Source organism: Diadema antillarum, unplaced genomic scaffold, assembly GCF_040938485.1.
Source record: "Diadema antillarum isolate AM-2024a unplaced genomic scaffold, OU_Dant_1.0 seq00000162_RagTag, whole genome shotgun sequence".
Lineage (NCBI taxonomy): Eukaryota > Metazoa > Echinodermata > Echinoidea > Diadematoida > Diadematidae > Diadema > Diadema antillarum.
The window spans coordinates 309038-373223 of record NW_027271233.1 but is presented as its reverse complement, the minus strand read 5'-3'; the positions used below and the strand labels follow the sequence as shown (position 1 = coordinate 373223).

Below are 64186 nucleotides of genomic sequence, written 5' to 3'. Positions count from 1 at the left end.
TCGAAATAGAGTACAGGATGCACAGATTAGAAGTTGGTAGTCAGGACATCTGTCTCTTTCTTTTTTCTCTCTCTCTCTCTTGTCCGTAGTTGGCTGTGGTTTGCAGGGTCCATTTTGTCCACTTTGTGCTAATTCTGGTTGAAAATACAATTAACAAAAACTTAAATAAGTTATCATTTTTATGAGTGAAACAGGATAATCATACTGCAACAAAAAACAAACACATTCATCATGAATTAGAATTAATCATCACGATCTCATGAATCCCTTAGTATGAGATTTTGGATCTTCAGATCACTGTCAACATTAATTTGTCTTACATGTAATACATTAATCATGTCAGTGTTATTATCATCTTTGATGCTCTAAAGCCATATCTTACTGAAAATGAATTATATAGGATGAAAGTCATCTTGACACCTGTAATTCCTGTACACAAATATTTGATTGTATCATGCTCTCATTTGTATGTGGATTAGAATATGATTTCCTTGCATAAATCGGTTTGTATTCATGAGATGATATTCCTAATTTCAAATCGTTGACACTTACTTGTGAGCTGGAAAGGGCATTCACATCGCAGTCAAGACATCTTTCTAACTCCCCCTCACTCTAGTGGATGTGATTTCAAACTCAGCATGTCCATTTGTTGCTGACACCTTGATAAAAATAAAAAACAATACATCACAGTTTATCACCCTTACGTCATACTTAACGCAACATAATAACAATGGAAAGTTAATTGATTTGAGACTACAGACGTATTTTCATCTGTTCACACATTAAACAATTGTGCCAATTGACATGGTTGAGAAATATTTCATTACATACAATATCTTACTTGATTACATTTATGTTTTGATTTTTATATGATCTCATCTTCAGTAGATAGAATACCGTTCTTTCATGTGATCCTCTACAATAGAACATGCAATGAATTTACAAGAAAACAAGAATACACATTTGATCATAGATTTGCTCCCCTTCTTATATAAATGGAGATACACGTGTATGAGATTATTCTCTCTTTGTTTGCAAAGTACTTGTACACTGCATTGTAATGCAACTGTCAAAGTGAAAACATGCTTGTTACAATTTATTCAAATGGAATAGGAATATTTAATACTCAATGTATTTAGATTTGGCATTATTTTCAACTGGGCACTGAAGTGATACATTTGATAATCAAACACTTAGTAAGTTAGTATTTAAAAGATATTTCAAATTAGACCGCTATTTAAGACATTTACCGTTTCTTACCTTCTGGTTGTTCTGCACTTTGTTGCAGACCAAGAAAGAGCTCAGTCTTTACAATTAGATTTTGGCAAGTCAGGATAGGCCTATGTCTCTCTCTCTCTGTTGAAGATTGAAGACAAGACTCAGTCTGTTGGTACATCTAGCTGAAAACAGAAATCAACATGACTCAAATAATTTTTTTTTCATCTTTAAAGCAGAGCATTATAAGCTAACAGTGAACAAAAAATAAAATCAATTTGAAATTTGATTGTTTTGAAAAGGCATCTTGACATTGACATAATTTTCTTTGTTCCCCATGCAAATCAATTATAACTGAAAATATATCTCTTTTATTAAGATGATTTTGTTTTAGCTTTTTAAAAAGTTAAAAAAGAAGAAGGAAGATATTTAGGTTTCAGTGAGTCGGTCTAAATGATCCATTAAAAATATAATATTTACATTTTTTTTTTCAAACGAACCTTAATTCTTTGAGACATTAACATAAGAACTTGGTACTTATGAGTAAAGGCATTTCTAAATAGTTCCTCTTTGACTAGATCTATTTGTAAACTAGAACAGTACATGTAAATGATTCACAGATTAGGAGAGGTTGGCAGTCAGGACTGAACACTCTCTCTCTCTCTCTCTTTCGGGCATATTCGAATGGCAAGATCACTTGGTTGTAGACTCGCTTTTATATAAAACACCTAGGCCTAAATCCTAGACTCTTTTTCTGAACCCACAGGTCTACAAATACCAGAAAGAGTGGAATCAACCTTAGACCTATGCTCTAGAGACTAATATTAGTCTAGCTAATTCACGTTAGAGCTAATGTTAGGATCTTCTAATGTTAGATCTAACATGAACTTTTTGATCAAAGTTAGCCTACATAATATATAGTATAGTTATTATGCATAGATTTTAGAACCTCTAGATGCCTACAATTAGGTCTAGCTAGGCCTAGTAAGCTGGGTCTTTACAACAAAACTGCCTAGATATGAGTAGTACCGATAGTAGGTTACTAGAAACCTCTAAAAACGTTAGGTAGAATCAGTGGCCCAGATCTTGGCTAAGGTTAGACCTAGATCCTAATTCCAGACGCCAGCTATTTATGCTTCAGACCCCCGGCCCTAGTGTTTATATTGTAGGTCTAGTATATTAGACTCTAAACGTTGGTAGCTAGATCTACATCTACACCTTCTGTATAGACTACAGCCCCTTGCCCTGGACCTGGCTCTAGCCCTACAAATACATCTAACCAGCGCAGTAACGTTAGTAGTAGTGGGCCTGTACCGTCCACGTTATACAACTGCTAATGTGCTAACGTTAGGTGTTAAGTTCATTGTGATTATACTATCATAGGGCCTAGCCCGATTGAATTGTTTTTGCATAATAACAGGCGTAGCCGTACATTCTAGCACTAACAGTGTGACATTAAACGTTAAACACTACCCCTACTAGCTAGAATGTCTAACACTAACGTTAGTATTAACAGTTAGAGAGAGTGTAACCGTTAGATAGATTAGACCTAAGAGTAGACGAGGATTCAGTCCAACTGCATGTGATGAGGCCATAGATTACAAACCTAGATCGAACGAACAAGACACCTAAATCTAGACGTAGACCTAATGTTTGTTAGGCCTCTTTTCGCACCGTGTCAAGACGTGCTTTACGGAATAATCGGTGTTCCACTAACAAGCACCGCCGGCACGGTCGGGTGGCGGCCCGGGGGTTGGTAGGCATGCCCGCGCCCACGGGATCGGTGCGAAATACAGTAATTAAAGACATCGGCCTAACGTAGTACTAGCGCTTGAACCTTGATATTAACCAAGTTTCAGATCAAAGTTGTATATCTAACTGTCAGATCAAAACAGATTTTTAAGTTCCGTTATGCAGTGCAATAAAGAACTATGTATTTATTTACTAAGGTACTTACATTCGAAGGAAATAGTCCCTTTTTCAGTCACCACGTTTCCAACTCAACGACCGAAACATGCAGCTCTCGCGCGAGAGATTTTACCTGTAGCTAGCTCGTAAGATCGTAGGGGTAGACGTACGCACGCACGCACACGTATTAAAGGGACACAGTCCTCACGAAATTTAAAAAAATATGTTGTTGTTGGTACCTCCAATGAACTACTTTCACCAAAAACAAACTTTAAAATCACCAAATAAGCTCGTACATTTTGGTTGAAAAAGTGTGACTCTGCATGGTGAATATGCTAATGAGCAAGTCTTGGCGGAGAGTCATACGTCGTCGATGCACAACTCTTCCCAGCCGTGTTCTGCTCGTTATCCGTACGCTCCCTAGTTTACCCGGATGCATGAAGACGTCGGTGGCTACTCCGACTCGTATTTGACATTGTTTCTACGTTGTGTGTGTGTGTGTGTGTGTGTTTGTGTGTGTGTGTATGTATTGTGTATTATATTCGCACGTGTGGACGGTACAACTAGATGATAGATCTACGGTAGATACGTGTACGCACCCCGTACGCGGTTTGCCCTTCGCACTTTTCCAGTCTCAAGCGCAGCTGCAGCCCTACCTCGTCGCCGCTCATGCATGTTCTATAGTACGTACAGAGTGTACATATTCGTAGGTAGAAACGATTCTACACAGTGCCTGCTATAGTACACTACAGGGGCGACCGCATTCAGCGTCGTCTGGTCAGGCTAGATCTTACATCAGTAGTTTTGCTCGAATCGTGCAGAAAATTTCCCAGGAAAATCCTTTTTTCCGTCCCAGACCAACAAAAGTATCGTGAAAGGTGAGCTGTACGGCTGGGAAATATCGGTACAACGATGCCGAACATAAGAAACTTAGGGCCTACAAAATCTCGAAATCGTGTTGTGACCTACCTGTGCGTGGACAATTTGTGAAGCGATGTTTTTACGTGGACCGGCAGGCTGTGGCCCTCGGTTATAAACCGAGAAAACTCCTGAAACCAGATGCAATCCTGACCATTTGCTCACATGAGTTATAAAACAGAAACACCTCGAGCATCGACTTCGAAGAGAACCGAGGGAAAAAAGCGTAGAGAGGTAAGGAAAGTGGCTAGCTATGTTTAATTTACCGTGGGCCTGCAGCCGGGGTTGGACTGCAGTACAGTGCCACTGAGCTAGCTGCTGCCAGTACAGTGCCGACTGGACATGCACGGCAAAGTGGAGCGAAATCATATCCCTACGACCCCCTGTTTTTACCCTTCCCGGCTCACGTCATATTTTTTTTTTTTCGAGGAAAGGCGATTATCTGACTACTTACAGAAATATTGAGATACAAACAATATTTTCTTTGAAGAATTCGACTCTCTCATGCACAGGTTATCTTCGGTTTGAATGCCAAAATCGACTGGACGGAGTCGAGTGTACTGTGTATGTATACATTGGTATGGTAAGGATTTGCGCGCGAGAGTGGTTTCTACGCTAAGAAGTATGCAACACGGACGGAAGCTAGAAAACGACCGTGCCTATTTAATGTCAAGTTCATGGTATATTTGGTTTAAAAATACATATAAATTTATGTTTATAATATTAATTTTTCGTCAATTAATATATCTAAGCTTGAAATATTTTGTTTGAAATTATAAAACCACAAACTGTCACATTATATGATAAAATTGCAACTAATCATTTGAACACTTAAATTGGTTTTTAGAGGCACGGCTGTCAACTTGGTGAGTAGGGCATGCACTACGTAGCATCTTTTTGCCGGCTCTTTCACGATCGCTTGCAGGAATTATTTTTCAAAAATCGCGTACGGAGACAATTTTTGATGTCCAAGCGTATAAATTGGTGAAAGTTTATATTTTTTACTCTTCTTAATTATCAGTACAGTGAAAATCTCAGGACTGCTTCCCTTTAAGTATTCGCGCGCACACAAGCTGCGCGGGGCTACTGGAAAATGCTCGAAAATGCATTTTCTGAGTTCCTGCAAGTTCAGAGTTTTGAATAAAAGTAAAGATTTCTTCAAGAAAACTAGAAATAATATTGACACATTCAATTAAAGAAGCACTTGCAGTTTTATAAAACATTAAATTACTTTTGGAAGATCATCTAATTAGCTTGGAAAAACAAACTTTGCAGAACGTTAATTAATCTGTGAATATTATTTCGAGAAAACAACACCCAAACATTTGAGAGCCCCATATATGGCTGTACAAAATGACTTTTTAAATTGCTAAGGAAACACATTTAAATTGCAATTTCATTAAAAGGGACAATTAAAACTCATGATCTTTCAAATATCAATTGAATGCAAGCAAAAAATAAAAATCGTGATTTTTGACATGCTTCTGAATTTTGTGCTAAAAATGACATTTTTCGGCAAAAACGCGCGTGACATCCGGCCGTACGCTATTCCTTAGTATTTTTGCAAGACTTTCAGTATGAGAACGGAGCATTAACAAAAAATGCCGTCGAATCCTTATCTAGAGCCTTTTTTGAGGTTTGGCTGGTCTACTATAAAGGGATGGCACAGTATTGATGGAGATGAGAATACGGCTTTTAATTTTATGCGGGACACCAAGAAAACACTTATAATAATACACATGCATACCATTCTATTAAAGAGGAATTTATTTGATGAAAATCGGGTTTGGAATGACTGAAACATCCAAAAATAAAGTAAAACAAAGCGATCGTAATAAAGTATGGGTCCCACACTTTATTAGAATTGCTCTTTTTTGATATCTCAGCCGTTTCAAAACCAATTTTCATCACATAAACATTTATTTCCTCATAGAATTACATGCTTTTTCATATTTCATAAGAGGTTTCTCATGATCTCACAAAAAATGTTGAAAACCTGAAATTAGGTCTCAACCAAAACTATACGACCCCTTTAATACCATACGATGTCTCAACCAACAAATATAAAATGTCTTGATAACGCATTTGTCTAGATCTTTGTGAACTAGAACTATTTCGGGGAAAAAAAAAAGAGGAACACAAAAAGGAAACACTAACTTTAAGAGGCCAAAGAGTATGTTAGGAGTTATCATGTTGGTTTGGTTGAACTGTCATTAATACGCAATTATACACATCCCTTTATACTTTCTAACTTTATACATATTGCTATATGAATTGTTGGTTGATATATGATTGAGGATACACTATCGAATGAATGGGGTCAGTAAGTAAAGTTCCCTTCCCCTCGAGAGTAAATTGTCTTTAAAAGATTTAGAAAAAAAAACACATTAAAAACTTTATCGAAACAAAAGCTTCTAGTGAGTTGCATCTATTGATTTTTCAAGCTGATAAATGTGACGAGTGTGACTAATATTTATTTACGTAGCTCATATTTATATTGATATCTAAATAAGACGCAAATAACTAGCAGATATGTCACATAACTGACGGAAAATGATAAATCAACAGAACTGGTACAAAGAGAATGAAGTCCACTGTACCACACAATACATTTTTAGTAAGTTGGATAAACTAAGAGATTTTTACAGGCCCTACGCACTGGCCATACGTGTGCGTACAAAATGAAAAATCCAGTATAGAATCCCTTTGGTTGGGTAAAATATTATTTAGACCCTGATTCTGAATACCCGTGTACATTATTTTGTTGCCAATTTGAAAGATCCTCATTGATTTTATTGCGTAGGTATACGTAAATCTTTAACTCGAATATTCCAGTGGGTTGGTTTTTTTTCTTCAAATCTTCTTGTCATCATGATCCAGGACTGAAAAGTGGAAATGTTAAAATCTCAACAATAAAAAATATTTTGAGCACATAATTTGTGCAAAATTCTGTTTAGCACTTGGAGCCGGCTAGCAATAAATGTTAGATATTTTGTAGGCCTATAAATAACCTAATGGATACCTATGAGTGCTTGAGTGGCATTTACAGTAAAGTTAGAGCAGAATTACGTTTTTTTTTCACCAATTTTTGTTCGCTAATACTCTTTTCTGTATACACAAAATAGTTACGGCAAAAAAAAAAAAAAAAAATGCTGAAAGAACAGGGAACTGCTCCTCGCAAGGTGTGTTGTGATTGAGGAATGATGCAATAGTTGTATAGGTCTGCATGCAGGCCTATATTCGTATGACCAGTCATGACTGACACTCTGTCTTTGGTAAATCAGTGGATTAAAAAGCACAATAACTGACTCCACATTTAACGTTTACGACGAAATGAAGAGAAGACATACAAACACCCAACATCATTCTCAGGAATTACCAGCCATGCAAGCATTCAGAGCCAAAAGTTTCTTCAACCGAATCAAGAAGGTCGAACATGTCGAATGTCACAGGGACTGCAGCTATAAGAAAATATCCATTCCACCAACCCTCAAAATGACGCAATCTTTCTTTGCGGACTACTCTGCACTTTGAGAACACAGTGATTACCATTCTTATCGAAGCAGGCTATTTGCTGCACCTTGATTGTCGAGGTTACTATTTGCTCGAGCGCAGCTTAAGACAATCAGCAAATGAACGCACCTATTTGGCACACCGTTAGTTGTTACAAGGTTGAATGCAGATATTTTGACATATCGTCGTATCAGAGGAGAGGAAAACGCATTGTATCAGGAGATGATGACGTCATCCATCTCTCATCGTAACTCCTATCCCTCCCCTTCCCCATTGTAAATGGGTCTTCTATACAATATCGGAAAAATAACGAGAGAGATCTTATTATTATAGATTGATCTTAAAGGAGCTAAAAAGAGCAACTGAAGGTGAAACTTTCGTGTACTTCACATTTTTTTTTCTTCTGTTGGTTGTCCTATTTGACCATATTATTCTTGCTTCATGAACTTTTAGACTGCATACAAATCCTGTTAATTAAACGGCAAAAGTAGAAAATGTTTAACATTATAAACAAGAGATGTATGCCCTATATTATGTGCTGTACATTACACAAGAACATGCTCACCCACAAAGACAGAGCGCAACATTGCCACGCTGACTTGGAACTTTAAGACGAACGAAACTATAATTATTTTGGTCATTATAATTGCCTTCACAAATATAGTGCAGGCCTATGTCATCTCTACCCCAATGTGGCAAACACAAAAGCAGCGGACAAACATGCAATGCTTAACATGCAATGCTTTCGATTTTTTTTTCACTACCACTTCCTCAGGCCTTATAGTGCATGCCTACGTCAAAGTTAAAACAATGATATCTTGTATGGTTAAAGGAGAAGAAATACTGTTTGCTTGTGATCTCAGATGATAATTATCTGTCCCATCTCTACCTCAATTTGGCAAAAAAAAAAAAGCAGCGGACAAACGTGCAATGTTTAACACTTAACAATTCTATTCTTTTTCGATTTTTTTTCAATACCACTTCCTCAGGCCACTATCATTAACACTCAAGCACACGCTTACGATATGTGGTCTGATGCATTTTTCAACTTATAGGGGCCTAAACATTTCCTATTAAATGACGTCGTTTGTTATCATCGCTGACAATTAACTTGTACGTTAGGTATGTACTGTTTATATTTTCCTTTGTTCGCAATGCTGAAAATGTTATTAATGATAATATTTTTGTATTGAAAATGTAAAAAAAAAATCATGATGTTACTTTGAATCGAAATAATGAAAAATGCAGAAATAAAACCAAACAAACAAACAAACAAACAATGCATGTGAGTGTTTTTTTAATGAGTATTATACCTCTGATTTTGATAACTTGTCATTTGTTACCTTTTGTGATATGGTATGAGAGAACATTTCTTGTCCCGCCTCCATCACCTCTTTCCTCGTCATACTGTAGAGGGATGTTCCTTAATCCTTTGTGTGCTTTGAGTGACGATTTGAACAGAAAAAAACCTATAGAGCGATTGACTGTCCAAAGTCCCCCGCACAGAAAGAGTTAACCAGGATTACCCAGCATTACATAACAAGACCAGAGTAGCCGTATTTGCATTGATGTACAGGAATGTGAATGAGCTCTCTGAGTAGAGCGAGTCAGATTCTGTATCGGGTCTAGCCGCTTCTCTCCTTCTGCCACAGTCATGCGACAGTTAGTTGGCGGTGCAGGAAACTTCAAGATGGCTGCAAGAGCGACTTCCGGACTTTCCTTACCTTTGCTTTTGATTGTCATATTCGGGATAGCGTGTAACCTGGACATGGCGGTAGGACAACTGAACCCACATGCGGAGAAGTTTTTTTCAAGCATTCCCAGAGGTTAGTGTCAAACTGCTTTGAATTATCATCATGTCCGGGTTTTTTGTAATTTTTTTGTTTGTTTGTTTTACACGATGCACAATAATTGGAGCAAACTAACGTCTACCCAGCGAACAAAATACAAACTTACATCTATGCAGCAAACAAAAGAGTAGAATTCATGATAAGGAAGTTACAACGATTCGTTTGAATTGTCGCTCATTTTCAATGCATCGAATAGTATTGGCATGCCTCTCTGAAAAGAAAAAAAAAACGATGTACAAGATCGAAGTACGTCTTTAGAAAAAGACAGAAACAGAAATCATGTTTATAGAACGACTGAAGACAAACTAGTGTCATTTATTTTAAGCCAAGGAGGAGAAAAATGAAGAATACAGGAGTTGGTGGCTTGATAGTAGCAAAGAAGCATCCATGTGACGAAAAATATTAATCTTACAATACTCAAGAAGCATAAATGCGGAAAGAATCATAATTTGATAGTATATTCTTTATATGTCTTTAGCACAAGATGGCTATGAAACTATGTCAGCTTTGAAGCAGCATTTCGCCGAAAACGGAATGGACTATGACAGCGTTGCTGAGCTCATGAGCGATGACGTACGATTTGTAGAGGTGAGTCAGGAATAAATTATCCAAGGGACATACCCGTACTAGTATTTTGCTGCTTGTTGATAATGCACAATTGTGTGGAATGGATAGACATGCGCATTAGTTTCAGGATAGAATTACTGTTCTTGCATCGTGTTGAAGATGAACTGAAATACACAAAAAATACGACAATCATGCAGCAACAGGATTGGTATCAAAACTAATTGAAAGTAAAACTGGAACATTTGTGGAGAAATCGTTGATTACAACCAAATCTTTTTCAGCAACATATCGTGGTAATTATCAAACGACAAAAATTTACTTGAAAATTTATGTTTTTTCACAAAACATTTGTCAGATAGGTTCGCGGATTTCTACATACGTTGATTTTTTAATTTTTCGTCCTTTCAAATTTGCATTTGCATTCTCTTTTATTTTTTCAACATTGACTTGCGACGAGGGAGCGAATGATTGTTGTTCGATCCAATATTTTCGAATATTTTCCCGCAAAACTGGACGGTTCCACTCATAGCATAAAAAAAGTGTTGTTACTACTGATGATGATGATGATGTCTGCAATGATTATATTGGTAAGGTTGACGATTATGATGACGGTGATACTATGCCACTTAAAATGATTATGATGATACTTATAATATCTTTTGATATTATAATTGAATGTCGTGATAAAGATTAATTAGTGTGATATGATGAATGAATATGATTATCAATTCGCAGTAAGAACATAACAATATTTTTTTTTTCATGTGGATTCCTTACATGAGCTTAAGGAGTTCCGACGTTCTTATAATCATGACAAATTCTCACCTGCAATCATTCCTTGTCGATAAACCATTAGACGCCTGCCGTTCAAAAAAGGCCTGGGGACTAACCCCTTCGTTATATAAAAATTTCGTTTTATATAGTCCAACAGTAAATCAATCATGAAGATGATAATTATACAGGTGGTAATATGGGAACATGAGTAAAATACTCCTTTGTTAAGAGAATGCCATTCAAGTTCAAGTTGATTTATTTCACTTCCAACAAACAAATAATAAGTAATGCAAAGAAACGCTCATATACACAGACGTCATGAAATCAGTACCACAATGCGATGAACAGAATAACATTGTAAAAGAGATATACAGGTAAATTATCAACAGAGATACTAATAACTGTTACGTCACTGTGGTAAATGCATAAACAATATTGCTGGAAATGGAGGGGACTGCTAAAAAGCAGAGCTTGTAGAATGCAGTCCCCTCATAGAGAAAAAAATATAATTGCAAAAAACAGCAACAACAACAAATTTCCCTAAGAGGTAGCAAAAAAGACAGTGATACACACATACATGCACACATACGGACGCACATTAACAAACACATGGCGGCTCTCTTGTAAGGAACAATTGATGAGAGGATAGAAAGATATAGTAGTGAAGAAGGTAGTAAGTCCGAGGTGGACAGGGGGGGGGGGGGAGGGGAGAGGAGAGGGAAATGGTGGGTCATAACCAGGGCACTGGAGGCACAGAAGCACGGGCTCGCTGATGAAGAAAGAGTAGTGAGAATAACGAAGCGACAACAACTTTGAAAATCAAAAGTAAAAAAAAAGAAGAAGAAGAATGAATTATCATGCTGCGTACGAAGTTTTTAAATGATTCTTTAACTTTAAAGAAAATGTATACAAACTTAAAGCTTCTTTTATATCATTATCCAGAGAATTCCAGAATTTTGGTCCAGAAAAAGGTCCTAGTCAAAGGCAAATGATATTCATGGGATTGACGGGTTGGATATGCATGAACAGTTTCATTCTTTAAAAACATGGAATCAAACACAAGGGGGAGAGAATCGTTGGTGAGTTTATACATGAATCGTCCTAATTGCTAACGATAAAGGTCATAAATTTTCAAAACATTATTTTTGCGGAATAAATTATTAGTATGACTTCTCCACGATTTATGACAAATGATACGAAGAGCTTTTTTCTGTAATAATACTATTCTTTCTGTATAAGTAGAAAAAAGTGTTTCCCATGCGAGTATCCCAAAATTTAAGTAAGGTAGTATCAAAGTAGAATATTACATAAATAGTACATTTTTAGAAAGATAAAATTTAACTTTGTTTTATAACACCTATATTCCTTGAAATAACACGACATACAGACTCAATATGCGAACCCAGGTAAGTTTATTGTCCAGGATTAAACCTAAGAATTTGATGGAGGAAACTTCTACAACCGGTGCCTTCCAGGAAAGATATTTCTCGGTAAATTTTCCAGCGAATTACTGGACAACATGCATTATTTTTTTGCAAGATTATTGATAATTTGTTCGCTCCTATCCACTGAAGTAACTTCATTAATTAACTATTTAGAATATCAATTAATCGATCAGAATCAGAATCAGATAAAAACACATTGGTATCATCAGCAAATAATAAGAAAGAAAGGATGTTTGAAGAATTTGACATATCATTAACATAGAGAATAAATTAAAGGGGACCTAGTAAGCTTCCTTGAGGAACACCACAGTTAACATTTTGTGTAATCGATGCATGTCCCTTGATAAATACAAATTGTTTTCGATTAGTAAGGTAACCCCTGAACCACTCCAAGGCCTTTCCTCTGATACCATAATGTGATAATTTGTAAACTAGTATGCTGTGGTCTATGGTGTCAAAGGCTATGGAGAGGTCCAGGAAGACTCCAATTGTATGATGAAATGTATCTATCGCTTTTGAAACCCTATCAAGGAAGGTAAGGATTGCATGAGATGTGCAATGCTTTTGCCGAAATCCGAATTGGATGATCAGAAATAATTTTATGGGTGTCATTATTTCAAACTTCGTCCTAATATATCTGAAGTGCAATGAAATCATTGGTACTGCCCCTACGTGATGTAAAGATGTGCACTTACAGACTGCCAAAAATGCATGTGCATATAGGATATGCTGAGATTGAGTCGTGTAAGATTAGACGAGGCGCTGCAGAGATTTATAGAAAATTCCAGACTCTGGACTTCTGAATATTTGTTCTCTCAAAATTCTTTTCAATGATCACATAGGGTTACTTTTTTTTCAGGTCAGTTCAGTTTATTCAAACCATATCAAACATAACAAAAGTACAGAGACATAACTGCAAAAATTCAGAATGATAGGTTTGGGACCCCAGTGAAGCATAGCTTGTGGTCGGGGCCCCTTACTATCAGTATATGGCAAGGTGTACCATATTTACATGGAGTATGTACAAATAATAAATGCAGACAAGTACACGTATACCACCTCCCCATACACAAACACAACGCACGCACACACACACACACACACACACACACACACACACATACACACATGCATGCACATTTCACACATGGCTACCTCATCTCATTTTCTACATTTTGTGCCTAATTTTAATCTGTCGAAAAGGGTGTCTTTTACACAAAATTTTGAATCGAGACAGTGTAGTGGAATTAATTATATCACGAGGCAACTTATTCCACTCTGTAACACAGACTAGTCCGAATGAATTTAAGGTAGTTTGTGTTCTTGCATATGGCTGATGGATGAGGTTACTCTGGCGAGTATTATAACGATGGATGGAATAATTTTTCCACCAAAAACATCATACAAAAAGTGTATATTGAAGAGATCGACATTTAAACATAAATATCAAGTATGGAAGAGAAACCATTTTATCAAACGGCAAAAATTGTAGCTGCAAAAACAAAGGAGTACTAGATGATCTATAGTTTGAATTTGTTATGTACCTGACAACTTTCTTTTGAAGAACATGCAACTTATGTAGGTCCCTACATGAATCTTAATGTGTGGCCCCAAACAATATTGCAATACATCAAATGAGGCATAACAATTGCATTGTATTAAGTAACTAGGGTATACTGGGGAAGGAAGAAACGAAGTTTGGATATTACACCAACACTGCGAGACACTTTAGTACATACGTTATTAAGTTGTTCTTTCCAAGATAAAAATTCCTCAACTGTAACCCCATGAAATTGTACGTGTTAACTGCGGTTGATCTGATGACCACCAACATCTAAGGGAATAACATTTTCAGGGAAATTCTTCCCTCTGGATCTAAATAATACACTATTCGTTTTACCAGTATTTAATAACAGTGTATTACAACAAACCCATGCACAGAGGTTACAAATTTCAGAAATAACTGACTGCATTAGAGTGTGAATATTCCTGTGAGAATATAGCAAGCATGTATCATCAGCAAAAAGAGAACAAGTAAATAATTACGACGAATAAATGATATCATTTATATAAATCGAAAACAAAAACTTGTCGACGAAATGAGTGCCATTAACACGTGATTGTACTTCAGTCTTTACATATTTTGTGTTACTGACAGTTTACATTAAAAAAGACATGGTATACGCTCTTCACATATATTCAATTTCAATTTATTTTCATATTTCTCGATGAAAAAATGCATCAAATATAACAAAATTAAATGAAGTACATGATTTCAAACTGGAGACATAATAAAATATTGCAAACATATAAAACATATAGTGGTCGATCTATGAAGTTTGGAATCTGTGAATGAATGCTAAAGAAATATGAAGGAACCTACTTGAAATATGAAGGAACCTACATAGAAATATGAAGGAACCTACTACTATATCAGGGATTCTAGTTGTATTACTTGTGTTGGTGGGAATGCGTACTACAATCATAGTTATTAAACATTCCTCCATAATATGTCTAGAATTCCTCTTAACCAAATTTACAGCACTTTGCAAACTTATAAACTTCGTTTATTGATGGCCTTTATTGCAATGTACAGCTGTACTTTACGCGTTTAATATCTGCAAAAGTAATGTTTCTGTTGGGAATGCAAACGTGAATTACTGAATAAATGCATGAAACTATGGTCTCTCTCCTTTTGTCTTTATTGTTTCTTTGCACGTTCTTGTCTAAAGTTCATGACGAACGGTCTGAAAGATGTGGTTAAGAAGGCGAAGATCCAAGTATCACCCACTGGAGACCGTTCGTACATCCTGGACGGGGAGACTGGACCCCTGGGTGTGGTCTCCGCCCGGTGCGTCGACGACAACCTGCAGTACTTTAGTGACATAAGAAATAATGTCCCCTACGCTAGACGAAGTAAGTTTCTTCCTCATGCACCCGACATTGATCTTCCCTTGTTTATCATATTTATTTTGTTTGTACGTTTCATAATGCAGGATTGGCCTGCGCAGCTTTCTCTTTTTCTCTTTTGTTTGCTATTCTTATGGTTATTGTTGTTATCTTTCTCATTAAAACTATATTGACAATACAGCAATCACGATGCGTTTCCTATTCAAACGGAATAATTGGTGAGAATCTTGCGAGGTAATCGAACATCCCAGCGTAGGACTTTCGCCTGATGAATACAATTGCCCTCAATCAAGTTTAGAAAAAAACAGAATACAAAAGCGTTTATCTTTCTCTCCCACCCTCGATTCCTTTCTGTCTCTCTGTATCTCTCTCTCTTCTTCTCTGTCTTCTTTTATGTATGTCTGTCTGTCTGTCTCTCCATCCCTATTTATCTATGTATCTATTTATCTATCCTTCTATCTATCTACTTATCTATCTATCTATCTTTCTACGTATCTACGTATGTATGTATGTATGTGTGTATGTATGTATGTATCTATCGATCTATTGATCTATCTCTTTCCATGCATCTCTCTTTCCCCATCATCCGTGTTTTGCTGTTCTACCCTCTTTCTGTCTTTCATTAGTGTACAGGTCTCGCGGCCAACTGCCTTCAGAGCAGAGCTTGTATACACTTGGTTTCCAGGACTACGGGGACTCGTGGCTATGCGAGTCAAACAAGGAGAACAAAACTTCCGGTGTGCCCGCCTTCGACGGCCAATACTGTTACAGTTACATCTATGGCATCCCGGTATGTACACGCCGAACTAGCGATGGTACCTCCATCTAGAAAGCATACAGTGTATCTGTGAAACAAAGATAACCGTAACGTCAATTTTCTTTCCATGTTTATCTATACAGACCTTTAATTATAACGTAACCCCCTGTCTCCGACATTTATGCATTTATTGATTATTATTTTTTACTTTTTTTTTTGGGGGGGGGGGCAAAAGTCGATTGTATTGCGAAGATATAAAGTTCTCCACTGTTAGATTGATTTTAATAGTGAAAACACCTTCTATTCGTTTGAACTTTGACCTCACTCTTCTTCCCAAATTCAACAGGGACACATAACGAATATCTTTTTTCATTCATTAGAAAGTACTATTTAGTGCGCGTGAAATTACATCTCTGATAAAGACTAGTTTTGAAAATAACAAATCCTTTGTATTTATTTCAATTCAATTCCATTTCATTCCATTCCATTCATTTATTTTGATTCAATTCGATTCAATTCATTTTCAATTTGTTCTGATTTATTGTATGAGTATGTAGTGGCCATTTCAATTTCTCAGTTAAAATGGAGCCTTGAGAAGGAAATTGTGACTCTCAATATGTTTGTACATGAGTGCAGAGTTTTGTTTCTGTTTAGTTTTGATTTGTCCTTTTGATGTTCCCTCAATTGCTAACTCTCCTCATATGCTTATTTTTATGGCAATTTTTTTTTTCTCAAAGGTAATGGCTAGTACCTGATCAGTGGGAATCAGTGGAAATGCTGGGGGATGATTGTTCCAATGCTTATTTATTCATTTAAGAGTATACAAATAATGACTGCTATGAGGGGCACAGTTAAAATTATGGGCCCGAGGTGACGTGAAAACCATAACTATGCCCGAAGCGAAGCTGAGGGCATGGTTATGGTTTTCACATCACCGAGGGCCTACATAATTTTAACTGTACCCCGAATATCAAGCAGTCATTATTTGTTTTATATACCGAAAATATAGATTTCGAAATATAAATACCGAAAATATAGATTCTAGTCTCTTTTACAGCACTTGTAATCAGTGCTGATCGACAGCGCGGCGGTCGTATCATTGGTGCGTACACAGTGATCATCTATGTGTACATACAGTGTACGTGTACTACCGTAACAAAGTAACGGGGTTGCGACTAGCCTGTCTCCAAACCAGTCTGCTAGTCTCTTTTACAGCATGCTGATCGAATGCGCGGCGGTCGTATCATTGGTGCGTACATAGAGCGATCTATGTGTACGCGGTCGCGACTGTCTCTAAAACCTCTTTACTAACTGTGCCCGGGCCCCGGTCACAGTGACTCAAAAATAGGGCACAGTTATTTTCATGACTCCCCTTTTAACCAATCAGATGAGAGGATTCTAGAAATGAGGTATATAATACATTTATATCTATTGTTGTGTGAAAAGTATTTCCTTCAGAATGGTCTCATATTAAAGTAATGTGCAGATCAATGTTTCCAGGGTAGCATGCCTCTACAGTGTCAGGGCGATCGTTAACGAGCCGTTAACGATCGCCCGTCATATACATATCATTATGCATATGCATGATTATCATTACGCATATCAGCATAGCGTATGTTATCATCTTATCCGATGTCTTCTGCTACCGCAACCCTGCCTTTGAACGGCTTAATCGATTTTCCTAATACTTGGCGGGATGATGTGTATCTCCATTCTATTTGCATTCTTTCATCCGTATGAATCCGCATCATAATTAAAGGCTGCCGCCTGCCGTCCGACAGATAGGCTCGAATTTTACGAAGGTGGTACATAATCTGTCCATGTTTAAACCATGTACAAAGATTGTACCAACTTCGTGAATTCGGGCCATATCGTTCACTTGCATAAGAAATAAATTTTCAGACTGTAATTACGTGGCGCTATTTGCATAAAAATAAATGCTTGGTCATTGAATTTGACAGGTTTTCCACAGCTGTTTGTGGAAATACGGCATTGCGTCATACTTTGACAAATCGCAACCTCCGGTATCGATAAGTAGATGAAGATAAGGAACTAGATATTCTTTGTAATGCTGGGATAGGTGGGGGAGGAACGATGAGCTCCCATGAACTTTGACCCTCTACTAACTAAGAGACATCGACATTGACTTATTTGGCGCAGTTTGTTGGCAGCGGCAGGGTTCGGGAATCCGCAAAGAGGAGCTATACTTTTTTCTCTCTTCTGAGATATTGTGATATCTTTTGCAAAGACTACTATGCTGGTGTATGACAACACTACTCAGAATAGGCAAACAGGGACAAGCGAAGAAGCATTAGTTTTAGTATTTGGAGTGTTGCTTAAATTGATACAATGAAGACCGACGATATCGTCGTATAATTGATAACAATGGTGAAGTTTTGTGATGTATACCGCCAAAATCAAACCAGTTGAAAACATGATTAAAGCCGAACAGAATTAAGAAACACAAATCTGACATGATTTTGATGGTGATCGTTACTTCACCTGCCCTGAAATTAAACAGTCTGTATATGATCCAAAATGATTAAGATTAACTCATTTTTGTTTGAATTTCAAAGTTTATTTCTCTTTTCGACAAAACATAAAACATTTCGCTTCCTTTAATAAAGGAGAATAAGGCAAACAGAACAATGTAGAATAAAAAGAATACACAATAATTGAGAAACCTTCAAGTAATATTACATTGTGATAAAAAAAAAAACAGATCTGGTCGAAATAAAGTATATTGATGAATAACTGTCATGTCCACTATTCGTCTCGTTTTCACAGATGGCCGGATGGGGTATATGCACACCGAGTACATGTACCCAAGACGAAATACAGACTGTCTATGCTATCTGTGAGTATAAGATCACTTCTCTACATGCAACATGCAATATAACATCAATTGCAATTGACTGTCTTGACAAAGACAGTTGGTTCTGCCGAGTACAGTGATGACGTCACGGCGGGATTTTTGTGATGCAGTTTGATTATCTAAAATCGTGTGTTAGAATTTTCATTACAGTCCGCATTATAATAATACAAAGATACCTGCTTGAGTTTTTATTTTCTATTCTTCTTCTTCCCTCTCTCCTTCTCTCTTTGGCTGTTCTTATTCTTCCATCACCGTATCATTGCCTGCCCAGAGAGGTGTAAGAAAAGGAGAGACAACTCCCTCGTAATTCATGCAAACACATGTTTGGGTTCAAAGCGTTACAATGGAATGTCTAGCTTTCCACTATACGCTTTGAAGTCATCATGCTCTGCAACCGCTCTAGTTGCAAGGCGAAGTTCGGAGATGAAAAACGCATTTCACCTTTCGTTGAATTACAAGCTTTATTTCCCCGTAAAATTTTAAATCGAATACTCGAATTGATTAAGAGTAGTTTAGGAAAGAATTCAATATTATAAACATGTATTTCTAGTTTCTTCGTAATGCGCAAATCGAAATGAAATGAAAATTAGGCCCTCTTAAAAACCTTTTCTATAATGCGCACATTTCCGCATGTTAGTTTTCTATCCTTTAATCTTGGATATTTTGATCTTTCAAATAAAGTACTTCGCTTAAGCGTGTTCCAGCGTGCTTTTAAACTATTTGCTGTTAAAATTGTCAGTTTTACACTGCATTTTGATTCGCTGCTCCAATTCAAGGTACACAAATTCATTGTTGCCATCACATTGAAAGAGAGAGAGAGAGCGAAATGCAGTATAGGGGCAAGTATTTCTAGATGTGAGAGCGCTAGTCTCGATTATTGATGCTCTCTTTTTTCAAAGCACCGGATTTCCACCTGTATAGTTAAGCGCATAACTTCTCGGCGGTGCCGCGCATCCTTCAAAGGAAAGAAAGGAGTTGTCTCTCCTTTTCTTACACCTCCCTGGTCTGCCCACACATGCGCAGTCTTCACTATAATGACATTATAAAGATATGATTTTTGCATGTATTTTGTTCCGCTGTTTCCACTTAGATGTAGTTTCCATTTCTTAGAGCTTGTGTGGTGTTTTTTTTTTTTTGTCAATAGTCCGCTGGGCAAACTTCAAAAACTTTAAATACAAGCTGATTATATTTTCAGGCAGTGTCATTCGAATATAAATTATCTGCAATCCCATTTTATAGACGATAATTTCTGTGCACTTGGCAAAACGTCAGCGTGGAAAAGCATCCTCAGAAAATTTTGCATGCAAAATAAAATAATTTTGTGGGAAAAAGAAACGGAGGTAGAGGGACTGACTTAAGTACAAAAGGGGAACATTTGCTCTCGCCTTTTCTCTTTGACAGATAACTGAAAAATGATATTGCACAAATATCTGTAAGTTGTTATTGTTTTTTGTTTTCGGCAAATCCTCTTTTTGTAGCTTTTTTGTAGATTTGTAGCTTTTTTTGTAGATTTGTAGCTTTTTTGTAGATTTGTAGCTTTTTTATGTCGCGCTTCTTGAAGTTTGATACTGTCGCAGCTGTCGAACTCTATTCATTATGTCTGCATCGATTAGAATGAGTTTTTAATCAATTCCAGTTTTCCCTGATATGTTGCTTACAATGGATACAGACAGTTTTGCAAAAGGAGCTGTAGGCATATCGATGAATATAATGTGTAAAAAATTCGGCATTGTTCGAAATTTTGTCATTGAAAATCTGATGAAATGGGAAAAGAAAATGTAGAAAGCAAACCAAGTGAGGATTAGAAAGGAAATTAGAAATTTGTATGGAATTAAAACATTGCAATTTCCCCATGTTTCAGAGAAACTACCACAACTCTCCAACAGTCCAAGCGAATTACTGACTATTTCACATTGTAGACTAAGAAAAAAGTAAGTACTATATCTTGCGTGTGTTAATACTACTGTGTTGTTGATGTTGATTTTTAATTTTTGTTTTCGTTTGATCGTCGCAGGGTGGTTTGTGCTTGGAGCAAGTGAATCGATGTTCGTCGTAAGCGAATGCAACTCACCTGATTCGCAGCCTTGGCGGGACTGGGATATCGCTTTCCTGTAAGAAAAGCTAACCTCCCCCCCCCCCCCCCCCCCCCCCGTTTGATTTCGAATGGGGTATTACAGTCACTCATACACCTGCCTCCGTCTCCCTTATACAGTGGACTCCCAATATAACGAAGTTCTCGGGACCTGCAGTTTTCTGTCATTATAATGAATTTTCGTTATAACCGAACAAATTAAATAATAAAAAACAAAAACAGAGCGGGTAATGGTGCGGAGTGATTGTTTTACTTCGTTGTATTAAACTGGAATTTCGTTATAACCGTGTTCTTTATGACGGGAGTGCACTGTTCTTTATTAGATTGATGAGGAATTCGTATAGAAATGTTTCAAGTACAATAATCATTATTCCAGCCTTACTGTAGACAACATTTAGCCTAAATTTTTGGAAAATGATGATTTTTTTTTAAATAATAATAAAAAAGATAGAAATCTAGCGGTAATATTATGGACTTTGAGAAAAGCTTGCCATCGGTCTTGCTTGTCCAAAACGGCTTGCTTACACGTTGCATGGTTTTCATGACCTCTGTGGCAGTCACAACCCGGTGAGTTCTTGATGAGAAATGAAATGAAATGAAAAAGATATCGATGAAACGTGACGAACATGAATATCCAATGGCAAAGATATCTAGAAACTTATCCTGTGAAGTATACCATGGCTTGATTGCTGACGAGTTGAAGTCTTGACAAGGAGAAGTGCAATGTTTGAATCAAGTCTCGCACACACGAAAAATACGTTTTCTCCCTAGAGCCCCCTTGACTAGCCTTTAGTGCATTGATATTGGGGGCAATGAAGGCAATGACATCATCCCTACTGAGAACTGTACTTTAACTAGGAAACCACGCTGTATAGGAGTATTGATATTAACAGTATTCAATAATTAATTATTGAACTCAAAGCATTCTACTTCCAGTCAACGAAATGTGACATCATGTTCACATCGTATTAGGGCAGTTACCTCCCCCCTCCCCATCCCCCATCCCCCCTCTCTCCCGTGGCTAAATGTTATACTGGTTTGATTAAATGATTAGAGTAAAGATTAGGGTCAAGTTTAGAGTTAAAGTTTGGGTTAAGTTTAGGATTAGGTTCAGGATAAGGATTATGGATGGGGATGGGGAAGGGGAAGGGGAAATTTCCCAGGGTGTAATTAATTGCTCCTTTCACATATCGTAAAATTGAACAAGTGTATAATCGAGTCATGTTATGAACCTTTTCTGGTACATACAGCTCAATCATGGCGTTTATGGCAGCTCTAGTAATGGTCGGCTCTTCCTACGAGTTCATCTTTCACAAGCGAGTTCTCAAGAACAAGGTCCTCCGGGCGCCGATCAAAGGAGCGGAGGAGAACATCTACGAAGAGACGATGGACGAGAAGAAGATGGTCGATTCGTCGGTCGATGACCCGGATGCAATCAAGCACGCAGCCGATGTGAAAAATGGCGGGATGGTGAATGGAGGCTTCCAGAATGACGAAAAGAACATGTCCCACAAACCCGCATCCCTTGAGGTCGCTGAGCGAGGAGAGGTTCAGGAGAAAAAACCGAAAGTCAATCTTGGTTGGGGTGAGCTGCATTTTAGGATAAACATTTGAGAGTAAATACATGTACTAGTATTTGTATTTCACAAGATAACTGATTCAGACTGAAAAACAACAACAATAACCTTGTTCAAAGTAATGCAGTCATATCTATACAATTAGATGATTACTAATTAAAAGAAAGCAATACATTTAAAGTTTAAAGAATTGTAGTGAATCCATTATTGACAGTAATTCAAAACAACTTCACTTCAAACAAAAATCTGACTACAGGCTGAAAATGGTTTTGTGTACATTCCTAGAAAAAGAAAAATATGGGAAAAGAAAATGTAGAAACACTGTACTTTGGGTAACTTTTGAAAACTCTTTGAAAAATTTTCATGATATATCTGCCGCTGCAAGATATCGAATCTTATACTTAATTCAGTGAAAATGCAATTTCAAAAAAAAAATTTATAACATTATGATAATTTTATTTGAAGAAAAACGCTGAGTTTCTACTTTTGATTCCATACCGTTGAAAGTTGAAAGTTTGTTTAAAGTACTGACTAATTGTACTTAGCAAAACAGTGGTATGGACGATGGGAGGTGAATGGTTTTAGAACTGGTAGATGAGACGGTCTAAAAGAGAAGAATGCCCATTGTGTCTAAAACATTGCGAACCATTTGAAGTCGACGGAAACGATGTAACATTAAGTTATTTGTCAGAGACTGTCTCTGAAGTTTGACGTGACGAGAACAGAGCACTGAGGTGAAATGTAAAAGGGAAGTACTTTCGTATCAAGGTATCAGAGAAGCATATTATACTTTCACACATTATGGCCCAGTGATTCCAACACCTCATGACATGATGCTTACAAAAGTCGGTATGCATCAGAGACACCGGTTTGCAAACAAGGGCCATAACGTTCCATATCAGAAGTGAGATCTTAAAGGGAACGTATAGTTGTGTCTGAGACCTAACTCCAGGTTTCTAACATTTTTGGAGAGATAATGAGAAAGAGAAATGTTATGAAATATGAAAGAACATGTAATTCAAAGTGGGATTCAACGTTTAATTGATGAAAAGTGGTTTTGAAATGGCTGAGATATCCAAAACAAAACAATATAATACCAGGTACGTATAAGGATCCAACATTTGATATAGGATCGCTTTGTTTTCAATTTGTTTTCGGATTTCTCGGCCATTCCGAACCGATTTCCATCTTATTTACTTTGAATCCCTCATAGAATGATATGCTCTGTATTATTTTACAAGTGGTTTCTTGGTGCCTCGCGAAAAGTTATCAGCCCAATTCTCATCTTCACTAATCCCTTTAAACGCTAAACATCTTGGTTGTCTTTTTCCTTTCTTCTTCTACTTCTCGAACGAAGCTATACTTGATGGAAGTCTGATGTCCTTCTCGGCGTTAACAAACCTTCCCAAGATGCTCAGTGCCAAGAAATCCTCCAGCACTCTGGCGGCCCTGAACGGCATTCGGGTCTTAAGTATGTGGTGGGTCATACTCGGGCATTCCTGTCAGTTCTACTTTGGATACCTTGGTGAGCATTTCAATTGGCTCATTTTTTTTTTCTTCTCTTTTGAACGCAAAATTTGTTTCCTTTCATTTGCATTACTTGCAGGCAAACTTCAGGCCAATGAGGCAAACATGAGCTATATTCCCAATAAAAGAAACCAATTTCCAAATACCAATTTCCAATGAGGCAATCAGTCTAGCCAAGCCATGCCTAGATGCTGTAGATGGTCTCTTGCTTCAAATATACTGTCTTTTTAGTATTTCTGAAACCATAAATGTTTAACAATAACAATGGTATTATTCGTGCATGTAATATGAAATGCACTTTTGCATTGCTCCTTTGTCATTCGGTTATGTTCTGTTTACATTTGTCACACCCAAGTAAGTTAGTTCGATTTGTTTTGGGAAGCAGCATAAAAACGAACGAAATTGATATTAATGAAGATGACAATAATTGCTGCAATAATACGCTCTATACTGGAAACCTGCTGCTGCTGCTGCTGCTGCTGCTGCAGTGTACGAGGCATCACTTTGCATGCACGGAGGGAACAAATGAGAATACAAATGTGTATGTATCAGACCGTACATCCGGGATATCACAAAGCAGATTGAAATCAACTTTAAGACAGCAAAGCAAAATAATAATAGTAACACTTTTTCCCATACGTGTCAACACGCCACGGCATGCTGTCATATTTTAATCTATTCCCAATTCATTCTGTTTCAATTGATTCCACTGTCAGGGAAATTTAAGATAGTGATTTCCCTGTTGGAAAGAACACAGTGTCTCACAGTGTGAGAAACACAGTTTGAAGACAGAGTGAACACAGAGTGAAATCTCTTCACACTGTTAAAGGGGATTTCACACTGTTAAAGGGGATGGCTAGTAACTGATCAGTGGGAATCAGAGGAAATGCTGGGGGATGATTGTTTCAATTCTTGTGGGATTTATTTAAGAGTACATTATATATCTATTGTTGTGTGAAAATCATTTGCTTCAGAATGGTCTAATATTCAGGTAATGTGTAGTTTAATGCCCCGTTGATGTACATGCATGCTAGCATGGAACCATTAAATTGCACATTCCTTGATTATGAAGCAAATAATTTTTACACAACATTATGAATCCCACAACAATTGGAACAATCATCCCCCAGTATTCCCACTGATCAGTTACTAGCACAGTGTACATAACGTGAGTCATCAATTCCCAGTGTTAAAAAAAATACTATATGTGACCGTGCACCTCAAAACGAACATAAAAGTCGCACACACTGATTTTGCGTGAGGACTGAAAATAAGTGAAATGGGTCAACCTAGCCGTACTTGACTTTTTCATATTTTCTGAAAGAGCGGGTCTTCTTTTACATTATGCTAAAATTTGGTATCATAAAACGGGCAGGAAAGTGTGTTTTATTTGCAGTTTATCTCGAACATTTTTGGTAGAATAGTGTGATTAAGTGTGTCTTTAGAATCCCTTTTTCATTTCTGAAAAACCTTGTCCACACGCTTAAATTTCAACTCTAATAACTTTTGAAAAGATAATGCTACTGCTTTGAAAGTTAGCATCAATTATGGACAGAATGTGTTAATGAGGCATATTTAATTTCAGTTTAATCTGATAATCCCTTCATTGTTGTTACTATGGTGGTTTACTTCCTGTTTTTTGTCCCATTCATCGCACAGCCAGCACGGTTTGGTAAAGATTAAGCGCTTGAATAGACACTGTACTTCATAGCCTCTTTTCTCAGTTCATACTGTTCATGAGTTTGTGCTTTCTTTCCAATATTTAGATAGGTTAGGAGAGTCCATTTGATTTGAGTTATACATCATTTTAAAGCTTAAAGTCTGTTCTCTCAGAATATGGTCTTAACTAAAAATTCATGTCTGGCGACTTTTTGTTTGTTTTGAGGTGCAGGGTCACATATGAACACTGTGAAACCACACTACAGTGTGAAATCATCTCCACACTGTTAAATTCGAACATTTGTACGTAGTCGAGACCATGTGAACACACTGTGAACACACTGTGGAGAACTGTGTTCTTTCCAATAAATAGGGTTCACTATAACTAACTGCCAAATCATGAATGTGATAAAAAAGTGAAATGGCATAAAGAGTAAAAGAGACATCACATTTATTGTATTCTTTATTCTACGAAAAGCGAACCCACTTCAAACTTTTGAGATCACCTACAGCTTTGGATTTTTGGCCATTGTGAACGCAACCTTCTCCGTGGATACGTTTTTCGTTTTGAGGTATGCATCTTGTTTTGTTTGTTCCTTTTTGTTTCTGCAGTTCAATAACTTTTCTTGAATCTCATACGTCTTTATAGCGGAATCCTTTGTCTGTTTATTGCAGGGTGATTGGTAACTTAGCTAAAGAGGCAACTTGTGACACAACTATATCTTTATGGGGGTTCTTTGAATATTACAGGCTGTCTTAATTGGTGAAAATGTACATTCAAAGACGTTATTATTTGAATGATATAACAAATTGTGTCTTCGAAAATTGTTGAAAAAATAAGTAGTTTAAATTTTACGCACTTACATTTTCAGATGCCTGGATTTTCCAGTCTTGCACATGCGACGACTCAAAAGAATTCGTCCTAATAGGCCTACAGTTCGTCCTCGATTATCCGGCCATGTCCGGAGCGGCGCTCATTCGGATAATCGAATTGGCTGGATATGGGAGACACAATGTAAATGTATATAGCTGCCGTCCAAGCTGCCGTCTCAGTGCACTGGCAGCTAGGCAGGTAGCGGTACCCCGCAACGGTGGTGTAATCTATGACAGCCTGCGCAAAATTGTAGTCCCTTCTTCACAAAAATATACTAAATCTTTATGTAAAAATCATACGTGTTTTACCTCAGTTCTGTCGGGAATATTGTAGGTAATTCGTGTGACTTTTGTTGAAATTTTGATTGAGTCACTGTTTTTCTCAATTTTCGGATGAAAAAAAAAGTCCTTTTCACTGCCTGAACGCGTCCGGATAATAGAGATTTCCGGATAAAAAGAGGCCGGATAATCGAGGTCGAACTGTAATGATTAGGAAAATGTTGTCACGTAATTGAAAATGGAGTTTAAGATTCAACCAGAAAGTCGATTGCAGAAAAGAAATGACAGAAGGAGCATCGAATAGAGACCAACATACCTCAGGTGATGAGAGGAACAGCAATTAGTCTATCTAAGCATAGAAGAGAACTGATGGATAGGTTTTGAACTACCAAGCAGAAAGACTTAGGCCCTAGTGTTTGTTCAGTATCCGCATGTTCAGTAACGCAGCTTTTAAAAGAAGGTCATGCTTTCAAACAAACAAACAAACGAATGATAATGATGTTGAGATCATGTTAAGCTTTAATCGACACCTATTATTATTATTATTATTATTATTATTATTATTATTATTATTATTATTATTATTATTATTATCATTATTATTATCATCATTTAATGCTTTTGCTTACAACTTTAAGCTGGATTTTTGTTTCCTCCCTAACCTGGGCATTATGCAGTGGGTTCCTTGTGACCTTCTTCACGTTGAAAGCAATTGACAGTAAGAAACTACACAGCGGCTTCAGCTGGGCCGTCTTCTATTTCCACCGTTGGTGGCGCCTGACCCCTGTCTACATGGCTGCCATGGGCATTTGGGCGCTCCTAATGCCCCACTTCGCTGAAGGGCCCCGCAACCAGGGCTTTCACGACTACAGTAGAAACGCCTGCGTCAACGTGTGGTGGACCCACCCGCTCTACATTAACAACTTGTATCCTTGGCCATACAATCTGGAAACGGCTGTAAGTTTTAGCCTACAATGATAAGGGGGAATCCCAGGACGATTAGAAGTTAGTGTGGTCGAAAGAGCCAGGTTTTATCAGCACAACTTTGAAAATTTGATTAAATCGGATAGAAATAGTGTATCATCAGAGTCATGAATCGAGAGCTTACTGTTGATTCGTGGTGATGAGGTTTGTCAAAATAAGAATATAATTAATTTTGATAGTTGACAGTGTAAGAAAGAAACAGGAATTCGAACCTAATAATGTCTAATGCAGTTTCACCATTTGTGAAACCGGTCACAAGTCACTGTTCATTTATCATTTAGCGTCACTGCATAAACAGAAATAAAATAAAGGAAAATTTGGTGGAATAAACATTAATGCTTCTACATGTTACGCTTCTACATGTTACGCAAAGTCTGTATGCAATCACTCTTTGTTACTCTTTGTGTGCTTTGCATATATGCCGATTGGCAAAGAAGACCCCGTGGTGTTTTAAACATATTTCAAAGTCCTTGTCGAAGGAAGGTTATGCAATTCCTACATCTCCAAAATATTAAATTCTGAGGAAAAGCAAAGGTCCGAACTTTTTTATGCTTATTTCCTTTTTGAGTTGATTATTTTGGTTGACTTTATTTCGAATGTTACTACACATTCGTTTGAAATTTGGCTAAAGTGTAATTTCAATTTTGTTTTCATTTTCGATGAAAAGGGAGATCAAGATATTGCCCTGCCTAAGACTGTATTGCAGTGATCTTATGCCGAAGTGCATTCCGCGTAATTACTGCCCCAAACGGCCAATCGGATGTTTTCTTTGTTTTGTTTCTCTTGTTTCGCCATGCCTTGATGACTAAAGTGCATGGGATGGAGTTGGTACCTGGCCAATGATATGCAGTTCTTCGTCATCAGCCCAATCATACTCGTCATCTTGTACAAGTAAGTCCAGTGACAGGATAACTAAACCTTTCCCTATTCCCTAACATGCAATCTTTTGCTTGATAGCATGGACTTTTATGGACCGTGCGTATAGAAAGTAGAATATTACAAATTATGCAATTCCTACCGAAATCGCACCCTTTTGGCTTTGAAGTATCAATAGAATAAATTAGATATATATATATATATATATATATATATATATATATATATATGTGTGTGTGTGTGTGTGTGTGTGTGTGTGTGTGATTCCAGGCTTCATACAAAACTACTTGAAGTTGTTATTGTCTTTCATATTACTTAATAGTAAAAAGTAACACACGTATGGTTCTCTTTAAATAGTAAATACAGATAGAGTACCCGAGCAAAGTACAATTAACGTTTCCTGTCCTCTAGTGAGTGTGGTGAAGGAACGCACTTCTGTTACAAGGCAGTCTGGGAAGGCGAAAAGGCGAGTAGTGAGAACTCGACTTCTCGACTTCTGGGACCAATTAGACGAAACGAGGAGTAATAGGAGTATAGGGTTTTTTTCCTCTCTCTTCTTTTCGACGTCTCCGACCAAAGAGGCGAAAAAGCGAGTGGTGACATCTTGTCTTGTCGCCTTCTCTGACCAAGAAGTAAAGAAAATGGGCGATTAGTGAGGTCACGTCTTCTTGACTTCTTGGACCAAGGAGCCGCAAAAGCAAATAGTGAGAACTCGTCTTCTCGACTTCCTGGACCGAGGAGGTGAAAAGAGGAGTAATGGTAGTATAGTTTTCCATACTACCTTTCTTGGATTCGAGATGGCGAAGAGGCCAGTCGTATGATTTCGTCTTTTACTACTTGTCCCTCGGTGCGAGAAAATGAGACTGGGATCCCATCTTCTCGAATTCTCCGATCCAAGAAAGGTGATATCTCATACCCAAGATGTCGAGAGTAAGAGGGATATCTCGTCTTTTTGGTGTACAAGTAAGTGCTATGCCCTCTAGTTTTCTCTCTTTGATAATTTCTTTGTTATTGTTGTTTACAGGAGCAGAAAAGCCGGTCTTGCACTGATCACCTCTTTGATGGTGGTCTCACTATCGTCGATGGCGGCACTGACGTGGTACTATGGATACACTTACAACCCTTACGGCACTCAACCGTAAGTGCTGTTACTGCTTGAAAGCGACTACGTGATGAACGCAACCTTCAAGCATTTCATTACTTCGTTTCTATTCATGCGACTTGGTGATACCAGTCTGAGTTTTAGCAATGGTGCCAAAAATAAAGCTACATCTCTAGAGCACTTTGGGAGTCCTGAATGGTTTTTTTTTCATAGTTCTAGTTATCGCATGGCAGTCCTCTAATATTTTTTTTTGACCCAGGTATAATTCTAGGCAGCTGATCAATGATAGTTCTACACAATTTAAGTTTTGCATAGCCGTAGTAACACAAACTGAAAAAGTTATTCAATAGTCAATCGGTTTGCAATTGAAAGCCGCAGCGAAGGTATGTCATCAGAACATACATGCACAAACATTGTTTGAAAAAAAAAAAAACCCGCTGGATTTCTGCAGTTCTGCCTGTAATCGATCTCCATGAATGATATGTACATTGCTTAACATTGCGGTAGTTCACTTTCAGAAACTTAACTGATCTGCGTGATGATGTTCGCTTATAGAAATGTCGACAATCATACTCTCACCGCCAGGATGTGTACTAGCAATTATTACCATGGGAACAAGGCATTCATTGATTGATTAATTCGAAAACTAATATATGTTGGAAAATAGTGAGAATGGCAAACCGTTCAGACATAAAACTATTCAGCTTTCATGAACATGCTTTCTTTCACAGCTTTATACTTATAATACACTACCAGATACACTATAAACATGGGGAACCGTGCAGTGTTTATGTTTTTTTTTCTTTAAATTCGAGCACTTTTCAACCATCTTCTCTAAATTTTAGTCAAACATGAATCATTTTTGCTTTCACGCCAGATATTACAACGACAATCTCGGTGATAATCCAAGCAAGGACACGACATACGCCAAGCCCTACACCCGCATCCCAACTTACCTTGTTGGCATGGTAACAGGATACATCTTGTTTTCTCTGCGAAACAAAAGAGTGAAGATGCCCATTGTAAGTATTCAACATCATTTATCGTCTTGATTGACATCGATGATTTACGCCTATGTTTTCGTCTAATTTCATTTGTCCGATTCGATCCGATTATGTTCCGCACATTGGTGGACAAAACAAGTGAGATGTAGATATAAGACACAGACAAAAGGTGTCACGTTCTATTGGATGAAAAGAAATGCCATTAGATTACTCGTCGCAGTCTTAAGTTTGATAGCTTTAAAGTTTTATTCATTAGTAACAAAGGAAGGGAATTGATAACCGTTATAAAAACCGACGATTTATAAGGGGGTGATATCATCTGTATCTTGATACTACTATGAAGTCACAAATGTAGAGTTCCCTATTCTGTCATTAGTGGCCGCCATATGCCATCGCACTCCCACTATAAGTATACGTAGTGTCTAATTTACGTACTTCACTAAATACATGCACAAGGTTTGTTACTGCCCCCTCTGTTAACCTATTCACTTAATTTATGAGAATTCAAAATTGTAATGTAATCCCTCCCTTCCATTTGTACTAAATGTATTGTGTATAAAGGTTGCAAGCAGATCCACGTACGCTTGAGAGCACTATAATTCCATTATTGCAGCTGAAACAAATCCCAGCTTGAGTGCTTCAAATGTGAGTTAGGGATAGAAACAACCAATGTTAAAATCTGAATCAGTATTATCAATGTTGTTGAATATACAAAATGTGGACAAAAGTAAATGAAATGTATCTAGACTAAAACGTACACAGTTATAATGTATTGAGAAAAAAGAGTAATATCTCCTTATATTTTAGGCTTTATTGCAAATATTTCTGTGGTAGGATGTTTGGTGAACTGACCTATACAAACATGTATCAAGTGTGATATCTTGATTTTTTTTTTAATTGCTGCTCCCAATGGTTCACAAGATCTGTTTGTTTGTTTGTTTGGTTTATTTCTGCATTTTCTTTCTCCGAATACAATTGCAAATGAAAACAAAATGATACAGATACATACAAATCAATACAAAAAAAAATCATTTGCGTAACAACATTCAGTCTGAAGTGGCATAATTATGAATCAAAATAACATATTAAGGCTTACTGTATCTAATAACAAAGGAGAAATCAATACAGGGGACCGTCATCATAAGCAGAGCTTGACGTGGATGAGGCCCTATCTGTAAACTGTAGCCCTTTTGTATTTTTATTCCGTAGCTGATACGTGTTGTTACACACTGCAAAGCAAGTGAAGACAAAACTACTAGGGAAACAACATACATGTACATGGTACAAACAACGTGTGTTCACATGTTCATGTAATATGTGCATGTACAACGATAATGCAGAACTAATAAGTCAAATCAAAATGTATGTCGTTTTATTTTTTTCACTCTAAACTCATACGCATGAAAAAAATTTTGAATCACCTTTTGAATGTTTTGATATAAATTCATGCGACCACGTTCTACTCAAAAGAACTAATGCGAAAATCAAACGCAACGAATGATAATTTCTTGATTTTTAAGATAGCATGATGCAATATGTTATCTAACTTATTCTAGGCCTATTTTTCTTTTTTTCTCAGTGCTAGAGGGCCCATTACAATTCATCAATATTCAATCTACTCTTTGTGTTCTCTTCAGTTCGACTTGAAAATAATTCTTCTTGTCAACATTGGCCAAAGCGGGCCAAAAATATAAGCTCTACGTCCATTATAAGAATCCGCATTACAACCATTCTTTGCACGTGGATGTGCATGCACATAAAGGCCTGATTTTTACCTCCGTTTCTCTCTCTCTCTTTTTTTTTTTTTTTTTTTTTTTTTTGGGGGGGGGGGGGTTCGCTTCCTAATATGATTGATTATACAGTCGTAGTAAGTAAATGAACATGGCGAATCTATTTCAACAGCTTGTTGCCAGTCTAGGCTGGTTCTGTGCACTGGGAACACTGTTCGGAGTGGTTTACGGCATTTGGGGTGGTACCAGCCGTTACATCGAGCAGTGGGAGTCGGTTCTTTACCTCACTCTCAGTCGAGTTTCCTGGGGTGTGGGCGTGGCCTGGATGATCTTTGCTTGTCTGACTGGATATGGAGGTGAGTGGTTCCTTGACACTCTGGAAGGGTTTGGTGGCAAAACGATTTAACTCCAGTCTTGTAGATTTGATACACTTGGGACAAAAACTGCTTAAAACCCGAATAAAATAATAGAATAAAAATGGGGTTCTTTTCACTGTAACTTAAAGAATTTCCCTTCTTATGCTGCCAATGAGGCACCACTGCAAAGCTTTTAGTTTGTTCCATTCAATGATGGACTAACTTTAAAATGTTTTAATAGTGGGTCTTGGTTTTGCTATCAAACTCTTCAATTTCATCCAATATCCTTAAAAAAGAAGGCGGATCTTTGTATTATAATAAAATGATGATTAGGTCGTATTGTTTTGCTGATATGCAAAGCAACAGAATTCCGTAGTGTTTTGTGTTTTTTGTTTGAGCACGCATCATTTTGCCTTCCTTATGACTTGTGCCATCTTATGTGTAATGTATTTATATCGTGTTCAATGTATTGTACCGTATTGTCTGTTTCTGTGTCAAATGATAACAATGATGTTATTATAATGATGTAAAAACGAGAGTTATGAAAGTGAACTATTTACGAGAACACTTCCTGTTATCGATCTTTCCAATATTACATCGTGTGAAAAGAAAATTAAAGATTTTATGTCTCTCTGTACGCAAAGAACCTCTATACAGGATTTGTCAATTTATGATTTTCGTTCTTTCTTATGATTTATGCGGCTTGAGAGTTATCATATAACTCAATCCATGCAGTGCACTAAATGAAACCCGTCCATCAATAATTTCCCTGTCTAGAATATATTCTTATGGCTATTTTTTTTTTTGAGGGGGGGGGGGGTTATTATGTATTCTATCACATGCATTCAACAAAAGGAACCGGTTCACTAATACAGTGTACTTACAATCATTGCTTTCATAGTTGGTTCCGTCATATTTTACACTGTTATTAAAAAAAAAAATAGGCAAAGGAGCCTTAGCATTGATTCCGTCATTTAGTTAAAAATATCCTTATGTTACGTTTTGTTCTTGAATCATTTACTTTTGTAGCTGTACGTTACAATTGTTTTAATTGTATTCAGATAAATTTGTGTTTTATATAATATATATATATATATATATATATATATATATATATATCTGTGTGTGTGGGTGTGTGTGTGTATAAATTGCTGTGATATGTATCATATTTGATCTGATATATAAATACAATCAATTCAAATTCAAATGAATTCAATGACTATTCATTTGGCTGTACCACGTCATAAGGTCTACTCTGAGAAGTCCAACTGGTTCGCAACTGTTTTTGCCTTTACAGGTTTCATTGGCGTGTTCTTAGAGTGGGGATTCTGGGTGCCCCTGGCAAAAATGTCATATTGCGCTTACCTGATCCATCCGGTCATCATTTACAGCGGTGTCCTCTTTGACAAGACCCTCTACCATTTCAACTACATGTCACTGGTGAGTTCCTCAGACCCCTCAAGTTTCATCTTTCTTATATTCAATAGGATACAGTGGACTCCCTTTATAACGGAGTCCTCAGGACCGGCCGTTTTCTTTTGTTATATCGAAATTTCGTTATAACCCAACAAATAAACACTAACAACACATAGAATGAATAATAGAGTGAACAATGATAATAATGATTCTTCGTTGTAACTTCCTTGAGGACGAATCCAGAGTATACTTGGCCAAGCGTTTATGGGAAATGCGTGTTGCAGCAAGATCAAACCGTCTTCAACTGGTTAAAACCGTGTTCGTTGTTATCAGGGGAATGCATTGTTTAGAGTTAGATTTCTACCGCCGACTATAGGAATGTATATTCACAAGCCATGAGAGGGAGAGCCTTTCTTCAAGGTACGTGATGCATTCAGTATATTTCTTGGGTGTTCGTCACGAGCTCAACACCCACGAGTCATACAGCCAACGAGTCATACAAACCAGGAGTCATAATTGCAGCCCACGTGTAAGACAGCCCATGAGACAATTAGCCCGTGAGTCACATGGTCAACGAGATGGACACTAAGGCCCGAATTCACGAAGGTGGTACAAATGAAACCATGGTTTAAACCATGGACAAAGAGCATGGAGCGCCAAGTGTTGCATGGAATATTTCTTTACGAAATTGGTCATTTCGTCGACGAAATTTTGTAACGAAATGACAACATTTTGTAACTAAATGAACATTTAGTCCACGAAATGATAATTTTACTAACGAAACGGTCATTTTGTCGGCGAAATGATCAATTTCGTAACGAAATATTATGTGCGACACTTGGCGCTCCATGGTTTTTGTCCATGGTTTAAACCATGGTTTCATTTGTACCACCTTCGTGAATTCGGGCCAATGCGATCAACACTTACTAGCACTCAAGTGAAAGAGGCTTGCGAACTTTCAGTCCAGCAGTTCGACACTGTCATTGAAAACAAGGCCCACGACCTTGACTGCCTGACTCACTGGCTGTAGGCCAATGACTCGTGGATTTTTTTTTTCCAATGTCAACCTCATGGGCTGTATGTCCGGGTGTCGAGCTCGTCGGATGACACTACTTTCTTGGCGACAATGCCTTTGATTTGTTAGAAGCTTTGCTCGTTTAATGAGGATGATAAGATAATTATATCCTACTTCAAGGAACAAAATGGCAAATTGCAAAGTAAGTAATTTTTCGAAGATCGAGTTTACGTTTGAAGTTCTCCACATAGTCTCAGTAATCAGAAGACCATTATAATTCGTGTTTTAGCAAGATTTCCCCAAGCCATTGGCTGCTTATGTAAGCTGGTAATCTAATTGTTTTTTCTGTCTCATTCTGCTCGTCGCGTATATTTGATTTTTTTCCCAACAGTTTAGGCTTGTGTATGACCTCTGTCATTGCATTTAGGTAGATATTTATAAAAACGTCATAGCGCTTTGTATCCAGTGGAAAAGGCGCTCTATAAATGTCTACTATTATCATTATTATCATTTGAATTTTAGTCCAATTCACTGACAGTCAGGAAGTAATAAATCAAACAAATGTGTCTAATTCACACAAACACAATCATATAGATAAATTCGGTTGCCTAACGTTTTATGCGGAAGAAGAAAAAATTCCAAATACACCGTTTCTCCTTAATTGTGAGTACACAATGACCGCAGAACATATCGAATAAAGCAAATTCTTCAAAAGTCGATTTCCTTTCAAATTTTCCCACCACCCTGCCTCAAGCTCCTCTGTATTGCAATATGAAGTCATAACTCTGTATCACCAACATTCGCTCGACATATTTTGTTCCCCTCCAGAGCTACACATACGTTGGCAACATCGTCTTCTCTTACGTCTCAGCAGCCATACTTTCTCTGGTGGTCGAAGCCCCGACAATGGGTCTTGAGAAGGTCATGTTTGGAAAATTCAAGACTTCCTAATCAACTGGACCTTTTTCTTTCTCTTTTTGTTGTACTTAAAGGGATGGTACAGTATTGGTGGAGACGAGAATTCGGCTTTTAACTTTTTGCGAGATACCAAGAAAACACTTGCGATAATAGTACAGAGCATACCTTTCTGAGAGGAATTCAACGTTTGTTTGATGAAAATCGGGTTTGGAATAACTGAAACATCCAAAAACAAAATAAAACAAAGCGATCGTAATAAAGTATGGGTCCCACACTTTATTAGAATCGCTCTTTTTTGGATATCTCAACCGTTTCAAAACCAATTTTCATCAATTAAATATTGAATTCCTCATAGAATTAGATGCTCTTTCATATTTCATAAGAGCTTTTCTCATTATCTCACACACAAAAAAAAATGTTGAAAACCTGAAATTAGGTCTCAACCAAAACTAAACGATCCCTCTAATACCATCAGGTCTCAACCAACAAATATAAAATGTCTTGATAACGCATTTGTCTAGATCTTTGTGAACTAGAACTATTTCGAGAAAAAAAAAAAGAGGAACACGAAAAGGAAACATTAACTTTAAGAGGCCAAAGAGTATGTTAGAGGTTATGATTTTGGTTTGGTTGAACTGTCATTGATACGCAATTATACACATCCCTTTATACTTTATAACTATACATTGCTATATGAATATGTTGGTTGATATGATTGAGGATACACTATCGAATGAATGGGGTCAGTAAGTAAAGTTCCCTTCCTCTCGAGAGTAAATTGTCAATAAAAGATTTACACTGTAGAATAAACAAACATGAAAAAATTATATCGAAACAAAAGCTTGTAGTAAATTGCATCTATTGATTTTTCAAGCTGATAAATATGATGAGTGTGTCTCATATTTATCTACGTTGCTCATATTTATGATTTATCATTATTTTGAAATTTACTCTCTAAAAAGAGATAGGCCTTGGTATACACTATAAATATAGCGTATTATAGCGATAATATAACGCGCAAACTGTTTCTCTCTCATCTCGTTTCGTTTCTTTTAAATATACACATCATTCATGTAGTATTAAGAGTAATGATGTGTCTAGATAAATACTGCGCATTCGAATAAGTTCTCCTGTCGGTGCCATTATGACGTCATATTTTGATAAATCATTTTTGTTTTAACCATTAGTAATAATGATTCTCTGAAATTCAAATCATGTTGTCGCATGATAATTTATGATCTGAATGAAATAAATGACGTTGTAAATGGAGAGATGGAATTTTAGATAATCGTAAATATTACGTGGTTATTCTTCAAGATACAAGCTTCCATAAAAGACAAAATTTATTATGGCCATATTTCATTCCGAAAAAAATTTCCTCCAAGTACATGATGAAAATTCTATAGTTGGATTATTCACAATGAGCTATCAGAAAAGACAAATAAACAGTGTGTCGGATCATGATATTTTCTTGATTCTCCATTGTCATCATTGTAACAGAGATATTCATGCCAATGACAACATGGTCATGACAATGGTTATTTCAATTACATATCATTACATGTACATTAATTTGTATTGAAAGTGTGTAAGCTAAAGCAAATAAAACCATCAAATCTTTAACTTTGACCCACCCCTCTGTGCATATTTTTTTTCTCTCTCTTAATGAAAACCCTGATTGAAATAAAGTATAAATTTCAGCGAAATGATATTAACCTGGTCCCAGCAGGAAAATACATCGGTGTGAATACATTAATTCGAATTGTCGTTTTGATATGGCGATATTTTGCTTTCATGTGACACTGCAGGTGAAATGAGTGTTACCCCCCCCCCCCCCCCCTCCTCCCCCGGTCTGCGAGCAGTCACTCCTTCGTCACATCTATGTAAAGGTGAAGCGGGCTCAGCCTCGTACTTTGTGGGTGCTGCATTATCTTTATGACTGTATAAGTGTGACGGAGCTCAGAGGAGTGACTGCTCGCAGACGTTGCTGTATGTTCACTAATAGCCTGTTATTCTCCCGAGCTTTCGACCGAGTTTATCAGTCTTTTTCAAGGGTTCGAGACGTAAACACAAAAGCGGAAATGCAACCTATTTGCATACATTTAAAGTAATTTGAACAGAATAAGGCAAAACCAAGGCAAAATAAAAAAGCCAAAAGAATATCAAAAGAAAATCGAACGGAATATAGACAGCAACATGACATTCACTACAACAGAGCGGCAATATTCATATAATATTGACTGGCCTCGATCGAGATACCAGAAAATATTGCCAAAACTAAAAGAATATTGGCCGAGTCGAAGACGAGGGCAATACTCTTTCAGTGCGGGCAATATTTATCTGGTATCTCCCTCAAGGCCAGTCAATATCATAATTATTACAACACTTTGATCAAGCCATATTAGACTACCTGTAGATCATCAACATGTCGAATGATTGAAAAATTGTTCATCATTGTATATCATTCAACTCCAACTGCAAAGATACATATGTTGTTGAAACAGGCGACCTTCAAATATCTGAATGCTTTTACACTTTATTTTTACTTCTGTTTAAAGAAAATAAAAAGTTTTGGTACCTCAAAAGCTTCCCTGAATTTCCTTGTCTTGGTTTGTGTTTCGGGTTAAAGTACGTTGTCTGTGAGAATTACTCGCCCCAAAGTGCTCTCATGTCTTAGTAATCATGCAATAATGGTTTCGTACCAGCGTCGATAAATATTGTACGAAACCACTGACTGCGACCAGCAGCGTGCAGCCCATTGTACGCATAGCTAACTGCGACCAGCAGCCCCATACGCAGAGCGTAATGGGGCTTCGCATTGTAGCATTCAGGATCATGACAGATTAAGTATCGCGGGTAAATGTCAACTTAAAAAAAAAATCCAAAAATTTCTTCGATTTGAAGACTTACCAATTAAGTTGAAGTATTGAAAACAGGCTTCGAACAACGTTTGGTTCTGCCAATAGTCCCTTTCTGTTCGAATTGATGACTGAATGTGACTCGGTCGAGAGGACCTTGGGAGAGCTACATACACTGGATACTATGGCCAGCGCATGCGCACACAAACATCTTATCCGTTCATGGATTTGAAATTTGTGTGCGGGCTGCATATGATGTGTTCGCAGGCACTGGCTGTAGTATTCAGTGTACTGTATGTAGCTCTCCTAAGGTCCTGTCGACCGAGTCACATTCAGTCATCAATTCGAACAGAAAGGGACTATAGGCAGAACCAAACGTTGCCCGAAGCCTGTTTTCAATACTTCAACTTAATTGGTAAGTCTTCAAATTGAAGAATTTATGGGATTTGAAGTTGACATTTACCCTGCGATACTAAATCTGTCATGATCCTGAATGCTACAATGCGAAGCCCGATTACGCTATGCGTATGGGACTGCTGGTCGCTATGCGTATGGGGCTGCTGGTCGCAGTTAATTGCATGATTACTAAGACATGAGAGCACTTTGGGGCGAGTAAGTCTCACAGTGTTAGTTATATGAAAGGTTCTTTAACCTGAAACACAAACTAAGGCAAGGAAATTCAAGGACACTTTTGAGGTACCGGTACCAAAACTTCTTATTATCTTTAAATTTGGAGGGTTGTAAAACTGATGGTCACTGTGCAATTATTGAGCACAAATTGACTAGTCATTGCTTGACGCGTAGTGCTGCTGTAAGTAGACGACCTTGTATGAGTTGATTTATCAGCGTTCTTCTGCGGTGCGTGTAACCGACACCTAGCGACGTCCTGGAATGTCTTCTTTTCGTGGTCGATCGGAATGTTTACATTTAAAGCAGGAAGGTGGGGAGAGAGATCCACTCTTTCTCCTCCCACCTCAGTGTGTAAAGTGAATGGCGAAGGTTGCTGATCAATAGGCGAACTAATAAAGCCTAGCTCACACCTTTGCGTTTCGAGCTTGCGTTCAGCTGCGTATTGCCCGAACGCAGTCTAACGCAGCCCAACGCAGCACTACGCAATGAAACGAGCTAATACGAGGTTAATACGCAGACTAACGCGGAGGCTTTGCGTTCTAGCTCGCATGTTTGAATTTTTTTCAAACATCCGCAACTGAACGCAAGATCAAAATTCATGCGAGCTAATGCCCCAGTCACATAATGCTCTGCGTCCGGCGTTACGTCCAAAAAAGTCATGTTTTCTGCGGACTCCCGCGGATCCTTTGCCGTCATTAGAATATTTATTCGAAACATACCGGGAAAAATGCGGGCGATACGGACAAATACGACCAAATGCGAATACTTGCGTCCACTTGCGGATATTCTTACGAATTGGCACATTATAGTTCTGAAGACTTTCGGAGAGTTGCGGATATTTTCGGATAGTTACGGATAGTTACAGATTGTTGTAAATAATTATGGACAGTCTTGTTTTCTGTGACGATCCCTGCCAAGTCAGTGTATTATGACAGCAAGGTTATCACATAGTGGACTGTCTTATATTGTGCACTGGCAAGACTGGGGAAAACTGAAATTGAATTACGTACAAGTTGTGAGTAAATTCGTAATCCTTTAATTTGCTTTACAGTGATAAAAGATATATGAAATTTTGAACTTGAGGTTTAAATCTTATTTATGCAACTCAAATATGAATAAACTTCATAAATGTAAAGAATACATAAGATAATTAAACCACAAATATAATACAATATAGATCGATAAGTTAAGAATTAGAGTAAGAAAACTATTACTCACAGTCATGGAATAGACAAACTGTGGTTACGTTATTGTCGTTGTGCAGCGATATTCATGACTTATTGGGTTATGTTAAGGCGATTTTTATAATAAAACAATGCTTATTAAATTTCCAGAGAAAAAAAGACATCAAGACTTTCAAACACCCCTCCCACATCTAAGTACAATATATATACCAAAAATGTAATGCACATTCCATGGAGCGCAAAGTGGGTAAGACTATAAAGAAATACTAAATTCGTTCTCAGTTTTCAAGTTGGTTTATTTCACTTCCAACAAACAAAATAATTAGACATACAATGAAACACTCGAATACACAGATGTCAGGAAATCAGTACCACAATGCGATGAACAGAATAACATTGTAAAAGAGATACAGGTAAATTTTCAACAGAGATACAAATATCTGTTGTGAATGCAGAAACAATATTGCTGGAAATGGAGGGGACTGCTAAAAAGCAGGGCTTGTAGAATGCAGTCCCCTCACACAGAAAAAAATATGATTGCAAAAAACAACAACAACAACAACAACAATTTCTCTAAACGGTAGTAAAGAAAAAGACAGACAGAGTAATACACACATACATGCACACATACCAACGCACATTAACAAACACAAAGCGGCTCTCTTATGAGGAAAGATTGATGAGAGGATAGAAAGATAGTAAGGAAGGTAGGAAGTCCGAGGTGGAAAGGGGGGTGGGGGAGAGGAGAGGGAAATGGTGGGTCATAACCAGGGCACTGGAGGCACAGAAGCACGGGCTCGCTGATAAACAAAGAGTAGTGAGGTTACCGACGCAACAACGATTTTGAAAATCAAAAGTAAAAAAAAAAAAGAATTATTTTGCTGCATACGAAGTTTTTAGATAATTCTATAAGTTTAAAGAAAATGTATCAAAACTTCAGGCTTCTTTAATATTATTGTCAAGAGAATTCCAGAATTTTGGTCCAGAAAAGGAGAATAAAGATTTTGCAAAAACCGTCTTAGTCAAAGGCAAATGATATTCATGGGATTGACGGGTTGGATATGCATGAACAGTTTCATTCTTTAAGAAAATGGAATCAAACACAAGGGGGAGACGATGGTTAGTGAGTTTATACATGAATTGTCCTAATTGCAAATGATAAAGGTCAAAAATTTTCAAAATATTATTTTCGTGAAATGAATTATTAGTATGACTTCTCCACGATTCGTGACAAATGATACGAAGAGCTTTTTTTCTGTCATTATAATGTTCTGTCTGTATAAGTAGAAAAGGTATTTCCCCATGGGAGTATACCATAGTTTAAGTAAGGTAGTATCAAAGTAGAATATAACATGAAAAGTACATTTTTGGGAAGATAAAATCTAACTTTGTTTATAATACCTATATTCCTTGAAATAACACGACATACAGAATCAATATGCAAACCCCAGGTAAGTTTATTATCCAGAATCAAACCTAAAAATTTGATGGAAGAGACTTCTTCTAGGAAAACATTCCAGGAAAACATTTCTCGCTAAATTTTCCGGCGAATTACTGAACAGCATGCATTTTTTTGCAGTATTTTGCAAATTAATTGACAGTTTGTTTGCTCTTATCCAATGGAGTAACTTCGTTCATTCACCGTTTAAAGTGTCAATAATCGATCAGAATCAGAATCAGATAAAACACATTATTATCGTCCGCAAAAGAAAGATAGGATGTTTGAAGAATTTGACATGTCATTGACATAGAGAATCGTATATAGTTATCGCTGTCACACACCTTTCCCGGCCAGAAAAGTGAATGAAATGCTGTCACCCCATCCCCTACCCAAAATATTGCCTTTTCGAAAACAGTATACATTCAAAGAGTGCAAGAAAAAAGTTTAGCACCAATTGTCAACCGATGTCATGAGTATATGGGTGCCACCTAAAATGACCATTTTGTGGGAGAAATGTCATAATTTGACCATGCGGTTCTGCCTCTCCACTGCTCCGACTGTGTTGTGGCATTCCTTCAGGTAATTGCGTTGCAGCTTGGCAACACGAGTTGTGTGGCTTCCCACGAGTCTCTGTGTTCCCATGTGAGTGGAAAACGGAAAACGTCGAAGGACGTAATCGGCCGCAGCATCCGTAACTGTCCACAAATATCCGTAAGCGGACGAAAGTGTTGAGATACGCTAACTTGCGGTTACTTTCGGATACTTACGGTGGACGTAAAGGAACGCAAACGGACGGGAGGTAAAATTTCTTGCGGATGGTCTGCGTCCAGGCTACGGATAGTTACGTTCAGTTACGGATGATTACGTTTGGTTACGGTTACTTGCGTAAGTCTGCATCCGCAGAATCCCTCTGCGAAATTTTGAACATTTCAAAATTTCGCAGGCTTGGCGCCGTCATTGTTCGTTTCTTTACGGATGAGTTACGGACAGATACGTCTACATACGTCCCTGCGGATGCCTGCGTCCACGCTGCGTCCCCCTGCGTTCACTCATCCGAATCTATCCGCGGCGGACGTAACCCATCGCAAAGCACTGTGTGACTGGGGCATAAGACGAGGGACAACCAGCTAGTGCGAGCAAGGACGAGCAAGGGCGAGCGACAACGAGCTGCTTAACGCAGGCCAACGCAGCTTTACTTTGAACTGCGTTTCACTGCGTATGGTTACGATACCAGCTCGCTTCACCTCGACTTACCTCGCTTTCGTTCGCGTTACCTCGCTTTGCCTCGCATCACCTCACTCTACTCCTAGTACTCTGCTCGCATTACCAAGGACCGTTGCGGATGTAACTCGCTTCATTGCGAATCTAGCTCGTCCGTCGCTCGCTCCCCGTCGTTCATCCTCGCCTTACCTCGTTCCTCCTCGATCCGGTTCGATGCTGCTCGCTTTAGCTCGCTATGACTGCGTATACATCTGTTCATACAAAATCTAGTTACATTTAATTAGAATTCACTTAGTTGACTAAGAAACACGATATGCTTATCAAATCATGAAGCTTTTGGAATGATTGTGTGCTTTCAGCAACATCAGATTCAAACATATCAGTTTTTAAAAACACCTCAAAATGAGTTTCCCGCTGTTATTGTAGGTTTTGTGGAAAATCTTTTTTTTTCTCAGAATTGTATTACCACACAATGTATATTGCTGAAAAGTAATTTTTTAACACAGTAATATGCTCTGTTTAGTCCTCAACAACTGCAGGTAATGAGCAAGGTTGTCATTCCTGTTATAGTGGCCGTAGGCAAGCCATTTTGAAATAACCTGTAGTGAAAATAATGTCCTGACCCAAAGCGACATTAAGGGTGACCCTATAAGGAAAAGTTGACTTCAGACCATGAAAACAACATTCAGAATCGATTTCATTGACCCAGAAAACCTATAATACAGATTTTGAAAATTATTGTGAAATGTTTACCTTTTTAAACAATGGAAGTGACTTTTGAATTTCAGATGGCGGCCATATTGAATTTGGCCAATATGGCCTCAGGGCGCCCTTCTTGGCCCCCATCAAAAAATGAAATACACTAGTATGCTTTTGGCAACACGTGTACCAAATTTAGTGCTTTTTGAAGAATTTGAATCAAAAAGTCCTTGTGCCCCCCCCCCCCCCCCCCCCCCCCACCTCCGTAACTGTAAAATGTCAATTTTTTTATACCAGTAAAGCTCTCTACGAGCTTATACGCAGCAGGGCGAATTGATACGCAGCGGATCGAGCCGGAACGAGTAACAGTCGAGTGGATGAGCAGTGAAACGAGGAGAAGCGAGTTCATGCGAGCTGCTACGAGCTAGTGCGAGATGCCAGCGAGCAACGAACGAGTGGCGAACGAGGTACACCCGCAACGGGGCGAGCAATCTTCGTACTGAATCGTACTGTTACGAGCAAAAGCGAGCTGGAGCGAGGTGAAAAGCAAACTAAGGCAACCGTAGGCAACCATTTTGTACAAAATATACGAGCTACAACGCAACAATGTGACTGCTACAAAATATTTTGCCGCGGAGTGCTGCGTTAGGCTGCTTTCAGGCTGCGTTTGACTGACGCAGCTATACGCAGCTAAAACCGCAAAGGTGTGAGCTGGGCTTAACAATTACTGTATAAGAAAACTATCGATGAATACTAATTCGTGATATACCTACGTTGAGCTAGGTGAGAAGATTTAACACGTCGTCATTTAAGCTTTAAGCTAGTATAATAAAATTCCACTCGAAATAAAGTCATGTACCACGACATCAACATGTTTGGAATTAATTCCACCATTGTAAACACCACTTGCAAGAAAAACCTATATTTTTTGTGTGTGCCGGGGGGATGGTCGATTATACAGTGTTCGATATAAAGAAATGTACGGATATCATATACTCAAACCATAACATACTATAATAGACCTGTGTTCTTTCCACATCACCATAAATCATTTTCTTACAATGTATTACTGAAGCTCATTGAAAAGACAACATCGATTATCTAAGTGTCAATCCTGCATCGCCGAGTAGGCCTACATTGTAAAAGAAACAAACTAAAACAGAAATCATATATCATCGAGTGATCAAAGACAATCGAAGTGTCATTAAAACTCATGGGGGAAATAAAGTATAGGTGTTAATGGTACAGGCAAGCATCTGTGTATCGGCCATCACAATATTGCTATACTGGTATACACTGTAAATGTACATGTAAAGAGAATTATTATTCAAAGTCATCTTTTTTTTTTCTTTTTTTTTCTTTTTTTTTTTGGGGGGGGGGGGGGGGGTCACCGGCAAAAGATGGATATGAGACCATGTCCGCTCTCAAGCAACATTTCGCCGACAACGGAATGAATTATGACAGCATTTCTGAGCTCCTGAACGATGATGCACGAATTGTAGAGGTAGGTAGAGAGAAAATAAACATTTGATATATTCTGCTGCTTGTCAATAATGCACTTTTTTTAAGATATGAGAAATTGTTGGCTACAGACTCACCCTTATTTGATTGATAAAAGAAAGATATCAATGTAACAATTTGATAATTTTCTTTTACAAAACAGTTATTACATGGTTCATAATCTTGTTATGTGGACATGTCGACAAAGACTGTAGTAGTCTCCTTATCCAGTCATTACAACACCGAAACTTTAGAAATTCATAACCTTTGCTTCAATTGTCCGAAAATTGTCCTAAAACTTTCACTGATGTACTCTACTAATGTTGCTACCTCCACTCAATCCACATTGCTTCTTGTGTTTGGGTTTCTTTTAAAGCCAACCGCACACTACATGTTCCAACGGTCGCACGACCGTGGAGTCAAACCGGGTCATACTACCAGTCGCTCTGCTCGACACCGCACAATTCAATTTTCTTTTTTTTTTTAACTATCATACTGTACGGCAAGGCTTATACAACAGTATTGGCGTCAGTATCCCTATATCGCTATAGAGTGATTGGCTAAATGTCAATGACCGGTCGTGAAAATTTGACCTGTCAAATTTCAACGACTGGCATTGCGATTAGAAACTGGCAAGGCTGGTGACGTCACACTTCCTATCGCAAGGTCGTACGTCTGGTGAATCGCGACAAATGTCTTGTAGTGTGTAGTGGCCTTCGCGTGTCTAACGGCTCCATTTCTCAACGATATATATATATATATTTTTTTTATAGAAATGATATAGATTTTTACCGTCGATTACAGAAAAATACATTCAATGTTCACTAGTCTTAAGTCAGCTCAGTCGACAAGATATGTTTCTTTTATTCATCATAATGTTGCTTGTCTTGACGAGAAGGCCCTTGATTGGTTACAAGCTTTATTCCATGTGGGCGATGAGGTATTTCGCTAAAAGGGACACAGATTGCAGATAAAGTAAAGTGTCGAACAATAAATTCAGTGTAGATTTGAAGTTATCCACATTGTAAAAGCAATCTAAATGTCATTATATGTGTGTTTTACCGAGATTTCTCCAAGTCATTGGATAGTCATGTTGGCTACTTGAAATGTTACCGTTTGTATCTATTTCTGCTAATATCTTTGCTCTTTGTAATAAAACAATGTGAAGTTGAGGGTTGTTTTATGAAATATGTAAGTATTGCTTGCAAGTTTACCTCAGCTGCACTGCATGCTCATGGAAGACTCTTGGTGTTGGTTAATCTTTATTGTTTGCTACAATGAAAAAACATATTTGAATCTTTGTCCAATTAACTGGGAGCCAAACAGTAACAAAAAAAAAACATGATAAATTATGATTTTGTCCTGTTTCCTAACGTTTCAAGCAGACACATGTTAAAGACAAAAGATTCCAGACACACAGTTGTATTTTAATCATGAAAGCAATGTGATAGGCCTCCCGCATACTATACATCAGTAATCAATCACTTTCTCCAGAGGTCGAATTCCTTCCACCACCCCCTCCCCTCTTTTCCATCATAAAAGGATGTCATAACCCTATATATCACCATCATTCGCTCAACCTATTCCCATTCCACAGCTACACGTTCTCGTCTTCCTCATACATCTCAGCAGCCAAACTTTATTTGGTAGTCGCAGCCCCGACTAAAGGGCTTTTTACACTTGTAAATGTTTGCTTTGTCCCATACCAACGGTGGGGCTAGGGGGTGGGGGGGGGGGGCTTAGCCCCACCGTTGGTACGGGACTATCCTTAGTCCACTTTCTGTTTACACTCGTTTTTGCCAAAGTGGGCTAGCCCCACCGATAGTCCGGTACTATCTGGCCCTGCAAAATAGCAGGGTTAGCACCGCAATTGCGGTGCCAAGCAAGTGAGTGTAAACAGAACGAAAAAATAATCCTGGGCTAAGCGACGGAGACGAAGTCCGACCCCCACTGACCAATCAGAAACGAAGTAATCAAGTGTTGCCGGTGCGTGCGTGTACGTGTACAGTACACAGCGTAATCATGAATATTCATGTGGTTTGGAAAGTCCGGGGCTAAGAAATACGAGTGTAAAAAGGTCAGTTTTCTCCTTAGCCCCGGACAAGAGATAGTACGGGACTAATTGGTGAGTGTAAAAAGCTGAAAAAAATTGGTACGGCACTAACAATAGTCCTGGTCAGAGAAAGTCCGGGGTTAAGAAACACAAGTGTAAAAAGGGCTTCTGGGTCTTGAGAAGGTCATGTTTGAAAAGTTCAAGACTTCAACTCGACCCTCCTCCTTTTTTTTTCTTTAATACTATGTGATATCTCAACCAGCAAATATGTATGCCTTGATAACACGTCACGTTTCTCGGCATTTTATCGCTGTAATGATTTCGAGGGTCAACAATTTCGACTAAAACAACAGAAAAAAATGAAACATGAACTTTGAGAAGCCGAAGAATATCATCATATTCCGGACGAGTTATTGTTTGATGAGTGTTTAGCTGGCCTGCAGTCATTAACATACATTTTGCTTTTTGACCTGTTAAGAAAGTCTACCGACTAAATGGAGGCCAATAAAAAATAAAGTTTATCTTTTCCTCGAGGGTAAGTTGTCAATATATAACAGGCACTCTATAGATATTCTGCGGTTTTTACTGGAATACATGGGGCTATTCATAATGTAAGTTTCTGTGTATTAGCGTTTCAAGCATATGATAAATACCACTAATGCAATACATAATACCACTAATGCAATACATAATTATAGATTATGCTGCATTGAGTTTCATGGAGTTTGTAAAGAAGAGATAACAGTACAAAAAGCCAATTATTGATTGTGACAGTTATGCCGACCGCACGTATGTATCGAGATCAATTGTCGATGTCATTATGATTTCATACTTTGTTGTGTTTTTTTAACGATACTAGGAACAATAATTCAATGGAAAACCATATTGTCTTAAGGTGATTTATGCTCGAAAACGTTTCGCGTGAATTATTGTGTAAGATACAAACAAAACGTAAATATCCTTCATTTCATTTCATTTCACACATGCATGTTCACATGCATGTTTTTTTTTTTTTTCATTTCCAATTAATATACACAGGTAATACACTTCAGATGATTACATATCTTGGAAAATAATAATACATATTGGTTATCAAAGAACTTGAAGGAAATGAAAATTGAGAGACTGCTAAAAAGCGAACTTGTATAGTGCAGTCCCTTCACTTACATTACATTACTGCAATACATTAATTATCCATGGCTGTATAACACAATACTACGATACATGTGCCGTATAAGCTAATCATTGAAAGTATACAGTTTTCATTCAATCGAATCGGATGGTAACATGAAGCTCGCTTTCACACATACACATACACACATAGGCTCTCCATACATTTTTTTAATTCATTTACAAAAAAATGACCAATACGAAAATGAAAATACGGTGTCACACATCATGACACTATCTCGCTTTCTTCAATATTGTCATTGTAACAAAGATATTTATGTCCCATATGTTCCTTGTCGAAAAGAAAATATTAAGGGGATGGTATAGTATTGGTGGATATGAGTATTGGGCTCTTAAAGGACAAGTTCACCTTCATAAACATAAGGATTGAGAAAATGCAACGATATTAAGAGAACACATCAGTGAAAGTTTGAGGAAAATTGCACAATCGATGCAAAAGTTATGAATTTTTTTAAATTTTTGTGTTGGTACCGCTGGATGAGGAGACTACTACAGCTTGTGAGTCATATGCGTACAAGAGTATAAAGAAAATGTAAAAGAAAATTCAACATATTTTCACTTTTTTGGCATAATAAAAGTGCACTTGACTTGCCTCTTTCTAAAGGCAGGGGGAATAATATTACCCATAACATTTGTCGGTAACGAGTCAGGGGAATGTGTACTTTTTTCAAAAGATGGAATTTTGTGAAATTCTCTTTATATTTTCCTTATATTGTTGTACGCATGTGACATCTAAGTTATTCATACACTGCAGTAGTGTTCTCATCCAGCGGGTACTGCACAAAAACTTCAAAAATACATAACTTTTGAGCGGATTGTCTGATTTTCCTCAAATTTTCAATGATGTGTTCTACTAATATTGCTACATTCTCTCAATCCTTATGTTTATGAAGGTGAACTTGTCCTTTAACATTTTGCGAAATACCAAGTGACCACTTATGAAATAGTATAAAGCATATGTGACCCTGCACCTCAAAACACACAAAAAGTCGCCAGACATGAATTTTTAGTTAGGACCATAGTACTATTCTGAAAGAGCAGACTTTAAGCCTTAAAATGATGTATAACTAAAATCAAATGGACTCTCCTAACCTATCTAAATATTGGAAAGAAAGTACGAACTCAGGAAAAGCGTGAACTGAGAAAAGAGGCTCTGAAGTACAGTGTCTATTCAAGCGCTTAATCTTTACCAAACCGTGCTGGGTGTGCGATGAATGGGACAAAAAAACAGGAAGTAAACTACCAGAGTGAATGGAGAGATTATCAGATTAAACTGAAATTAAGCATGCCTCATTAACACTTTCTTTTCATAATTAATGTCAACTTTCAAAGCAGTAGCATTATCCTTTCAAAAGGTATTAGAGTTGAAAGTGAAGAGTGTGGACAAAGTTTTTCAGAAATGAAAAAGGGATTCTAAACACACACCTAATCACACTATTCTACCAAAAATGTTCGAGATAAACTGCTAAAAAGACACACTTTCCTGCCTGTTTATTATACCAAATTTTAGCATAATGTAAAAGAAGACCCGCTCTTTCAGAAAATATGAAAAAGTCAAGTTCGGCTAGGTTGACCCATTTCACCTATTTTCAGTCCTCACGCAAAATCAGTGCGTGCGACTTTATGTTCGTTTTGAGGTGCACGGTCACATATATGCTTTAACGGTATACCGTTCTAAGAGGAATTCAATGTTTATTTATGAAAATCTGTTTTGGAATGACTTAATGAGACATCAAAAACACAGTATACTAAAACGAAGTGTTTGTAATAAAAGTTAGGTCCCATCTTTCATTACAATATTTCTCTCTACTGGAACAAAAGAGGGTCCTTCTTTATACGGTAGCGAATTTGTTGGAACAAAACAAAGATATTTAAAAAAGGGAGTGAGAAGCAAGCAAAGATGAACGGGTAAGATTAAAGGAAGGAATGTCGGTTGGTTTTTTTTTTTCATTTCGAGATGACTGAGATGATTCGTGTTGTGGACTTTGTGATGATACTCTCTTGTATTATCCTTCATATCTTATAGGGGTTTGGTATATTTTCCCGAAATCCTTGAAGCAAGACACAGCCATTAGTTTGAAAATCTTTCAGATCACTTTCAGCCTCTTAACGATTGTACAATCCGCAACACATCGGCAAATACTCTTTTAACTACACACGCGCACACAAATATATATAATCGTTGACATATCTAAACTCATTCAAAGAGAGCCAGATTAATCGTGCATCATAAACGTTATCATTTTTATACTATCTTCTGAGATGATATAAATCAATTCAATTCAGTTACTTGTCACTAAGAGTTGCTGTGTAATCATAAATGCGAGTACCACTTTTATTAGGCTTCTTGATAACAAGTGAAAAAGACTAGGACAACAGGCGGAAAAAAATGCACATTGTGTCATATTCTCATGCTTCTTTCGGATTGCATCACCTGTCAAGCCAAAAAGAAAAAAAAAGAGAAACGTCTATAAAAGTTAAAAGTTTATATATATATATATATATATATATATATATATATTTATATATATATATATATTCTATGCATACCTTTATGTGTAAAAAAAATATATTAAACATTTCAAGTGGATGGGCTCCATGCCACTCCCCCCCCCCCATCCGCAAATGCAATAGTGAATCGTTTCTATTCTGAGGTATGATAAGAAGTCACTAGAGGTCACACACATCCCAGACGTTCGAAAAATCTTTAGCATGTGCTTACACTACAATAATTGTGTAATCTATGAACAGTGTAAACATGCACCTTGTACGTCTAAACAGTGACATTATATCACTTCCCCGCACTAATATGGTGGCGTTTGGAATCAGTAGTGAAGGTGACACACATCACTATGAATCTTCTATGTCGATTTTGTATGAACCTAAATGAGATATTACGCGTACACAAACAAACGCGGCTAAAGTGCAGTGTTTAGTAAAGTTTCAACCTCCAGTGAACTCCTTCTTCCAGTGACATTAATTGTAAGTTCGTCGCATTATACTTGCAACTATTTCTAAAAAAAAAAAATATTTCATAACCTCACTGCCCTCAGGTCAATTAATTGAAGCACTTAACTTTGGTAAACGCAAATAGGATTTAAGTTTCATGAGGAGCGAAACTTTTCACTTAACTATATACACAGCCCAGTCGCTGTAAAAGAGAAAAAAGGCCAGGTGGCGTTTTAAATCGACTGGGCTATGTTTACCTTTCAGTAAAAGTTTCACACTCATTTCACCAGGTCAGAAAGAAGCAACGTACGTTTATGGTGAACAATTTTTAACTTTAGTTGTGCATCCCACGAGCTCCCTTAGATTAAAGGGATGGTATAGTTCCGGTTCTCATAGGTCCTCAGGTTTTAAACGTTTAAAAGATTTTTTATTTATATTTTTAGATAATGAGATAACTCTCATAATGATGGAATGTAAGCGTACATAATTCCAACAGGAATTCAGAGTCTATTTTAATGAACCTTGTTTGAAATGCCAGAGATATCAAAAACAAAGCTATTTTGATAAAAGATGGGGGCCACGTTTTATTAGGATCTTTTCCTTTTGCATTGTTTTTATCACAGCAATTATTCCAGAGCTGCTTTTCATCAAATAAGCTTTGAATTCCTCTTAGAATTGTATGCTCTATAACATTCATAAAGTAGTTTCAAAGTATCTTGCAAAAACTTTACAGCTGAATCATCATCTCAATCAATACTATACCATCCCTTTAACATGTATTTCAAGATATTGATTTTGCTATTTCATAAATCAAAACTCTAGATAACAATTGACTCGGGACGGTCTAAGCAGAAATCTGCAGTCGATGACGATACATTTCGTCGTAGAATGGCATCGCCTGCTCTGCGAGCTCTACCACGTCTTCGGTGAGTTGCTCCTTCGGCGGAACAGGTGGCGCTTTGGTGAACTCGGAACTCTCCATAGCTGGACCCACGAGAATCTTGTTGCGGTACAAAGTGTCGGACGGCCACTTCCAGGCAGTGGCTACCTCCGGCGAGGGGTCCCATTTCAGTAAAGATTCGGAGTAAGGGAAGCCCACGGACTCGCAGTATTTGGATACCACCTGATTGGGATGGTCGAGGAGGTCAGCAGCGTCGATCACCATAGGGAATGGATCGATGTTCTCCTTCACGTACTTCCACATGTTATAATGGTTTTCGAAGAGGTCATCGAAGTAGTAGTCATGGATGTAAAGGCGATAATCGAATACGTCCTCATTTTTGTGAGACTCATCCTTCAGGGTATTGGTCACGTACAATTGCCTAAACGCCGCCCTGCGTAAAGAATTAAAGACCAGGAGGGGGTGCCGAAGTAAGAAAGAGTGCCTGTATCCAGTTGGGAGATATTTCCTGGCGTCGTCGGATTCCATCGACACGCTCTCATCCTTCACGAATACGTACTTGCTGTCAGATTCCTCCAGAGCCCTTTTCACGTTTGCATACCTGATGATGAAGCAAATTGCTGAATCATTACCCACCGCTCAATGACAGATGACAGAATTAACAGATCTAGGGATTAAAAGTTAATGATGCTCTACATGCAATGACAGTCAGATCAAAAAGAGCGTTAATGTCCATAGGGAAAATCCTGCTATTGTGGCGGCACACTGCAAAAAGTCCGGTGTTAAATAGTGCACACCAAGCTGGTGTTAAATTTTCGGTGCTCATTTCTGGTGTTAAATTAACACCTCCGGGTGTCATTTCCAAATTTTAAACTGTTTTTTGAAGAGTTTCTTAGTAACTGCACTTCTTGTTGATTTTTAATTTAAACAAGACGATCAAGAATTTTACATTAAAATACTAGATTTTTGAAAAAAATGTGAAAATAAATTTACACCACAGTAACACCAGCTGGTGTGGTCTCTTATTGAAGCTGGACGGGTGTTAAACCATTGACATCAACACCAACAAATATCAACTCAACACCATGTGATGTCATTTTTTAATTAACACCAGTACAGTGTCAAAATAACACCAGGTACAGTGTCAAATTAACACCACGAAGTGTCAGGTGAACACTTTTCAACACCATCACAGTGCATTTTCTACACCTGTGGGTGTGGTCCTTTATTGAAGTTTAATCTCCGTTAGATTTAACACCCGTGGTGTTAAATCTAACACCGATGTTTTTACAGTGCATGTCTTATGAAAGGGAAGTTGGTTTCTTATACATATATCCTTACCTAATCGGAAAAGAGCATGTGACTTCACAACCATTCGAAATTAATCCTCATGTAATTAAAAATGAATGAGGTAAATTTGTCGTTCCAAAGCAACGCACTGCGCGGACAAAGACACAAATTGATTTAATTATATTTCAGCTTCAGTGTTTGACATTATCGTCTACCAGCAAAACATGCACTAGTTCTTCATTGACGGCCTATATAGCAGAACTAATGACAGCAACAAACGAAAACAAAATTCAATTAGCTATGAGTACGAATGCCAAACGAAGCAAGGCATAATCTGCAACTGATTTCCTCTCTTTCTCTTTCTCTCTCTCTGTCTCTCTTCTCTTCTCCGACAGGTACTGAATTCCTATTCCAATCAGTATCTTCGTACATGTCTGTTTCTTGAATTGCTTTTTTTTTTCATTAACTTACGGTAGTCTTTCTGTAGGGAAGTAGCAATTGAAAATCTTCTCGAGACTCTCAGACGCCACACTGAATTCCTTCTCGTGACCCTCGAGGCACCAAGGTAGTTCGGTGATACCTGCTTTCTTCATTTCTTTCCTGGCAAAGTACGAGAAGCCGGACGGCTCTATCCATACTTGGCAGCCGGGAACACCACTCAGGCACTTGGCAAAAGCCGTGGATATCATGCGAGGAGTCATCCACATGATAGACTTGCCCATAGGAGTGGGATTGCTTGTCGGTTGATTAGCCATCGTTATCATACGAAATAATATGTCGCTCGGACGAAATCACCACTTACGTTGTGTCTCGCTGTAAAGTCCCTACAGCTGTGAGCAGTGCAACGAGGTCGCAAATATGATAGATACTCAGTTGAACCCCAAACCAACCTTTCGACCCAAATTGTCACCACCATCACTTCATGACCACACGCACTGTAAGAGTGGCAAGAAAGTCTTCTTCCTGATCCCTTATCAGTGTTTCACAGGAAAATTCAATATTCATCATCTATGTATATAGGACCTATGCCTAACTGCTCCGTTATATTAACGAAGGAGTTCGTGCATGCACACGACACATTCGCTCACATAGCTATATTTAAAAATACATTGCAGTTACATATAAAAAATTTTGAGTGAGGTAAAGCCCATCTCCACGGCCTTTTTGCACCGATCCTCTTGTTAGAAAATAGTGTGAAAATATCAACGGTAAAATGAATAGGGGAAAAAGATGATGTTTCCTTTTAACCAGGCTTCATGGATTTCGATAACGTGACTGCCAAACTTGATTTTATTCACGAACATACGGAATTGATCACAGTCTTCTTGCATGGGTATAATTTGACAACGCAGCCATTTTATTCCTCATATCACTCATACTATTCAAGATGGACATTGCGGAAAACTTCTATAATGAGGTTAGGCATGACATAATTGTTGTTTTTTTAGGAAACTCTGCTCTGTATTTTTAAAGAAAAAAAAACACTTGTATGGTTGACTGGAAAGTATCTTTAAATGGAGAGATGCTTGGATTACTAACAAAAAAAAAGTATGTGTATAATGCATGTGCAAGCACTACAGTTACGTTCAGACTGTGATCCCATTCGACAATAAAACCACAGAACCGGAAGTTTCGCGATGACCCCAGAACTAACGAGGGTGTAAAATGTTATGTTTCGACTCCGTCCACGAACGGACATGTTGTGTATTTACATTGACCCAGAAGAAGAGAAAAATTGCGCGGATGGGGATTTAGGTTACGAGGAGGTCACGCTTAACTACAAGTTCAATGATTAATTTGTCCACACGATGCTGAACTACGAGTGAGACAACCCCTCGCCCCCCCCCCCCCCTCGCGGCTCGTTGTTAGAGCGCTAACCCTGGGATATCTCGTGGATAGCTTACCTTAGTTACCTTACCTCCTAGTGCGTCTATACGATCACCGTGTGAACGTAACTTAAGGCCGTGTCACACCATAACGCGGGCTTGTGGCGAGGAGGTAGTTTCCAGCACGTAGAAGATTTTCAGAGGGCGAACAAGAATGTTTGCAATTTTCATTCATGCCTTGTCATACCGTACGGGGGAACTTCTTCGGCTTGACTTGCGGGGAAACAAATTTACTCCAAGGAGCTCTTCGCAGTTGGTCCGCACCTGACAGTATCTTGCGCGTAGTTGCCCGGAGGTGCTCACGCAAGTCCGATTTAACCGCAGCCAAGTTTTGAGCATGACCAAAACTTTTTCCGGGTGAGTCGCGGGAATGCCCGTAGAAGTCCTCGCAGAACGCCAGTAGGAGACCCTTAGCGGCAGTACTTCCCAGGCAATTCCCACGCAGGTACTTCGCAGTCCCGTATGCAGCCAAGATAATGAAATTCTGTGAGATGTCAGCCATTCCATTAGAGGAATTCCTTCACTAAGTTGTCAGCCCCCACGCGACTGGTACAAAGGTCACACAGTATACTCGCAAGTATAACGCGCCCAGCAAGTAAGACAAATGCGCTGACTCGCACAAATCCTTTTCCGCCCTCAGGAATGTCCGGTATGCTAGAAAATCCCTACACGTAACAAGCCCGAGTAGCTTGCCCGGAAAGGTGTGACAGGACCTAAACACGGTTGCGGGTAAAAAAAAATATGCGTGCGCACCTCCGGGCGACTACTTTTGAGATACATGCTAGGTACTGTCATGTGCGGATATCTACGGGGACCTCCGGGTAGTCAAAATTGTTCTTTGCAAGTCGCACGCAAGGCTGGTGTGACACGGCTTTTATCGGTTGAGTTTAGCTTATTTTAATAAACAAATCTTATGATAATATCGTTCCGGGGAACGTTTGACCCATGACCCGTGTGATCACAAGTCCAGAAGGCATTATACATTAAAGAAAGTATGGGATTCTTGTGAACTAGCAAACACATAAATTGTCTCCAACTCCACGTAATAAAGACCCCCCCCCCCCCCGTTATCGTGCCTTTGAGTATAAGGAGAAAATTTATGAGCATTCAAAATAGCGTCATATTTTATATTATTTGTTATAGCATCTTCTTCTTATCACCGGTATTATGCAATAGCAGCGTATACTGAAAACGTTTGTCTTTTGCTGAGAATTTCACGAAATAATTTCCAAATGAGAATATCTGTGGACAAATATGCACGCAACAACAAGAAAATGCACCAAGAGCACACAGAAATACTGGAATGGCTGGTTTTTTTTTTTATTTGAAGTGAATATATTACATTATTTGAGTGACTAAGTACGTAAGGATATTAACAGTAGAAAAGTCAGCTCAACGGGTACAACCAAAAATTAAGGGACACTTGAGATAATAGGTTTCCCTGCATCACAAAAACCAACAAAAAGTGGCATGGATTTCGGAAAGAACACACTCTCAGCTTTAAAGTGATACATAACACAATTCATATGGACTTTCCTAACCTATCTTGTAGCCTAACTTGTAGCCCACACTAGATTACAATACATACTATAATAGATGGTAGGATTAAAGAATTGTAAAGCATAAAAAGAGTATGTTCAGGAAGATAACTTTTCATCTTTGAAAGAACACATACATTTCTAGAAATACAGGTTGTAACATAACGTATATGATCATTCCAGGTTAGGTTTTCATCAATAAAAATGCCTAAAAACTTAATAGAACTTTTACGTTCAAGAAATACATTTTCAATCCTATTCTTTACCGATATGTGCTAGCTGTGCGATGAATGGGACAAAAGAAAAAAATCAAACCAGGATGTAAACCACCGGATAGAGAAAACAATGAAGAGATTATCAACCTGAAATTGAGCATGCTCTATTAACACATTCTGTATATGATTAATGCCAACTTTCAAAGCAGCAGCATTATCCTTTCTAAAATTATTAGAGTTGAAAATGAAGAATGTGCCAAGGATTTTCAAGAATTGAAAAGGGGCCGCTAAGAAATACCTGATTACACTTACACAATATGTGGTTGTAGAAGAACGGCTGAAAACATACTTTCCCATTCATTTTATGGTCCCAAACTGAAGCATAATGCAGAAAAAGAATATTTCTTTCAGAAAATATGAAAAACTTCAATGACAAGTCCACCTTCGTATACATAAGAATTGAGAGAATGCAGCAATATTAGTAGAACACATCAGTGAACGTTTGAGGAAAATTGGACAATTCGTTCAAAAGTAACGAATATTTTAAGTATCTGCGCAGTCACTGCTGGAAGGGAAGACTACTACAGTGTATGATGTCACATGCGTACAACTATATAAGGAAAAATAAAAAGAGAATTTCACAAAACTTTATATACTTTTTGAATAAAGTGCACATTTCGTCGACCTGCTACTGACGTATGTTGAGGGTAAAATTATTCCCCTGCCTTCTGAAAGAGAGAAGTCGAGTGTTCTCTTGTTATGCGAGAAAAATGGAAATATGTTGAATTTTCTTTATTCTTTCTTTATATCGTTGTACTTATGTGGCTTCACAACCTATAGTAGTCTTTTATCCAGCCGTGACTGAGCAGAAACTTCAAACATTCATAACTTTTTAATGGATTGTCCGATTTTGCTCAAACTCTCATTGATGTGTTCTACTAATATTGCTGCATTCACTCAACCCAAATGTCTGTGAAGGTGAACTTGTCCTTTAAGATTGATTTGGTGACATGTTTCACCTTTTTTAAGTTGTAATTATAAAACCAAGGGGTGCGACTTTTTGTTGGTTTTGTGATGCCGGGTCACATACAGTGTATTAATATGTTGTATTTACAGAGTGCAGAATTATGACAGCGGGTTTGCATTTGGCTACTGAAATATCTGCAGACCGGAAAGAGAAATGTGAAGTCCATGACGTGCTCACGAATACTCTAATTGCATGGAAGCACTTGGTACTACAGGCGTTCAAAAGTGCACGCTTGGCACGAAAATGAAAGAAACAAGTAAAATTTGTGAAGCTTAAATTCAGTTTTTCAAGTTAATATGTATGGTAAATGTTTCAAGCTAATAAGATGCCTTCTAATAACACGAAATCTAGATGTTGAACAAAATGCGCATTACCAAAACCTATACAAAGTACTATCAAACAACATAAGAATAATTGTCATAAACTTCAAGCATGGAACCAGAACGCAATTAACATGAAAACATAGCTATGCATTTCTTTAACTGATTTCTATTCAGATAATTTGTGGCCATCACCCCCTTCATAATCTAAACGTAATGACGAACAGTCTTTATTTTTTTCCTTTGTCAACCCATGTCTGTTGCAAAGGCCGTGTCACACCAGCCTTGCGTGCGACTTGCAAAGAACAATTTTGACTACCCGGAGGTCCCCGTAGATGATCCGCACATGACAGTACCTAGCATGTATCTCAAAAGTAGTCGCCCGGAGGTGCGCACGCATATTTTTTTACCCGCAGCCGTGTTTAGGCCCTGTCACACCTTTCCGGGCAAGCTTCTCGGGCTTGTTACGTGTAGGGAATTTCTAGCATACCGGACATTCCTGAGGGCGGAAAAGGATTTGTGCGAGTCAGCGCATGTGTCTTACTTGCTGGACGCGTTATACTTGCGAGTATACTGTGTGACCTCTGTACCAGTCGCGTGGGGGCTCACAACTCAGTGAAGGAATTCCTCTAATGGAATGGCTGAAATCTCACAGAATTTCATTATCTTGGCTGCATACGGGACTGCGAAGTACCTGCCTGGGAATTGCCTGGGAAGTACTGCCGCTAAGGGTCTCCTACTGGCGTTCTGCGTGGACCTCTACGGGCATTCCCGCGACTCACCCGGAAAAAAAGTTTTGGTCATGCTCAAAACTTGGCTGCGGTTAAATCGGACTTGCGTGAGCACCTCCGGGCAACTACGCGCAAGATACTGTCAGGTGCGGACCAACTGCGGAGAGATCCGGGGAGTAAATTTGTTTCCCCGCAAGTCAAGCCGCAGAAGTTCCCCCGTACGGTATGACAAGGCATGAATGAAAATTGCAAACATTCTTGTTCGCTCGCTGAAAATCTTCTACGTGCTTGAAACTACCTCCTCGCCACAAGCCCGCGTAGCTTGCCCGGAATGGTGTGACACGGCCTTTAAATGCAAAAGAAAAGAGAAATATTAATCACTTTGACATACACAAATCCAGATTAGAAATTACTGGTGCAAGGTGCCCAATATCTTTACTTTTGTTGAAAAAAGAAAACAAGAAAAGGAGGGATATTGAACTAAAATCGTAGAAGTTAGAGTTGTATAGTGAACGGACGTTCATGATGGTGACAACATTTAAACAAACTATTTGGTACATAAAGACTGCGAGTTTATCTTAGATAACTTTATTCTAAGTTAGATACTAGGTGCGATACGCACATGTATAGAGTACAGTTGCAACTTTGTGAATGAACAAATGCTCAAACTCTATTAGCTTAGAGAAGAATACAAATGGTACATGTCAATATCAAAATGTAAAGAAAATAGACTGTATCTTCAGATCTTTATTTTCATTTTGGATCGGCAAATTCATTTCTGTCATGGTTCATTAGGCCAAGACATCATGTCAGCTTTCAAGAATACGAACACTCCTTACTTTTATGACATAAATCAACATTCTCAAACTTAAAATAGCAAGCTATTCATCTATAAATATCCAGCGCAGAGATATCGAGCGGTAATTGCTCGGCGAGTATGTATTTTGTTCTAATAATAGTAATTCGTCTCTATTTTGAGGTTTGATAAGTCATAGAGGTCACACTGTTCCAAGACTGTCGAAACACTAAGTGCTATATGCGGAGAGTACAAAGGAATGAGTCACCATTATCAATGCAATGTGTAAACAAACCTTGAACGTGTATAAACACTGAACTTATATCACTTCTCTGCAACAATATTGCGACAAATGGAATCAGCATCAAAGGAATCATACTAATGATTCTTCTAGCTATTATAAAGATAAAGGAAATATTACATGTACACAGAGAAACGCTAGTGCAATCTATGAAATTTGCATACTCCAGCAAACTCCTTCTTGTTCAGTGACAATAATTATGACGTCGTTACAATACTTACAATACATTTCAATGACATTGATTTGATAACATAATAATGAACATACATGTCTGTTGAATAAGCTCTTCATTTTGGTAAACAAAAGTAGGATTTTACTTTCTTGAGGAGCTTTACCGTTCAGTAAAAGTGTCACACTCATTTCACTGGGAAGTAAATATCATGTTTGCAAAATTCTTGTCATTAGTTGTGTATACTATGAATTCTCTTTAATTAAAATCTATTTCAAGAGGACCATTTTACTATTTCATCCATCAGGGAGATATATAGATAACGTTAGACCCCGAACGGTCTAGGCAGAAATCTGCAGTCGATGACGATACATTTCGTCGTAGAATGGCATCGCCTGCTCTGCGAGCTCTACCACGTCTTCGGTGAGCTGCTCCTTGGCAGGAACAGGTGGCGCTTTGGTGAACTCGGAACTTTCCATAGATGGACCCACGAGAATCTTGTTGCGGTACAAAGTGTCGGACGGCCACTTCCAGGCAGTAGCTACTTCCGGCGAGGGGTTCCATTTCAGCAAAGATTCGGAGTAAGGGAAACCCATGGACTCGCAGTATTTGGATACCACCTGATGTGGATGGTTGAGGAGGTCGGCAGCGTCGAACACCATAGGGGACGAATCGATGTTTTCCTTCACGTACTTCCACATGTTATAATGGTTTTCGAAGAGGTCTTCGATGTAGTAGTCTTGGACGTAAAGGCGCAAGTCATATGCGTCCTCGGTTTTATGAGACTCATCCTTCAGGATGTTGCTGGCAGACAGTTGCCTAAACGACGCCTTCCGGAAGGAGTTAAAGACCAGGAGAGGATGTCGAAGTAAGAAAGAGTGTTTGTAGCCAGTTGGGAGATACTTCCTGGCGTCGTCGACTTTCATCGACACGCTCTCATCCTTCACGAATACGTACTTGCTGCCGGATTCCTCCAGGTCCCTTTTCACGTTTGCATACCTGTTGATGAAGCAAATTGCTGAAACTATAGTCTGCACTCACTAGTAAAAAAAGTTCATGATTCTCTTCATATATATATATATATATATATATATATATATATATATAGCAGTTTAATAAAAAAGAGCAATAATGTTCACAGGAAAAATCCTGTCATTATAGCGGCACGTCATAATTATGAAAGCTAAGAGTATGGCTTCTTGCAAGCATCCTTAACCTAATCGAGATATAGATCTTAATCTCCATAATAAATAATTAAAAATGAATGCGGTAACTTAGTCGTTCCAAAGCTACGCATTTTGGACACTAAGACACGAATTGATTAAAATTCATATTTCAGCTTTAGTGTTTGACATTATCGTCTTTCAGCTAAAATTGCACTGGCTTTGCAATGGCGGCCTATACAGAAAACAATTACGAAAGATTGAAAGAAGTCAAATACCAACAATATACATGAGTATGAAGTCAGAACAAAGTCAACAACAACCATATTCATCCCCCTCTCTCTCTATCATAATATATCAAATATGTGTATATATGTGTGTGTGTGTGTGTGCGTGTTTGCTCCGAAGTATACTGAAATCCTTGGCCAATTAACAATGTTTTTTCGTACTTTTTGATCAGTGAATTTCTTCTCTCTCTCTCTCTCTCTCTCTCTCTGTTTTCTTTTATTCTTAAACTTACGGTAGTCTTTCTGTAGGGAAGTAGCAATTGAAAATCTTCTCGAGATTCTCAGACGCTACTTTGAATTCCTTCTCGTGACCCTCGTAGCACCAAGGTAGTTCGGTGATACCTGCTTTCTTCATTTCTTCCCTGGCAAAGTGCGAGAAGCCGAAAGGCTCTATCCATACTTGGCAGCCGGGAACACCACTCAGGCATTTAGCAAAAGCCGTGGATATCATGCGAGGAGTCATCCACAGGATAGCCTTGCCCGTAGGAGCGGGATTGCTGGTTGGCTGACTAGCCATCGTTACTACGAAATCGGTCGCTTAGGCGAAATCACCGCTTACGTTGTATCTCGCTGCAAAGTCTTCTACTGCTATGCGCAATGCAACGAAGTCTCGAGTATCTTAAACACTCAGTAAGACCCCTATTATCAACCTTTAGACCCAAAATGTCACAACCATTAGTTTATGACCACACGTAAAGCAGAAAGTGAGTCTTCTTACAAGTCACGTATTTCGCATGAAGTCTCAAGGTGGAAAGTCTGCAAATATGCATGTCTGTTCCGTTACGTCAACAAAATGTTCCCGTACACACAACATACTCACACACATATATAAAAATAGTCACATGTTAAAAGAAACGGGGTTCTGTTATTCGACACGAAATATGGCATACAAAGGTCCTAACCATGAAGGAGTTTGCGACTTTCCGAAAGTGCAGAAACGTATCTGTTCCGAACGGCACTACCCATACAGTGAAATCCCCTTATAACGAACGCGGTTATAGCGAAATTCCAGTTACAACGAAGTAAAAATTCAGACTGCAACATTATCCGCTCTATGTATTTCTATTGGTTATTAGTTTGTTCAGTTATAACGACATTTCGATGTAACGAAAGAAAACTGTCGGTCCCGCGGACTTTGTTATAACGGGAATCCACTGTACTTGGCAGCCGGAACACCACTCGGGCACGTCAAGCATTTAGCAAAAGCCGTGGAGATCATGCGAGGAGTCATCCACAGGATAGCCTTGCCCGTAGGAGCGGGATTGCTGGTCGGTTGATTAGCCATCGTTACAACGAAATCGGTCGCTCAGGCCAGATCACCTCTTACGCTGTATCTTGCTGCAAAGTCCTCTACAACTATGCGCTATGCAAAGAACTCTCAAATATCTGAAAGGGATTGTATACTCCTGGTGGAGATGAGAATTGAGCTTTTAACTTGTTGTGAGATACCAAGAAATCACTTATGAAATAGCACAGAGCATACCATTTTAAGAATAATCCAAAGTTTGTTAGATGAAAATTGGTTTTGCAATCCCTGGGACATCCATTAACAAAGTAAGACAAAGCGATCGTAAGAAAAGGTGTGTCCCGTTATTTATTCGGAATGCTCTTTTTTTTTATATCTCAGCCATTCTAAAACCGATTTTCATCAAATAAATGTAGAATCCCTCTTGGAATTACATGCTCTTTCACATTT

General features: G+C 38.1%; 2 protein-coding genes across 2 annotated transcripts; one reads left to right on the top strand and one right to left on the bottom strand.

Annotated features, from left to right (window-relative positions):
* Positions 1-9322: 9322 nt before the first annotated feature.
* Positions 9323-36173, top strand: LOC139728035 (O-acyltransferase like protein-like). Its single transcript, XM_071638999.1, has 16 exons — positions 9323-9380; positions 9883-9992; positions 14923-15106; positions 15727-15890; positions 18645-18714; positions 20747-20843; positions 22075-22409; positions 23759-23926; positions 26066-26159; positions 27417-27696; positions 28535-28614; positions 29624-29737; positions 30579-30723; positions 32608-32791; positions 34089-34231; positions 36051-36173. The coding sequence occupies exons 1-16, from the start codon at positions 9323-9325 to the stop codon at positions 36171-36173; spliced, it is 2349 nt and encodes a 782-aa protein (XP_071495100.1).
* Positions 36174-59377: 23204 nt separating this feature from the next.
* LOC139728048 (uncharacterized) lies at positions 59378-63032 on the bottom strand. Its single transcript, XM_071639013.1, has 2 exons — positions 62724-63032; positions 59378-62039 (listed from the first exon to the last, which is right to left on the bottom strand). Exons 1-2 carry the CDS (start codon positions 63005-63007, stop codon positions 61382-61384), a joined length of 942 nt encoding a protein of 313 aa, XP_071495114.1. The 5' UTR covers positions 63008-63032; the 3' UTR covers positions 59378-61381.
* Between the last annotated feature and the right edge of the window lie 1154 nt (positions 63033-64186).

Coding starts and splice junctions, on each gene's coding strand:
- LOC139728035 (XM_071638999.1), top strand. CDS start 9,323: ATGGCGGTAGGACAACTGAACCCACATGCGGAGAAGTTTTTTTCAAGC. Junction 20,844..22,074: donor GACTGGGATATCGCTTTCCT/GTAAGAAAAGCT, acceptor TGGTACATACAG/CTCAATCATGGCGTTTATGG. Junction 32,792..34,088: donor TTGTCTGACTGGATATGGAG/GTGAGTGGTTCC, acceptor TTGCCTTTACAG/GTTTCATTGGCGTGTTCTTA.
- LOC139728048 (XM_071639013.1), bottom strand. CDS start 63,007: ATGGCTAGTCAGCCAACCAGCAATCCCGCTCCTACGGGCAAGGCTATC. Junction 62,040..62,723: donor TTCCCTACAGAAAGACTACC/GTAAGTTTAAGA, acceptor CTTCATCAACAG/GTATGCAAACGTGAAAAGGG.